Consider the following 72,089-nt stretch of genomic DNA (forward strand, 5'->3'; position numbering starts at 1 on the left):
ATAAGCATTCATTGTTACTACTCGTCACAATGGTGATTATTTGGCTCTCAGACGTGTTGCGCTTGATCTCAGAGTTTCAGCATGTTGTACCTTACTTACAGCCACTATTTGCTGTTTTAGTGTTTATCGGCTGGGGGGCCTGGGCTAAGGTTCTTGTTTCACTGTACTTCATGGTAATGACTTGTAATACAATAGACTCATTGATCATGAAACTGGTCTGGTTTGTGCTTCCAGCGTGGCCATCACCACTATACATTGGGAGGTATATAATGAAATATTTTAGCAATTGCATATCTTTTTTTTTCTCCTCGGGGGGTAAACTTACGAAGGAAGCATTCTCTTTCACCCCCCGTTCCCCCACCAGCCTATTTGCAACAGCAGTTGAGAGTTCTGAAGGTTTTAGATGGCCTTTGAGTACCCTTGAAACCTGCCTGCTGATTGTGCTGGGGATCAGCATGTTGGCAAACATACGGAGTGTGTTTTACCCACGGCCATCCCGTCGTAGGAACATCCTATTTCGTTTAATGTCAAAAATACAGCAGTATCAGGTTCGAATCTGGTCTAGGGTTAGACGACGATATAGGAGGACCACCAGGAGATTTTCCCTGAGGCTGGACAGTTATGAGTGGCAGGGTGTGTGGGATAGTATGGGCAAGTACCTAGGCCAGTGGGCCCCTCCAGTGCTTTGGAACTTCACCACTGAACAAGTGCAACATCCGGAAAAACTAGTAAAACACTTAAACGAGGTGTGCTGTCGTCCTGGTTATACCAGAGAGGGACAAATCTTGGCAACGTGCTGGGGCTTGGCCTATGCCTACAGAGCCCTGCTCAACACTATCCACCACCTTCAAAGGGAAAAAAATGTCTCTGGATCTGATGGCAAAGCAACAGACAACGCAGCTATGCCAACTACAAGCACAGCAGCTACTCAGACCCTGACCACAACAGACAACACAGCTACTCCAAGTACAGCAGCTACATCAACCCCAGTGACAAGCACAACAGCTACTCAAACCCTGACCACACCAGACAAGGCAACTACTCCAACTTCAAATACAGCAGTTACACCAACCCCAGTGACAAGCACAACAGCTACTCAAGCCCCGACAGCAACAGACAATGTGGCTACTCCAAGCACCGCAGCCACACCAACCCCAGTGACAAGCACAGTAGCTACTCAAACCCCGACAGCAACAGACAATATAGCTACTCCAAGCACTGCAGCTACACCAACCCCAGTGACATGCACAGTAGCTATTCAAACCCCGACAGCAACAGACAATATGGCTACTCCAAGCACTGCAGCTACACCAACCCCAGTGACAAGTACAGTAGCTACTCAAACCCCGACAGCAACAGATAATGCAGCTGTTGGTGTTACTCAACTCCCAAGCACAACAGCTGCACCAACCCCAGCAATAGACATTGCAACCACTCCAATCCTAGTGGCAGACACTGCAGCCACTCCAACCACAGTGACAAACACTGCAGCTAAACCAAATGTCCAGTTTGTGACAATGTCTGTTGCCCCTGTAAGCAAAAGCAGACGAAAGGCACAAAGTGCAACCCGCGAAGCGAAGAAAGATGAAGACCCAATGCCATTACTGCATGCAACAGCATCTGAACAAGAGTTACTACTACGTGGGTCAGAGGAAGAGGAAGAAGAAGAAGAGGTCACTTCTCGACCCCGGACCTCAACCGAACTGTGGAATATGCGAAAAGATTTCACCCGTCTTCCAGGGGAGCACATTGTCACCTGGTTGCTCCGGTGCTGGGACAATGGGGCCGACGGTCACGAACTAGAAGGTAGGGAAGCCAAGCAGCTGGGATCACTTGCTAAGGAAGGAGGAATTGACAAAGCAATTGCAAGAGAGAAGCGAGCCCTCAGTCTTTGGAGGCGGCTCCTGGCAGCTGTGAAGGAAAGGTTTCCCTACAAAGACGATATTACGAATCGCTCAGCCAACTGGACCACGATAGAGAAAGGCATCCAGTCCCTGAGGGAATCAGCCATTATAGAGATGATCTATCGTAGGCCGGATTCCAGGAACACATCCATAGATCCAGATGAAGTCGAATGTACACGACCCATGTGGCGGAAACTTACACGGAGTGCGCCATCATCATATGCCCACACATTGGCATCAATGACCTGGAATGACGGAATATCACCAACAGTGGATTGTCTGATTCGTCAACTCCGAGAGTTCGAAGACAATCTCACCCCTTCCATCATTTCAGCTGTGGAAAAACTGTCCCAGGAGTTCAAACAATTGAGAGACGATTTATCCGATCTATCCAGCTCCCCACGCGTACCAACCCATGTCTCAGCTATTAACAGAAGGCGCCCTACTGCTCGAGAAAGAAAATATAGGAGGTACACGCCACGGGCCACCCTGTGGTTTTACCTGCGGGATCATGGAGAAGACATGAGAAAGTGGGATGGAAAACCTACTTCAGCTCTGGAGCAACGGGTGCGTGAACTGAAGAGGAGAACAATGGTCAAGGATGATCCTCCCAGGAAAGCTGCTGCTCCAGTCTCTGGCGAGCAGTTTCCCAGATGGAGCGAAAGAGCTGATTTTACTCCAGCTCCTGTGATAAGGAATACTAATCCCTTTCTACAAGACAGAAGTGGAGAATTTTGTGATCACTATTAGAGGGGCCCTGCCTCCAGCCAGGTGGAGGAGAGGGATAATCGGGTTTACTGGACTGTGTGGATCAGATGGCCTGGCACATCAGTCCCACAGAAGTATAAGGCTCTAGTAGATACCGGTGCACAGTGTACTCTGATGCCATCAACGTATCAAGGGGTGAAACCCATTTATATTTCTGGAGTGACAGGAGGATCCCAAGCATTAACTATGCTGGAAGCTGAAATCAGCCTGACTGGGAGGAAGTGGCAAAAGCACCCCATTGTAACTGGTCCAGGGGCTCCATGCATCCTTGGCATAGACTATCTCAGGAGAGGGTATTTCAAAGACCCAAAAGGGTATAGATGGGCTTTTGGTATCGCTGCCTTGGAGACAGAGGAAATTAAGCAGCTGTCCACCTTACCCGGTCTCTCAGAGGATCCTTCTGTTGTGGGGTTGCTGAAGGTCAAAGAACAACAAGTGCCAATTGCGACCACAACAGTGCACCGGCGGCAATATCGCACCAACCGAGACTCCTTGATTCCCATCCACAAGCTGATCCGCAGACTGGAGGGCCAAGGAGTGATCAGCAGGACCCGCTCACCCTTTAATAGCCCCATATGGCCAGTGCAAAAGTCTAATGGAGAGTGGAGATTAACAGTAGACTATCGTGGCCTGAACGAAGTCACACCACCATTGAGTGCTGCCGTACCGGACATGTTAGAACTTCAGTATGAACTGGAGTCAAAGGCAGCCAAGTGGTATGCCACAATTGACATTGCCAATGCATTTTTCTCAATCCCTTTGGCAGCAGAATGCAGGCCACAGTTTGCTTTCACTTGGAGGGGCGTCCAGTACACTTGGAACCGACTGCCCCAGGGGTGGAAACACAGCCCCACCATCTGCCATGGATTGATCCAGACTGCACTGGAACAGGGGCAAGCTCCAGAACACCTGCAATACATTGATGACATCATCGTGTGGGGTGATACAGCAGAAGAAGTTTTTGAGAAAGGGAGGAAGATAATCCAAATCCTGCTGAAGGCCGGTTTTGCCATAAAACGGAATAAGGTCAAGGGACCTGCACAGGAGATTCAATTTTCGGGAATAAAATGGCAAGATGGACGCCGCCAGATCCCCACAGACGTGATCAACAAGATAACAGCAATGTCTCCACCAACTAACAAGAAAGAAACACAAGCTTTCTTAGGTGTTGTGGGGTTCTGGAGAATGCACATCCCAAATTACAGTCTGATTGTAAGCCCTCTCTACCACGTGACCCGGAAGAAGAATGATTTCAAATGGGGCCCTGAGCAACAACAAGCCTTTGAACAAATTAAACGAGAAATAGTTCATGCAGTAGCCCTTGGACCAGTCCGGGCCGGGCCAGATGTGAAAAATGTGCTCTATACCGCAGCTGGGGAGAATGGTCCTACCTGGAGCCTCTGGCAGAAAGCTCCAGGGGAGACTCGAGGTCGACCCCTCGGCTTTTGGAGTCGGGGATATAAAGGATCCGAGGCCAGCTACACTCCCACTGAAAAAGAGATACTGGCAGCCTATGAAGGGGTTCGAGCTGCCTCAGAAGTGATTGGAACTGAAGCGCAGCTCCTCCTGGCACCCCGGTTGCCTGTGCTGGGCTGGATGTTCAAAGGCAGGGTCTCCTCTACACATCATGCAACGGATGCTACATGGAGTAAGTGGGCCACACTAATTACACAACGAGCTCGAATAGGAAATCCCAGTCGTCCAGGAATTCTAGAAGTCATCATGGACTGGCCAGAGGGCAAAGATTTTGGGATGTCACCAGAAGAGGAGGTGACGCGTGCTGAAGAGGCCCCACCATATAATGAACTGTCAGAGAGTGAAAAGCAATATGCCTTGTTTACTGATGGGTCCTGCCGTATTGTGGGAAAGCATCGGAGATGGAAGGCAGCTGTGTGGAGTCCCCTGCGACAAGTTGCAGAAACTGCTGAGGGAGAGGGTGAATCGAGTCAGTTTGCAGAGGTGAAAGCCATCCAGCTGGCCTTGGACATTGCTGAACGAGAAAAATGGCCAGTGCTTTATCTCTACACTGACTCATGGATGGTGGCAAACGCCCTGTGGGGGTGGTTGCAGCAATGGAAGCAGAGCAACTGGCAACGCAGAAGTAAACCCATCTGGGCTGCTGCATTGTGGCAAGATATCGCTGCTCGGGTGCAGAACCTGGTGGTGAAGGTACGCCACGTAGATGCTCATGTACCCAAGAGTCGGGCCACTGAGGAACACCAGAACAACCAGCAAGTGGATAAAGCTGCTAAGATTAAAGTGGCTCAAATGGACTTGGATTGGCAACATAAGGGTGAATTATTTTTAGCCCGGTGGGCCCATGACACCTCAGGCCATCAAGGCAGAGATGCAACATACAGATGGGCTCGTGATCGAGGGGTGGACTTAACGATGGACACTATTGCCCAGGTTATTCACGAATGTGAAACATGTGCTGCAATTAAGCAAGCCAAGCGGTTAAAGCCTCTCTGGTATGGAGGACGATGGCTGAAGTACAAGTATGGGGAGGCCTGGCAGATTGACTATATCACACTCCCACCAACCCGTCAAGGCAAGCGCTATGTGCTTACCATGGTGGAAGCAACCACCGGCTGGCTGGAAACATACGCTGTGTCCCATGCCACTGCCCGGAACACTATCCTGGGCCTTGAGAAACAAGTCTTGTGGCGACACGGCACCCCAGAGAGAATTGAGTCAGACAATGGGACTCATTTCCGGAACAACCTCATAGACACTTGGGCCAAAGAGCATGGCATTGAGTGGGTATATCACATCCCCTACCATGCACCAGCCTCTGGGAAAATCGAACGGTACAATGGGCTGTTAAAAACTACACTGAGAGCAATGGGTGGTGGGACTTTCAAACACTGGGATACACAGTTACCAAAAGCCACCTGGTTGGTTAACAGTAGGGGATCTGCCAACAGGGCTGGCCCAGCCCAATCAGAACTTTTACGTACCGTAGAGGGGGATAAAGTTCCTGTGGTGCACATAAAGAATTTGTTGGGGAAGACAGTCTGGGTTATTCCTGCTTCAGGTAAAGGCAAACCCACTCGTGGGGTTGCTTTAGCTCAGGGACCTGGATATACTTGGTGGGTAATGCGGGAAGATGGGGAAGTCCGATGTGTACCTCAAGGGGATTTGATTTTGGGGGAAAACAGCCAATGAACTCAATTGTACGCTGTTGCCTGCTCTATAACACTTTTATAGCCCACCAGCTAGATATCTTCAGGTCGCCAGCAATTGACCCTGACTTCCCTCCGATCATCACCTCAACAAAGAATGAATTTTGAGGAAACCAGATGAGCTCAGCAGTGACCAGACGAGTTTGGCGGTATCATCAGCAGGCCACAACCCAACACTACATACCGTCCCTCCTGCCCTGAAAGACTATTACAAGAGATGGAGCCTGACATCATGGACTGGATGAGTTCAGCAATTTTACAGGGATTGGTCCATGGACTAGGGAATGATATCTTTCTCTGTGTGTGGGTGTGGGTGTATATATATATGTGTATATATATGGGACAGGGGTGATGGTGTGCTGAGAGATGTGGGATCTGAGCATGACATGAATGGTATGGAATAAGGGGTGGATACTGTCCTGGGTTCAGCTATAGCAGTCATTTTTCTCCTGCTTAGTAGCTGGTGCAGTGCTGTGTTTTTTAACTTTCAGCCTGGGAACAACGCTGATAACACTGATGTTTTTAGTTGTTGCTAAGTAATGTTTATTCCAACCAAGGACTTTCTCAGTCTCATGCTTTGCCAGGGAGGAGGGGAAGCCGGGCGGAAGCAGAGACAGGACACCTGACCCAAACTGGCCAAAGGGGTATTCCATACCACAGCACGTCATGCCCAGTATATAAACCGGGGGGAGTTACCCGGAAGGCCCAGATCACTGCTCGGGTCGGGCTGGGTATCGGTCGGCGGGTGGTGAGCAATTGTATCCTCTCCCCTTGTTATTTCACTAATCGTTATTATCATTGGTGGTAGCAGTAGTGGTTTTGTATTATACCTTAGTTGCGGGACTGCTCTTATCTCAACCCGTGGGAGTTACATTCTTCCCATTCTCCTCCCCATCCCTCCGGGAGCGGAGGGAGGAAGGGGGGGGGTGAGCGAGCGGCTGCTGTGGTTCTGAGTTACCGGTTGGGCTCAAACCACGACAGTTTCTCAAATTTCACAGCAGATAATGCTCATGTGAGATATAAGCTTGATTTTAGAAAGTCATTGAGTCACTATAGCTCTTTTTAGGGAAGAGCTATTAGCATTTATCTAAGGCATTTTTGGCTTAGAACTGGTAACACATTTATTCCTACAAGTTGCCTGTTTTCTGGACATGAGTGATTAAACCCAACTAGACTAGGTAAGCAAGACCCATCACCTGAAACCTAAGCAACAGAGTCTCTATCTAGCTCTTCTCAGTTTGATAGCTCTTAGGGAATGGTATGAGTGACATTATTCATCCCAGAAAAAATCCATAAAACCATCCATTTGATCCTTCAGGAGGGAGCATTTTAGTGGATTCTTGCTAAGGGGGAGAAAAGAAGTCCTGAAGCACCTTTTTTTCACCAAAATGTGATACTGAACTAATGGGTTAGCTTCAGGAGCCTATTGCATAGCCTCTGCTTAACAAGCATTTCCTTACCTGAAACGATTTTCTCTAGTAAATAGAGCTGTGAAATCTTTTTTTTTCTTACTAGATCATCATTAAATAAATATATGTTAAAATGCCTGCAAGCCTCCGCTCAGCGGCAGCAGTACAAGGAAACTGAGCACTTTTCAAAGCAGGTAAGATCACTGTTTATACATAGGAATATAAAGGTGTTATGTGGTTCCTGCAAAACAGTCCCACTCTAAAGCACAAAGCTTACTGTATGCCACTACTAGATATATCAACCATTTAAGCAAATGCTGTCAGGTTTTTTTACTATGAATATATACTACGAATAACTTACAATTTCAGTGCAGAACTGATCATTAGAGTTATTCTTTCTTTACCCAGAACTCATTGGTTTACATGGGGAGAGATTTCACTTTGTAAAACTCACTGTTTTTTCCACATCCTTTACTATTCTTCACTGTTCTGTTAAGTGCAATAATAAAAGCACTGCTTATTCCTCCTGAAGCTACTTCAATTGCTCTGAACATGAAAGGTCACAGGAACCCACACTCCTGTCATAACAAACAAGAGTTATTCCAAGTAGAGTTGCTCAGAGCCACCTCTACGCCTCGTTCATCTTGGTCCACGGCACTAACCTAACCAGCCTGCAGTTTGCTTTGCTGGGCATCACTGCAGCAGCACACCAGGAGTCAGGGCACCCGGGAGCTGCCCCTCTCCTTTCATTAGCTGTGGGCAGCATCCTTCTTGCCTAGCATTGCCGAGGCAACAGAAACTTTCAGAAATGGATCAAGGAATCCAGAATGTCTACAATTTGAAATCACTGGGACTCATTAACATCAAAACCATCAAAGAGCTTGACTCATGTTGCTGTCCCTCACACTTTTGCACCCACGCTCATATAGCAGGAGTCAAACTGTCTCCACAAACGGGAGAGATTTCTCCTATCAGTGAACCAGGTTTCAAACACAAATGTGGAAAATTAGAACAACAACAACAAAAAAAATCACTAAAAGCTTACGTCCTACCACAAGAACATCTCCGTTTTCTGTTACAATATACTGCTGTCAGGCCAGTCTACATCTTCAACCTTTGCGCCATGGAGACCTATCTCCAAGCCATAATAGACATGCTGATGCCCCTGGCAGCTAACTCCAGGATCTTAAACCCATAATTCCTGAAGGAAAGCAGATCTCACAGAGTGCTCCACTTGTCCTTGCTTCAACAGAAGACTTTCCTGCAAACCCAGAGATTTAAACCGCAATGAATCAGAGCTCCCCCATCCCTTATTTAGAGAACCAATTAGAACTTAAGCGAGGCATAATCAGTGAACGCACTCCTGTCCCACTGCCCCCAGCTAGAGTTTTACCACCTGTTTCATCACAACCAATACAAGTAAATGATTTCTTCAGCTCTTCAGTAGCAGTGGGACCAAGGAGTAGACCAGGAATTATCCTGGTTTAAATCCTTAATTCCCAGTCACCTTCCCAACAGCCAGACTTCAGCTATTCTTGAATGAAATGTATGCACAAAGCAGACACTGTCTGATCTCTCTAGCTGTTAATGATACAGAGAGATTTTACAAAAGAAGCAATTTTAACAGTTACTAAGACAGCAGTTTTCTTTACTGTGCCCACAGTATTATTTCTCTTAATTATTTTTTGCCTAATGTGAAACAGCAATTTCCCTAAGTTTTTTCCTGCTTCTTAAAAGCAGCCACATGCAGTGAGCCTGATGGATACTCCCAGCAGGAGCAGATGCAACAGGACTATTGCTTTTCTATTTTGTTTCTCTTGCTTTATAGAATGTTTTAAGGTGCTAACTGATGCCAAAAGACATGAGCACTTCTGACACAAAGGCTCCTGTTCCATCATTCTTTCATCCCATTATGCCAGTATCATAATTTATAAGCCTAACTACTATATGTGCAACTACATACACTGGGAAGGAGAAAAAGCAAGAAGTTTAATTCTTAATTCAAGTGACCCTGAAAGTTATTTTACCACTGGGGGGGATATGTGGACATGAGCTGGCAGTGTGCACTTGCAGCCCAGAAAGCCAACCATATGCTGGGCTGCATCCGAAGGAGCACGACCAGCAGATCAAGGGAGGTGATTGTGTCCTTCTCCTCCACTTCTGTGAGACCCCACCTGGAGTGGTGTGTCCAGCCCTGAAGTCCTCAGCACAGGAAAGATATGGATCTGTTGGAGAGAGTCCAGAAGAGGGCCACAAAAATGATCTGAGGGTTGGAGCTCCTCTCCTATGAGGAAAGGCAGAGAGAGTTGGGATTGTTCAGCCTGGATAAGAGAAGGCTCTGGGGAGACCTTATTATGGCGTTTCAATTCTTTAAAGGGGCCTATAAGGAAGATGGGGAGAGAGTTTTTAGCACAGCCTGTTGGAATAGGATGAGGGGTAACAGTTTTAAGCTAAAGGAGGGAGATTCGGGCTGGATGTGGGGAAGAAATTTTTTGAAATGAGGGTGGTAAAATACTGGCACAGGTTTCCCAGAGAGGTGGTGGATGCGCCATCCCTGGAGACATGCAAGGCCAGGCTGGATGTGGTTCTGGGCAACCTGATTTAGTTGAAGATATCCCTGTTCGTTGCAGGGGGTTTGGCCTAGATGACCTTTTAAGGTCCCTTCCAACCCAAAGTATTCTATGATTCTATGTGTACATTGTTCCTTTAGCTCTGAGGAACTATTTTTCAAAGGGTGAAGGGAAGGGAGAGAAGTGAAAGAGAAGTCACTAAGAGCTAACACCGCATTTTATTGAACTTTCTAGTTCTACATATCATTTTGTGGCACATATTTTATCGTATTAAGTTTTGCAGGCTCCATTTTGTCACTGAACATCTGCACACTCAAAAGGTTGAGACAAACAGGTAGAAATTTGAAGAAAGTAGTCAACACTTCAAAGATTCATTGGGCACCAAATATGAGATAGGAGGCCATGTCACACAGATCACTGTAATAAATGCCATTCTCTACTGAATGTGTTGTAGCAGCTATGATCTACTGGGGACTGTGCATCACTTGTTCCCCCATTGTGAGAGCTTTCTCTTAGTAGTGTGTTCAGTACAACAAGCAGGAAGCAGGTGAGATAGGACAATTCCAAAACTGTTCAGAGTTGAGCCTGTTCACAGACAGAGCTGCAAAACCCTGTTTGGCAAAAAGCTGCTTAGAGGCAAAATGGAAGCTTTCTTTTCCAATTGGAGTAAATAGGCCAAATCCTAAAGCACATAGTTTGCACTCAAAAATACTAATACAATGAGGCAAGTAAAACTGCCTCTGTAAGAGGTCTCTGCATAGAATCATAAAATCACAGAATGGTTTTGGTTGGAAGGGACCTTGAAGATCATCTAGTTCCAATCCCCTGCCATGGTCAGGGACACCTCTCACTAGACCAGATTTCTCAAACCCCATCCAACCTGGCCTTGAACACTGCCAGGGATCGGACAGCCGCAACTTCTCTGGGCAACTTGTGCCAGTGTCTCACCACCCTCACAATGAAGAAATTTTTCCTAATATAGAATGAAATGAAATGAAATTAATGAAATTAAATCCATCAACCCATTGCATGAAATTTGTGTCTTTCCAGCTAGATAAGCTTTTCCGCTTCCCCGCTTCCTCTTCCCGCCCCACCCCACCCCCCCGCCACTGCATTTACCTTGCTTCCAATTAGATGACAGAATCCCTAACCTTACAATGCTGGTACTGACTAGGGAAAAAGAAACAAAATGGTAGATCAGCCCACCACGGTGTAGTTCCACTGTGTGATGCCTGGGTGGGAATCCAAACTTGGGTTTGTACTGTGTAGAATTCCCAGAGAAACCCATATAATATGGGAACCATGGGAAGACTGTGAATTTCATCTTGAAAATAAAGAGCACAGCCATTGGAAAAAGCCAGTATCACCTGCTATGGATTACAGCTACTTTTGCCTGGATTGATTCCCAAGCAACAGTGTACACACTACTATATCCTGGAAAAAATTAAGCCTTTTTTATTTTCCAGCTGATTGGTCAGTCTAAACAGAATTTTCATAGTATTAAGAGCCAGATTAAACTCAATATGTTACATAACTCCTAACTGAGCATCTAGAAAAGCCCCACCTAAGATTCTATTTCTGAAAAAGGGAATTTGGCTGGCTCAGGCAGCTCCAATTTCACAATACTGTGATAGCTTCTGCCTTTCTACAGCCAGACACACACTAAGAGTGTTTGGAGAGAGTTTGGGAGACACTGAAAGAACTTCTGTCTTTATCTGGAATTTCACACATCTGAGGCAGCCTTTCATAGTCCTAATTCAGTTACCATAATCCATACAGCTGACCCTTTTACTACTGCCTCTTGCGCTGGGACTGATGAAAGGGAAGTGGGCTTTTCATCTTTCCCACTGCAGATGAAAGATCCATGGAGAATCATGATGTGAAATTTATATGATTGTGGCTGGCACCAGTGCATGCATTCTTCCTATCAACAGTTTTGTTTCCTAACAAATAGGAACCTGAACTGGATTTAGGGGCTATTTCTGAGAAATAACCTGCAACAAAGATACAACCTTCTTTCTCTCCAGTGCCATCCCACTCCCTGTGGAGTTCCCGTCTGCACTTGCAGATGTGTGGAGAGCTTTTTCAGAGATCTACCCAAGGTAAGAGCACCATGACCTGCAGTGTGCAATTTTTACCAGTAGCTTGAACAGGAAAACTGGTTATAAAGTTTCAGATTAACTTCAGGTTCAGGACAGCTTTACTGCAGTAAACAGCAAAGACACTCATGCCCTTTGAATTCTATTTTCACAAAACAACTCTGGATATGGAGGAAAGTGTCTTGGAGAGGAGAGAAGAAAATAAACAACATATACCTATGGATATTCACATTACCAAATGTGGTATTAGAAGATCAGATAGTACCACAACAAATAGTAGGTAAGTGTGTGTATACATCAAAGTCGATCAAGTCCACACAGTACTAGGCATTCAGTACTGTGCCTTTTAGCTCAACATAAAGGACTGAAAAGGATTTCTATCACTATCTCTCTCAGTTCAGCCTAGAGCACTCCTTAGACGAGACCTCTGGAAAAAGGAAGACATGTGTTGGCCAGTCTTTTTCTGCCTTTACATCTCCTCACTCCCAGTAGATACAGGGTGCTGTGGTGCAGGGACAAGGGAGAAGATAGTTTGTGCTCCTGTGTTTCTGTGCTCCTCCTGGCAACTACCAAAATATGGTCAAAGTATGACCACTCATAGTGATAGTCTAGCAAAAGACAATGGTCAGACTGGCCTGAAATAGCTTACAACAGGACTTGCATTAGAATAAAGTATAAATGTTCCTACATGCCATTTTTTGTCTTTTAGGTACTCCTAATTTAAGTATATTGCTAAATGGCAAATGTGGGGGTCAAAAACCTGTGGTATTAAGCCATGCAAATACTTCCCTGTAGTCTTCATTTGAAAGAGAACATCGATGGAACAGTCTTGTCACAGAATAACTGTTTCCTGCTTGAAGATGAAAGGCAAGCAAATGAGGTAGTGTAAGAAGAAAACACAAAGTGTCAGGAACAACAGCACCAGTTAAAAATCCTTCAAGGACTTCCCCAAAACTTTTCCAAAACCAAGGCTTCTCTTACAAAAGCATTCATAAAGGTAGAAAAATGTGTCTGTCCAACTTGTAAACTCACACAGCCTGCACAAAACATCCCCAAACAGCCTCACCATTACAGCAGTCTCATGGAGGATACATTTGAGCTTTCATATAAATGATTATTTGAAAACAGTGAAGCATTTCTGCTGGGATTTTTTTGTTTTTTGTTTTTGGGTTTTTTTGGGGTTTTTTTTTTGTTGTTTTTTTTTTGTTTTTGGTTTTTGGTTTTTGGTTTTTGGTTTTTGGTTTGGTTTTTTTTTGTTTGTTTTTTTTTTGTTTGTTTTTGCAAAGGGAATACCATAAGGTTTCCTTTCTTCAGTATATTAACCTACTCCAAGTGTCTCCTACCAGGCTAGAATGGCTCACCAGGACAGATAAAAGATTAACAGGCTCTTTCAGTTTGATCTCAGGCCACCTGCTTACAATGAAGTGCTAATACAGGCACCTACCCACTATGGTTGAACTTTCCCTTCAGCAGATAAACTAAGACTGTGAAAGCCTTTCATGATGGTTCATGCTGGTCAGGAAACAAAAAAACCCCCAAAACCAACAACTAAACTCCAGTAATTAGTCCTCAGATTAAATTCACCATCCCAAAGCACATAAATCAGATTCCTGACTGAGGGAAATTTCACTTTTATGATATCAGCAAATAAATGTCAGACATTACAGGTATGACTAATTTAGATTAGTCATCTGGAGCTAAAATGCTTCTTATTAATACCTGTAAGACTAGTTTATGCCATACACATTCTGTTGAGAAATGTATTTCTAAGTTGCAAAATAAGTCAACTCAGGAGGCATTAATAATTTTGTGCATTGGAAAGAAGAGCAGTTGAACCACCTACCAATACTCATAATTTTGGAAACTTAATAGTATTATTTAACTTTTTATAGTTTATAGGTCATACCAATTAAAAATAAGCAAAGAAAGTTGGATATATTTCAATCCATTAAAGATTTTTACATCTGTACATTTCTATTGGTTCTAAATCTTCCAAATTGCTGTACTACTTTAAAATTTAAAATTAAAGTAATTTGAAATAGAAAGCAGTAAATAGGTAGCTAAATTCAATTAATAATTGGTGTCTGCTACATGCAAAAATACAGTAATTTATGCATAATGTGTTTTCTTCCTTCTATCTTTGAATGTCCTGTGTGGTGTTCTCCTGAGATATGTAAATTATTGTTTCCACCTGGTTTATTGCCATAAGGGACTGCTTGAGAATTTAGTGTACTAAAACAGGTATGAATAAAAATACAGCAGTTTACTGGAAACCCTCTCTGCATAGAGATGAAAAAGCCACATGTAGGGATTAGCAATGTGGAGTATTCAGGATCCTGTCTTGAAAGAGCCGGTGCAGGAAATAAACCTGAGTCCACATTATCCCAAATGTGTGGATCCTTCTCAACACAGCTGCCAGCAGTCAAAGTCTTGGAGCGAACATCACCTCAGATGGAAGAAAAAAGGTCAGCACTTTGAAGGCTTTGTGCCGAACATAATTTTCTCTAACTACCTTTGAGGAGGATAGGATCCTCCAAAGGCCTTTCATCTCTTCTCTGACTCATTTTTGGCCTTGAATAATGTATTTCTACCCTTCCATCTCTTTTCCTCCAGCTGTAAAGTCATATCAGTAATCCCTCCTGGCTTCTGATGCCTGCAGTGAGAATTAGGTTCGTCCAGCATAGAGAGCTCCTCAGGATAACCAAGCCGAGCTTCAGCCTTTTTATAGCTGCAGTGTTGAGCATGGCCACAACAGAAGAGGGTGAGCTGCATTTATGTTACAGGCAGAGAGTAAGAGGAGGGAGGCAAGAGAGAAAGCATTTTGTTTATCTCACAGTGAGCCCTAGTTGGAAGAAGCTTCTACTGACACAAATCATACATGGAGTCTTTTTCTCTGACTGGTGCCGTCTGCTAGGAAGGATCAATGTGGATCAACTGACAAGCCTTCCTTCTCTCTTGCCAAATGGACTCTCATCCACTGCAGCACCAGTTCTCAGTACTGGTTACTGTAGTCATTTTCTGCCTCATGACAGGTACAGTGTCAATGATATAAACAACCGATCACTAATACGTGCTGTATTAATCCCAGAATAAGCAGATGCTGACTTACAAAATTCATGGCTAGTTTAGAAGCTGTGTGATAAATGCCAACACAACTGCCAAAAAACTCCAGCTTTCATTGAAACCTGTTATCCCTATTCCTCCCTAATAGTTTTCACACATTTCATAAGTGATTCAGTCATGTTTTTTAATGACCCTGTTAACTATATGACAACATAGCAAAGTTATCAAGTAGATTAAATCAAAGGTTCTTAAAAGTAATACTCCGTGTTCTAACTGTTGGTATATGTGTTTTTCATGGCACCTGAGTCTTTGAACTACATATCATTGCCAAGCATTGTAGAAAACCAAGAACTGACTATAGTCTGGTATGCAAAAATCTTCACGCTTTTTCTCTGCACATACAATGACCATTAACACTTAAACTTCAGGCTGGTGGAAATTAATATTTAACTCCATGTCTTTTCTTACAAATTTCTTTTTTTCAGCTAGAGACTCCACTGCAGTTTATCCCTGCAGGTGCAGGGATAGCCACCAGGAGAAAGAGTGGTGTCTGCCTCATCTCCGCCATCTGCCTCTTGCAGATGAGCTCCTGCAAGTTATAGTTGTCCTCTGTGGGCAAATAAATGGTCTTAAAGTATCAGAACTCACATCTCATTGAGACAAATGTACCTGTTGCAATAAAATTAACTATCAGAATATGGTGAAGCAAACACATCAGGAAAACAGGTGTTTGCTCAAGAAAGTAATTGCTTTCCAATACAAAACAATCTGAAACATCGAAGAATAGCAAAAGAAAAGAAACATCAAAACAAAACTAAAAGAAAGTTGAAATACATTTAAACTGGAAGATAAACCTGTATGTAAAACAATTCTAACTGGCAGGCCAGCAAAACGAAGTTGCAGCATTTGTATATGTGCCCATAATGGGCCTTCAGGTTTTTCAAGTGTGGCTGCTAACTTATTACCTACTAAGGCACCTTATTAAGCATCAGCAAGGTTTGCACATGTCCAGGACTCACTGTTGCAAGTGTTGGTTTTGTACATCTTGAGAAGGTGGATTTGCAAATTTAGGTCCTGTAAATACAGCCAAGTGAGGCAATATATTAACTATGATAGATACAACTCTATTATTACTGGTTTGCTACCAGAATTGATGCCCCATTACCTCACTGAAACAAAGTAGTCCACAGGCTGCTCTGTGAACACCTGAACTGCAAAACATGGCAAGGTCTCAGGCATTTGCATCGCTAGTCAACCCTCATAAACAGGACAAAGTGGAAGGGTGATCCTCATGACAGATAAAATGTAACACTAGTACTAAGTGAGAGGCACGTACTTTTTCAGATTCATGACTCTTTGTACAAAGAACTACACCCATTGGTTAATATTTTGGAAATACAGAAATTTAATTAAGCCAACCTAGAAGGAGTTACCCCCAAAATCTGTCCCCACAGCCTTCTTGTCATGGTTTACACACTGATTTGCAATATCAAAGCTTAAGCAGCGGGGAAAGAATGTGGTTATCTGGTATGCTGCAAGAATTAAAAGCCTTGATTCAGACTTCTTGTCCTCTTACTTGTGCTAAATCATACCTTAGCCCAAGCAGTGTCACTGACTTGACAAGTACTATAAATGAAGTCAGATTTAATATAAAAAGAGTGATCTATTATATTTCAAGATATGTATTCTAATAAAACACAAGATAATGCAGGGAAGCTAAGAGTCTCTAAATGACAAATACTAAAATTCAGAAGTCTGAGTTACAAGATTAACAAAATTTAGAAATTATGTAAGTATTATAATAGTAGATTAAATGCTAATTCTGTGACCAGAACAATAGGTTAATCGAACAATAGGTTAACCCTGATACAGCAATAGAACAGCTGTGGCAGGTTATGTGGGTCTGTCCTGAAAATTCTTTCAACTTTTCCTTTATCCTTTCAGAAGGTAATTTAAATTAATTTAAACCATTAACTACACAGCAGTAGTTCTAGCTGCAATATGGGAAGAAGAAGAAACAAAGTTATACCTGTTTAAGAGACATGGATGAACGCTAGATGTCCCATCGCTGCTACTTGCTCCTTCAAAAAGAAAATGAGCAGGTAAATAAACTAGCTAAATATCAGTACCCAAAGTACAGATAACCCAAGCTGAAGAATAAAAGTTAAACCTACGATCTGTGTCTAAGATTAGCCTGGATGCTTAGTGAAGGACTCTGGATAAAGAGTCTGTTCTCTGTATGTCAATATATTCAAATTTAGTTTCAAAACATCAATATGTTCATATCAAATTAACATAACTTTGCAAAGATGTTTCCACTCTAGAAAAATTGCATCCATTGCTGCTAGTGACTCAGGCATCTACTATAAATATAGACCTTAGTCTGCTAGTAAAATGCTAGCACACTGATGACTCAAATATTTTCATGTCTTCAGAGCATGATTCTGTTAGTACTTCTCCAGTTGGATACCCACATGGATACTGGGTACTGCTTCCATATCTTCAGGTATCCAACTACATAAACATCGTTGTCCACACAGGGACGGAAACAGAGAGGACTGAAGGTAGCACTACTGCTGGCAGAATAATCACTTTTGACATCCATCTTCACTCTCAAATCTGAGCTGTGGCCTAGTAAAATATATTCAGTTGGAGATTCATGACACTGAAGAGTCTTGCTCTGTAATAAATTGCCTAGAGGAAGATCTGAGCCTTCATAATTCATTACTGCACAAAAACTTTCCAGGGACATATATTTTTTGACTTCCAGGTCCAGACAGATACAGATTTCAAACATATGAGGAAGAATGCTAAAAAAAGAAAAATGGCCCATGCTAAAATAGCCCTGAAGAATAAAGGTAAACCTGTGAATGTATTCCTATAGGAGATTCTTTTCTCCATAAAAAGTGCGTTTATTTCTTTTTAGGATAAATTACAAGGTATGCCAAGACCCTCTGTAGAATACCATGGTCTGCTGATCTCAGATCTACTCCACAGATCAGGTCTGTTAGTCATTTAAAATGATTAAGTGCTAGGAAACAATAAAATTGCTTCTGTGGATAGATAGTTCAAGTGCTGTGTTTATTGCTCCATCAACAGCTTTCCAATTGATCTGCTGTTCTTGTGCTAGTCTGTGTTCTCTCAAGGCAAATACCTTTCTGTCTCAGTTTGGTGAACACAGAAGCTTTTCTTTCACTGGCAGTTTGGTCCTGCTCCACCATAGCAGCATGTCACATTGCTCTCAGTGGGAATTTGCATATATTTTTCCCCTTTAATGTTCTGATTTTGCTATAAGAAAGTTTCACCTTCGACCACAGCTATATAACAGGCAACAAGTCTGCATGGCAGGTGACAAATCCATATTTCCCACAGTATGCAAAAAACCCACCACCCTCAACGCAAAAATTGTCCACTATGAATAAAAGTAAAGGTGGTTGTTAGACTTGCACCATCACTTCCAAGACTTCAGCGAAAAACAGCTGCTAATGTGCCAATTTAGAAACACATTCCATCTAAATGTAGAAACCGAAGTGATCAGCTAAGATATAGATAAAACTAGAAATAAAGAACTGGCGTCTTATAGTATTGATGTAAAGGATGTTACAAAGAAAGAAATAAAGTTACAAAGAGAAACACTCATGCAAAATTAAGTTCTTGCAAAAGAACTATGCACAAGAATTCACAGAAAGTGTTCTGTAGCTTCAGAGGCTTAAACTGTGTAACTTATCTCCCATTCATAAGTGAAATGTATCTCATATGAAGGACACCAAAGATCTGCTAACAGCAAAATTTGCAAGCTGAATTACTACTGTGTCAATTTCCATTACCTCCTTCCACATGTGACCTTTGTGACATAGAGAAAAAACGTTAATTTTTAAAGGCTGAGTAGATAATTTGACAGGAATAACAGCATATAAAGAAACAGCATCTTTTTGTCAGAATGGCATTTAACTGAGCAGGAGGTTATAGAAGAGTGATTAACTGCTTAGTTGTTTTGAAAGGACAAGAACTGGAAAGCGTGACCTTTCATTGGCACTTTGCTGCAATGGTACATTAATTACAGCTGAGTTTCAGTGGGTCTCCTATGGGAACACATGACATTCACATTAACACCAGACAAGTTTACTGTAATCATAGCTTTTATAATAAATGCCTAATGTTAATTAAAGTACCATTTGGCTCTTGGTCTGATATGTCCAGAAATCTTAACAATATTTTTCTCTGCTAAGTTTTTGTTGCATTTAAAAATTAATATTTCTCACAGTCCAAGGAGCTGGCAGCATATAATTGAGGATGCATACTGAAAAAGACAAACTGGAGAACTTAGGTAGACTGGAAGAGCTTTCTTTTAGATGACAGTTATTTTTTGAAAAAAAGTTTTCACAACAGTAGACACCAGCCTTTGCAAAGTTCAATGCTTTAGTCCAGCAAACTTAAGGAATGTGTCTAGGACTCTTGGATAAAAAAGATTCTGATGGAGATCACACTACATCAATTCATCCTAAACGTAATGGTGCTGCAGAGTAAGATGGGACAGTGTGAGGTGCAAAGAGATGATGTGATACAGGAGGTGTTTCCATTCATACAGTTCACTCATCTGATTTTGGCTGGTTTTATCCTCCAAATTTTACCCTGCTCTTTCTGCTCTAAATCAACTGTATCATACTCACCAGACTGCCAGAATGAAGAAGCTGGTCTATCAGGGAGCTGGGAGAGCAAGGCATCTGCGCACAACCAGACCCTCCTTTAGGATAATGTTTTCAAAAAGAAGAAAATATGTCTGGGGAAAAATGGTCATGAATATAGGGATATTTTTAAGCTTGTGAGGGATCCTGAGCGAGGACACTCCTGAGACTATCATGCAATTGTCCAGGGTCCTGTCCTGCTCATTCCTACTTGTTCTCTGCTGACACGAGACCTATTGTTTTTTTCCTAACGTAGCATAAAAGCAAACTCTCCCTATAAAGAAAACCCATCTGGATAGAAAATGAGATTTTGGGTTGTACTGATAAAGCACAAAGGACCCATGACTCACTCCTCAATGTGGTATCAATGCTTTGGTCTGGCTGCTCCCAAATGTCACCCACAGTGGAGCAGGAAGCCTTCAGAAGAGCTAAGACCAGCAAAGACTGCAGCACCAAGTCAGCAGCTCTCTTCATGGCATTCAGTCAGGGGCTTGCTTCACAAGCAGATGTTCAGCAGGATAACTTTGGACAAGCTGCTCTAGAGAGTTAGCTAAAAGCAAGACACAGTCATGAGAGTAATCAGGATATGTTCTGAACTCCTGAACCAATTATAAACTGGGAGTTTACATTTCCTAAATATTACAAATCTCTTCAGATAACATGCGTTCCACCCATACCTTTTACCTTGAAAAGCTCTCAGATGCTTTACTTATGGCACGACATGTTTTTTTTCAACCACCACTGCCATGCTGCAAAGCCTTGTCAAAGTGGACACTACCACAGAGAGCAGACCATCCCCACTGAAGTACTGGCAGGGATTTTAATAGCTGCTTTTGAAACCTCCTTTTGGGTCATACACAGTTTTTTCTGTTTGGTAAATACTTGTTTTTCTTTTCCAAGCCATGGTGAGTAATTATGGCCATTTTCTTTTAAACTTGATTCACAAGCCAGGACGAGTAGCCCACCTAAACAGTCTTTAAGTGTTAATGCATTATGAGTCTTGACACACTAATGAAGAAGCATTCAGGCTGAGATACCTCCCTGCCATAACCTGAAGAACTGCAGAGGGTAACACAGCATCTGTGCAAGCATTTAAGCCCTTGCTGAGGCTCCTTTCTGCTGCAGAGCAGCTGTGGCACAAGAGGAGGTTGGCAGATGTTGCGAGGACACAGTAATGAGGCCTTGCAGTGACTAGGCTGTACTGCTTCTGCTGCAGCAGTCAGCCCACATGCATCCAGACAGCTGACTTCTCTCTCTTCTGCAAAATCTTCACAAATTCTGTATTTCTATAAGCACAGAACCAATTCTTAAACTACAGTTTAAGGCTCTAACTTAGAAGTGACAAAACCTGATTTCCACTCCAACTGGGAATTGATTAGTATTTTCCTAAATATGTATGGAAATGGCCCACAAGGGCAGATTATTTCTAATTCTTACCAGAATGAAACTGCCCCTGATCTGTGCCTGTTCCCTGACTTGTCTCCTTTTCTTCTACATAAAGGCCTACAAAAAGCAAAAAGGTATTTTTCAGCTGATATGTCAGTTTAATATCGGGGACCTGCCTTCCTTGTAGTTCCAGAGAAGAGAAATTTAGCTCCATAGGTTTTTGCACAAATCATTTCCGTAACTGAGAGATCTCCAGCAGTCATTGACATGCCAATACATCAGAGCTGTGTTAACACTGACATCAACAATTTGTTCAGTGTAATCAACATAATGCATCAACGTTATACAGTTGGTGTAAAAAATATAACCCATGAGGGTTCAAAGTAATCCCTAGCTACTTCTGCCATTGCTTCCCCCCTCATTGATACTCCCTTGTTCTTTGTCGGATACGTCTCTCATTTTTCTTAATGCTTTCTTCTAAATGTCTGCTGCAAACCCAAGAGCTGCTTCCACTGCAAAAAAAGGCCCTTCCTATTGCTCATGCAAAAGCTTAGGAAACTATGTAAATTTATTATTTGCATTTCTGTATTATGCATGTAGCATAACTGTAACTGTCAGTGCCAATTAGAGTGTCTTTCTGTAGGAGAAAATTTTGAAATGGATCATCAAAAATACTGACTTAAAGTTTATTTCAGCTTCCTAAATATAGGAGTCCAGCTTCTTTTTAGATGGCCCCAACATATACAAAGAATATCTTATCTGCCTTTAAAAGACATAGATATTGATCCACATATAAGGCATTCATAGCCCTATAGTATCAAACTGGAAAAATTCCAGCAGAAGATCAGAAAGGGTAGAAGAGCTGAATCTGGTTAGCCAGAGTCGTCTTAAATTGGGAGAGCAAGCTTGCCCCTAAAAAAGACACAGGTGCAGCAGAACAACACAGCTGGAAAAGTGGTGGCACAGAACTTCCCTCTTCCAAGTCCAGTCAGTGTTTTGGCAATATAAGTGATGAGGATTTTGAGCAGCAGTTATCCCCTGGCATGTACTATTCTGCCTTGATCCATGATTTATTAGAGTCACGTACAAGGAACATATGTACATTTTATCAATTTTCTTTTAGCTCTATATGCTGTGTGTTCCCCAAATAATTAAATCACTACAATTAAGGCATCTATACATATCCAAGGAAGAGAGATAGAGAGGCTGAAAAGGCCTAGAAGATCTCAGCACTGGCTTTGAGGATGACTAGGCCATGAAATCCTTCTCTCAGGGAGGATGAATTGTGAAGTTGGACATTGGTGTATACTTTAGGAGATCCATTACTGGAAGTACTGACTGGATTTAGGCTAAAGATTAATTGGGTTACAAAGAGAAGAGACATCCCCCAGGTACTCAACCAGGACTGCAGTTTTTAATTTATTAGCAAGTTTCACAAAAGTGTAATCTCCTTTCTTTTAACCATGTAGATGCAGCCATTACGATTCGTGCTTTTATCACACTGAGTACCTTGCCTTTGATGAATATGCCTATCCACAGTGTTCTATAATGTTAATGAACTGTATCAACACATAAGATTTTTTTTTGGCTGAGGGAGAAGGGGTGCCAGATTCCTAAACATCAAAGCTCCTAGAACTAAATTTATTTTTTTTTTTTATTTCCAACTTTCAAATGGGAAAGTTAAAAGCCATGAGCAGACTGTTCCTGGCTGGCTGGCAGCCTGAAGCTGTAGTGCTGTCACCTTCCCCATGAAATCACACATGTGTCTGTCATGGTCCATTCAGATCTCTCAGATTTACAGGATATATTCTCTGTGATTTAACCTTTATTTCATGAGTTTATTAAGAAATACAGTAAGCAAATGCAACAAACAGGGGCTCAATCCCCTTTTGGCCAGACTAGTCTATCATGTTAATTCACCATTCATGTCATAGCTTTTCCTAACTTGTAACCTGTAACTCTTAATCTTCTGCACCTATGAGAGAAAGAAAAAAATTGGTTCCCTAGCCGATGGTGAGAGTGCTCACCCTTCCTCCCTCGTGGTGCAGGCATACCCTGTATTACACCAGTAAGCCTCAGAAAGCCTCAGCAGTCCAGCTGCTGTTAGATGCACTTCAAAAGCTTTTTGGATAAGTTGATGTTTTATATCCTGCAGCTTGGATGTTTGGTCTATACCATTTCCATAAATTAGTCGACTCTGAGGAAACTGCCAGACAAAAGACAATGGCTGCAGAGACAGCAGTTTACAGGTGATTGTGGCTGAACAGTGGCCCTTCAGCCCTTCCTGGCCACCTGTATATTACTTGGTGCTCTCACTTTGATCTCATGGCACTGCTCCCAGTATACATCAGGCTTTAGCATGAGCTGGGTTAGCAAAAATCTAAGCAGGAGTTGAGGAGAGTCAGGCACACGTCTAACATGGGATTGCTGTTTATTTATTGCTCAATTTCAGAGAAATATACTTTTTAGCAGTCAGCACATGAATGCGTTATAGCGTGGTCATCATTGAAATGCAGAAGCATTATTATTTCCCAAATGAAATGCACATTGTCCGTGCCGTGCAGTAGATTTCTTTTTAAGACTGACACACTTCTGCCATGGCTAGCAGACATCTAAACAAACTTCAAGTATTTCTGAATGTAATATGACTAGACTGAGCCTCAGACTCTGCAATCACAAACATTTCTTTCTAGTCACGCCACAAGAAAAATCTTTCTCCTGCTATTTAAATATATAATAATGCTATATGATAACGCTATTCTAATGCATTAGGTCACTTTATTGTTTATTACTATTCTATGCAGTGACATCTTGCTTGTCATGATATACAGCAGAAAGTGGTATAGAGAATCCCTGTCTCAATCAGGATCCAGATCTGAATTTCCTACTGACATGATCCAGAGTGAATTTTTAAACTCAGTAATCAAGTTGTAGCTCTGCTAGCTTTAATGTTAGCCAAATTGCCAAAGCATGAGGAGAGTATCCTGCTGATTCAGATTCTGCAAAAAGATACTTCCAAGTCTTTGCTTTCTTCCTCCCTAAATAAAGCCAGTAAATTCCCAGATATAAGAGCTGCTGGAGCAAGGCAAAATTGAGAAATACCTGCTAAATAATACTATGTCTATCAAGCTTGGGTTTTGCATCACTTCTACTGCAGAACTATGATATATATCCTTAAGTGGTCTAAATAGACACAAAAAATTGGCTTTTGCCCATCAATCAGAGAAGCTCCAGCCCTAGGCAATTTTAATATTTCACATAGTCCTGGCACCAGCGAACTGTGAATCCAAATCTTAAAACACTTTTTTTATTAACCACATGTGCAAGAGACAGAGATGAATTCAATTTTTAAGGCTGGCCACATGATAGCGTTCAATTTATTATTTTAGGCACTAAAGACTAAAACCAAATGAATACTGCAGAGAGAGCTGGAGCTCAGGTCTGGCCCAAGGGCCAAATGAGCCAGAGGCTAATGGGGAGAAGAAAAATGAGACTGGCCCTGCTTCAAAACCTTTCCTTCTTGAAAAACCCTAAAGTCACAGATTGGCTCAGTAATTAATACATTATTTGCTTGACTGCTGTCTCTGCAGAAACTGTAAGAGGGAGGAGTCCTGTCCCCGGACAGGAGTCGTGCAAGGCTTCCTATGAGTCACTGGACATAGAAGTGCTTTAAGGGAGAAAAAAGACAGCAAACAGGCTGGCTTGAATTCTGACTCCTCTCTCAGTACTTATGAGTGATTGGCAGGCCTCTTGGCAAAGCCGGTTTTGAGCACTGCTCACCTCTTTGAGGCCGGCCAGGGCTTAAGATATTGTCAGATGATCTGTGCTGACCTGTGAGCAACTACAGGACAATTTCTAAGAAACTTCATGAGATACGAGGTTTTTTTATAATTTTCCCCAAGTAAAAAATCAGTATCTTTCTTTGGACTTGGTTTCAGGCTTATGATTCCAGCAATATAAACTTTTGTGTTACAAATTTAATCTCTACAGAAACTTTTAAAAACTTTAATCCATCAAATTCACCAAACCTTTTCTCCTTCCTCTCTGCCAGTCAGCATACTGGAAATACGGTTCAATTCCCATCAAAACTAATGGGAAAACTTCACAGCTTGCTTGCATGCTATTTAAAAAGAACAATAGTTCTGTAATTTCAGGAGTGGATTCCTAGCATTTCATATTTAAACAACAACCATACCCTGCTAAGAGAAGAACTGTTAGCCCTTCTTGTTGTGAAAGCTACTGCCCATCATAAGTTACTAAAAGCAGCCTTGCAAAGCGGCTAAACCATATCTGCTTAGACTTAAATTTTTCAGGATATTTTGGCCAAGTGAAGAAATACTGCACTGCCTATTTCCTTAAAAGATCTTGCTCCCATACATGAAAGAACCTGAACATTTGGCGAGAGACAAATACTGGAAGCCTTAAACACTAGTTTTGGGGAGCTAGTTCAGTCAAAAAATAAGTGTAGCAATTAGATGCTTGTAAAATAGAAAGGGGTGAAATCCCTTGAACATATGGAAGTGTCATTACACAGACAGGCCTTTTGCAGGCGAATTTAGTTTCCCTCAGATAGCAGCATTAGCCACAAAAATCTTGAGAAAATACCATGCTGAAGACAAAAATGCAGTTACATACTGCTGCACTTCAGAAACCACCAAGGGCACTTACAAGAAGGGGAAAACTGTCTTCTCTCTGTGTGACAAGATCTTTTTAAAAAGAAAAATAAATTAATTGAAAAATCTTGTGCACTGTGCTTTAAAAACTGAGTTTGCCCAAGTTCATCACCTAACTGGATAATATCACTGTATGTTACAACCTGAGATCGAATCTTGCAGAATCCTGTTTACTCGGGGCCCAGGACTAATGAATTCTCACTGCCTCCATGTGCGCATGCCTTGCTAATCGTCCTCTCCACAGGCAGAGGAAAGCTGTCCTTTCCTGGATAAATGCAGCAAATCCCCTGGCATATGTTTTTTACCACTATTTTAACAGAGTTTCTTTAAAGTGACAGAAGCAACTAGAAGCTTCTTTCATGTTGGTGTTTTAGTTTCACCTTCCACCATCTACTAGGGTCTGATGAAATATGCTGAGAAGCACAAACTGAATCTTTGAACCTACAGTGATGAACTGTTTCAAAGCTCTCTCAAAGCACACATCTGGGATACAAGATTAAGATCTTCTTTTGTAGTTCATTCCTACTTCCATACATCAATTCTTCCTAATCATGCAGTGTGTACATGCAGTATAACTTGCCAAGTCCTGTTAAAGCAGCTATCAGTATCATGGAGTCTCCTAAAGGCAATGACACACTATTGCGCAGAAGATAGAGTGAAAAATGCATGTAGTACATTGCAGGTACACTTAGGAATTAAATCAACAAGTGATCAAGCAGTACAAATGTTCACTATTGTCTTTTTAATTTATCACAAGGGGGAAAAAAAGCTTCATTCATTTGCAGGAATATTTGGAAGAATACTCAAACCAAGGCTCTTCATTGACAGAGTACAGACGCAGCAGGCACACTCCTACATGTATTCAGGCATGAACAGTCCGACTCTAAAAATAGACCTGCATAAATCGTTCCTGCCACTTGACAAAAATTTATTCCTGTCCTGGAAACTGATGCAAGAATCCAAATAATTTTCTTCCAGTGAGAAGGAAAAAAGTGTGAGTTTTCGTTGTCACCACGCAAAACAAAATTAGATGCAAAGCACTGGCTTGTATCAAAATAGTTGGCTAACTTCAGCAAAGAGGCTGATGGAGGATTCAGTAGGAAATGAGCAATATAAACAGTAAGGACATTTCAGATTGTAATTTTTTTAAAGCAGATCTAAAGTCTTCAATGCATCAGTGTTTGCTATATTCCTGTCTGACTAGAAAAGCACATTAACTTTTTTTGTGAAAATTAGAAGTGTTTTCTAAATAAAATAGTGAAGTAAAAATTGTTCTTCTGAGCAGCTGAAGAGAGGCATAACCTGAAAACAAGTCTTTCTGGCAGTACTGAGAATTTTGTATAGCCTCAAGTACACATACGTGACGAATCTCAAAATAGCGATAGCTGCTTCCCAGATTCAAGGAAAGAAGGAGATAAACAGCTTCAAGACTGAAATGCTGGTGGTGACGAACTTGGAGATGAACAAGAATCATAGAATCATAGAATCAACTAGGTTGAAAAAGATCTTTCAGATCATCAAGTCCAACCATTACCCCAGGACTACCAGGTTCATCACTAAACCATGTCACTGAGGGTCTCATCTGCACAGTTTTTGAAACTTCCAGGGGCAGTGATTCCACCACTTCCCTGGGAAGCCTATTCCAATACCTGATCACCCTCACAGTGAAGAAATGTTTCCTAACATGTAAGTCTAAACCTCCTCTGGTGCGGCTTGAGGATTTTACCTCTTTTCTTACCATTTGTTACATGTGAGAAGGGGCCTACCTGCACCTCACTACAACCTCCTTTCAGGTAGTTGTAGAGAGAGATAAGGCCCCCCCTGAGCCTTCTCTTCTCCACACTAAACAGCCTCAGTTCCCTCAGACGTTCCTCGTCAGACTTTTCCTCCAGACCCTTCAGCAGCTTCATTGCCCTTTTCTGGACCTGCTCCAGCACCTTGATGTCTTGTAGTGAGTGGCCCAAAACTGAACACAGTATTTGAGGTGCAGCCTCACCAGTGCCAGTACAGGGGGACGATCACTGCCCTGGCCCTGCTGGCTGCGCTGTTTCTGGTACAGGCCAGGGTGCCATTGGCCTTCTTGGCTGCCTGGGCACAAGCTGCTCATATTCAGCTATCAGTCAGCACCCCCAGGTCCTTTTCCTCCAAGCAGCTTTCCAGCCACTCTTCCCTAAGCCTGGAGCATCGCATGGGGTTGTTGTGGCCCAAGTGCAGGACCCGGCACTTTGCCTTGTTGAATCTCATACCACTGGCCACAGCCCATCGATGCAGCCTGTCCAGATCCCTCTGCAGAGCCTCCCGATCCTTCAGCCGATCAACACTCCCACCCAACTTGGTGTCGTCCACAAATTTACTGAGGGTGCACTCGATCCCCTTGTCCAGATCATCAATGAAGATATTAAACAACACTGGCCCTATCACCAAGCCCTGAGGGACACCTCTAGCGGCCAGTCGCCAACTGGATGTGATACCATTTACCACCACTCTTTGAGCTTGGCCACACAGCCAGTTTCCAGCCCCATGAAGAATCCACCCATCCAGGCCATGAGCAGCCAGTTTCTCCAGGAGAATACTGTGGGAGACAGTGTCAAATGCTTTACTTAAGTCCAAATATACGATGTCCACAGCCTTTCCCTCATCAGCCAGGCAGGTCACCTTATCGTAGAAGGAGATCAGGTTGTTCAAGCAGGACCTACCCTTCATGAACCCATGCTGGCTCGGCCTGACCCCTCTGTTTTCCCGCACGTGCTGTGTTATCTCACTTAGGATCATCTGCTCCATGACCTTCCCTGGCACTGAGGTCAGGCTGACAGGCCTGTAGTTTCTAGGGTCCTTCTCCCTGCCCTTTTTGTAGAGAGGCATCACATTGGCCACCCTCCGATCCTCTGGGACCTGCCCAGTAGACCAGGACTGCTGATAGATGATGGAGAGTGGCTTTGCAAGCTCCTCTACCAGCTCCTTCAGCACTCTAGTTTCTACAGGCCTTCAGTGCAATAACCAAGGCATTCTGAGGCTGTATATCCCTGTAATAAAATATTGCCATTTCTGGCTACAGGCCATAAGCTTTATATTTAATTTGCAAGTCCTCAGGACTGAGTTTTTTCAGTCTTCTTTTGTCTGAATTTTTGTTGACCTGCCTACAGATTTGTTTCACCTGGTTTAGTGGTGACAGCAATTTTTTGCTGGTTTATTTTACTGTCGTACTGTCCTCTTACAGTACAACCATATCATTATGTAAGTAGCCATAACAAGCCCCTATTTTCCATACAGTGAGGTATTTACGACTCTAATATAAAGATGTAGGTTATAAAAATAGACATGGTACAATAGGAGAGGGCTTCAGAAGTGGAGACACATGATGTATCTATAGATACGTAGCAAATAAAAGACAGGCTAGGGACAATGTAGGCCCTCTCCAAAAGCTATCAGGAGAACTGGCTACCATGGATTTGGAGAAGGCTGAGGTTCTTAATGACTTCTTTGCCTCAGTCTTCACCAGCAAATGCTCTGACCACACAACCCAAGTCTTGGAAAGCAAATGCAGGGACTGTGAGAACGAAGACCTTAGGCCCACTGTAGGAGAGGATCAGGTTCGAGACCATCTTAAGAACCTGAACGTGCACAAGTCCATGGGACCTGATGAAATCCATCCACGGGTCCTGAAGGAGCTGGCGAATGAAGTTGCTAAGCCACTGTCCATCATATTCGAAAAATCCTGGCAGTCAGGTGAAGTTCCTGATGACTGGAAGAAGGGTAATATAACCCCCATTTTCAAGAAGGAGAAGGTGGAAGACCCGGGGAACTACAGACCAGTCAGTCTCACCTCTGTGCCTGGCAAAATCTTGGAACAGTTTCTCCTGGAAAACATGCTAAGGCACATGAAAAACAACGAGGTGGTTGGTGACAGCCAACATGGCTTCACTAAGGGGAAATCCTGCCTGACCAATTTGGTGGCCTTCTATGATGGAGCCACGGAACTGATGGACAGCGGCAGAGCAGTCGATGTCATCTACCTGGACTTGTGCAAAGCATTCGACACTGTCCCACATGACATCCTTGTCTCTAAATTGGAGAGACATCAATTTGATAGATGGACCACTCGGTGGATAAAAAACTGGCTCGATGGCCACACGCAAAGAGTTGTGGTAAATGGCTCGATGTCCAGTTGGAAACCTGTAACGAGTGGTGTCCCTCAGGGATCGGTGTTGGGACCGGTCCTGTTCAACATCTTTGTCGGTGACATGGATAGTGGGATTGAGTGTGCCCTCAGCAAGTTTGCCGATGACACCAAGCTGTGTGGTTCGGTTGATACGCTGGAGGGAAGGGATGCCATCCAGAGGGACCTTGACACGCTTGTGAGGTGGGCCGATGCCAACCTTATGAAGTTTAACCAAGCCAAGTGCAAGGTCCTACACCTGGGTCGGGGCAACCCCAGGCACTGCTACAGGCTGGGCAGAGAAGAGATTCAGAGCAGCCCTGCAGAAAAGGACTTGGGGGTGTTGGTTGACGAGAAGCTTAACATGAGCCAGCAGTGTGCGCTGGCAGCCCAGAAAGCCAACCGTATCCTGGGCTGCATCAAAAGAAGCGTGACCAGCAGGTCGAAGGAGGTGATCCTGCCCCTCTACTCTGCTCTTGTGAGACCCCACTTGGAGTACTGTGTACAGTTCTGGTGTCCTCAACATAAGAAGGACATGGAGCTGTTGGAGCGAGTCCAGAGGAGGGCCACGAAGATGATAAGAGGGCTGGAGCACCTCCCATATGAAGACAGGCTGAGAAAGTTGTGGCTGTTCAGCCTGGAGAAGAGAAGGCTGCGTGGTGACCTCATAGCAGCCTTCCAGTATCTGAAGGGGGTCTACAAGGATGCTGGGGAGGGACTCTTCCTTAGGGACTGTAGTGGTAGGACAAGGGGTAATGGGTTCAAACTTAAACAGAGGAAGTTTAGATTAGATATAAGGAAGAAGTTCTTTACAGTGAGGGTGGTGAAGCACTGGAATGGGTTGCCCAGGGAGGTTGTGGATGCTCCATCCCTGGCGGTGTTCAAGGCCAGGCTGGACAGAGCCTTGAGCCACATGGTTTAGGGCAAGGTGTCCCTGCCCATGGCAGGGGGGTTGGAACTAGATGATCTTAAGGTCCTTTCCAACCCTTACAATTCTATGATTCTATGATTCTATGATTCTATGTGGTGCAGAGAAGCACAGGCATGAAGTGAGAAGTGATAGGGCAGAGACTTGGCACTCATACCAAGGGCCGGTTAAAAAAATACCTGGAGCCAGAGAAAAATGGGGTCGGGGTAGTAAAGAGAACAATGAGTTCTGTAATGGGCACCATAAAAGGGTAAATTCAGACATAACATGGAGTTGCAGACCAATGAAGAAAGAGCAGAAGTGAAAAGGCATATGAGCAAGCAAAGAAAAATGATCCCAGGTAAAACCTAGAGAAAAAATAATAAAAAAAATCACATAAACATCACATTCCTCCTAGTGAAGGACCCCAGATATTGGTGATTCACCACAGCATTCCACCACCAGGATGAAATTACCAAACTTAGAACCAACTAACTTAGAATTACCAACCAACAGAGAAAAGATGTGTGTAGCAGCAGGAAAAGGGGTACAAAATGAAGAATTGAAGCTTTTTTTTTTTTTTTTCCCCCAACAGTTATGTCTGGACTAACAATGATTAGACTCTCAACTATATTAACAATAAATTCTTGGCTTTATATAAGGTGTACTGCCCCTCTGCCCATACACAAGATTTTAAGTACAACAATAGCATGTCATAAGCATATGCAATAGGAAACTCATGCAAACATGATGACTGACTCTAGTTTTGTATACAGATGTACACAATGCTGAAGGCCTCCTGCCAGAGATAAACCTCTGAAGGCTGTAATAATAAAGTGTGCCACAAAAAAAGAGCCCTGGAAAATCAAGGCATACAGTTCTGCAGGACAACAAAGCAGCATGAGCCCCTTGCTTACTGCCTGTACCAGCTTTTAGGCATTGTTGTCTTTAGTAAGAAGAGACTGTTGTGAGTTTGACAGCAGCCAGTGTTGGAAAGGGTAGCCTCACTCTGCACCGTAGGTCTTCACTTGTCCTTCCTGTCTCTCTGGGACAAAAGAAAGTCTCCAAGACTTTCTCCAAGACACATAAGAGCCCACCCTGCACACCTTCCACCTACACTCCCATTCTCACCATGTTGACAAAGCTATGTACACATTGTTGACAATAGCTTTGCGTTTCTGTCTTTTCAGGACACAGTACTTTTCTGATCTAAAAAAGAATCTACAGCTATTTCTAGGCAACAAAATTGCATTTATATATTTCCTTAATTCCATTCTCCTAGTAATATAACTTGTAAACCTGAAACACAGAGATTAACTTTGGAAAAAATACGTTGTCGTAATAACACTTTTTCCAGACAAATTCATTTAAATATAGGGAAGAATTAGGGAGAACAAAGAACAACCTGTAGATAATTCCTTTAATTCCAAACCAAAACAGCCTAGTCGAGGATTATCCTGTCTGCACAGTCTCAAATTTAGTAGCAGTTAATCCACTGCAGTTGAGTTGCATCAGCTTCCATTTCTATCTTTGATTACATCCTTTTTTTAACAACACACTTATTTGTTAGCCCTAACTCATCACCACAGTCTAATTTGGCCTTGCTATGGACTTTCCATACTCTATTTTCCTATCTGGTATAATCTGTATTTGCTATAGCAGACTATCATTAATTAAAGCCTCTGTGGGAAACAGCTTCTAGGCTATACTTTGTACGAAGCATTTCCCCTTTATTTGAGCTGAACAATGATAACATCTAGAGTGAATATACCCTGCAAATATGCCCTGCTGATAACTTAATGGGCTTATCAAGTAATCATTGTGAACTATACAGACTGTATATAATAGATACAGAAATGAGTAGTAGCTGTATTGTTTTATATGTTCCATTTAGATGGTGCTAGATTGCTGATATTTAAATAGAAGCAGTTTTATTGTACAAAATCCTTAGCAGCTTTCTGTAGCTTTGGAAGCCTAGTAGATTCACACAAAACACACTGCTGCAACAAATGATGGCATGCGTGGTCTCTCCAGGTCCAGGGTTGTTAAATTCACACCACCTTCTTTACAGTATATGCACAAGCAAACACTTCCCATTTTCTCTTTGCTAAGTCAGTTGAAGTGTATAAGCTGCCTACACTCCAGAGCAATTATCCCTTTCATGACACAATCAGGCCAAGAACTTTCTAATTTTATCTTATTGTGGTCTTCCTCCATTTTGTAATGTATTTATTCTCTCTCATATATCCCCTTCCTGGTTTTCCTCAGCATGGGATTCCCAAAATACCAAGTGAGAACCAGAAGCCACAGAGGACAGAGCAAACAAAAATGAACAATTTTGGGACGAACTGTGGAGTACGATAACCAGAACATTAAAATTCTCATCACATACAGTGGAGGCCAAAACAACAGCATTAGCTGAGCAGCATTCAGTGTTTCCTGTTCTACAGGTCCTTGCACATCCTCAAACCCTGGGGGCCTTAACAATTTCTTCACTCTACTCTTCACAAGTTCTAATCCTGAACAGGGGCAATGAAAGAGTTTCGAGGAGACTGTTGTAATCCATCACCCCACTACTACTGTAATCCAACACCCGGTCATGAGATGGTCGAGTTCGAGATCCTCAGAACAGTGAAAAGAGCATGCTGCAAGCTCACTGCCCTGGACTTCAAGAGAGCAGACTTTGGACTCTTCAGGAACCTGCTTAGTAAGGTCCTAGAGGGCAGGGGGGCCCAAGAATGCTGGTTGATATTCAAGGATCACCTGCTACAAGCTCAGGAGTGTTGTGTCCTGACTAGAAGGAAGTGCAGCAGGAGGGCCAGGAAACCTCCATGGATGGATAAGGAGCTGATGAGGAAACTTGGATGGAAAAAAAAAGCTTATAAAAGGTGGAAGCAAGGACAGGTGGCCTTAGAAGAATACAGGGATATTGTCTGGGAAGCCAGAGACCACGTTAGGAAAACTAAGGCCCAGTTAGAATTAAATCTGGCAAGGGACATGAAAAATAACAGGAAAGGCTTCTATAGGTATGTAGCAAACAAAAGACAGACTAGGGACAATGTGGACCCTCTCTGGAAGCGATCAGAAGAACTGACTACCCTGGATTTGGAGAAGGCTGAGGTTCTTAATGACTTCTTTGCCTCAGCCTTCACTGGCAAATGCTCTGAGCACAACGCCCAAGTCTTGGAAGGCAGATGCAGGGACTGTGAGAATGAAGACCTTAGGCCAACTGTAGGAGAGGATCAGGTTCAAGACCATTTTAAGAACCTGAACGTGCACAAGTCCATGGGACCTGATGAAATCTGCGGGTCCTGAAGGAGCTGGCGGATGAAGTTGCGAAGCCGCTCTCCATCATATTTGAAAACTCATGGCAGTCAGGTGAAGTTCCCGATGACTGGAAAAAAGGCAATATAACCCCCATTTTCATGAAGGGTAAAATGGAACTATAGACCAGTCACTCTCACCTCTGTGCCTGGCAAAATCTTGGAGCAGATTGTCCTCGAAAGCATGCTAAGGCACATGAAAAACAATGAAGTGGTTGGTGACAGCCAACATGGCTTCACTAAGAGGAAATCCTGCCTGACCAATTTGGTGGCCTTCTATGATGGAGCCACGGAACTGATGGACAGGGACAGAGTAGTTGACGTCATCTACCTGGACTTGTGCAAAGCATTCAACACTGTCTCGCATGACATCCTTGTCTCTAAATTGGAGAGACATCAATTTGGTGGATGGACCACTCGGTGGATAAAGAACTGGCTCGATGGCTGCACACAAATTGTTGTGGCCATGGGCTCAATATCCAGCTGGAAAACATAACGAGTGGTGTCCCTCAGGAATCGGTGTTGGGACTGATCCTGTTCAACATCTTTGTCGGTGACATGGACAGTGGGATTGAGTGCGCCCTCAGGAAGTTTGCCAACAACACCAATCTGTGTGGTTTGGTTGATACATTGGAGGGAAGGGATGCTATCCAGAGGGACCTGGACATGCTTGAGAGGTGGGCTGATGCCGACTTTATGAAGTTTAACCAAGCCAAGTGCAAGGTCCTACACCTGGGTCAGGGCAATCCTAAGCACAGGTACAGGCTGGGTGGAGAAGTGATTCAGAGCAGCCTGTGGAGAAGGACTTGAGGGTGTTGGTTGACAAGAAACTGAACATGAGCCGGCTTCAGTGTGTGCTCGCAGCCCAGAAAGCCAACCGTATCCTGGGCTGCATCAAAAGAAGCGTGACCAGCAGGTCAAAGAAGGTGATCCTGCCCCTCTACTCTGCTCTCGTGAGACCTCACTTGGAGCACTGTGTGCAGTCCTGGTGTCCTCAACATAAGAAGGACATGGAGCTGTTGGAGCAAGTCCAGAGGAGGGCCACGAGGATGATAAGAGGGCTAGAGCACCTCCCGTATGAAGACAGGCTGAGAAAGTTGTGGCTGTTCAGCCTGGAGAAGAGAAGGCTGCTTGGAGACCTCATAGCAGCCTTCCAGTGTTTGAAGCGGGCCTATAAGGATGCTGGGAAGAGACTCTTCCTTAGGGACTGTAGTGGTAGGACAAGGGGTAATGGGTTCAAACTTAAACAGGGGAAGTTCAGATTAGATATAAGGAAGTTCTTTACTGTGAGTGTGGTGAAGCACTGGAATGGGTTGCCCAAGGAAGTTGTGAATGCTCCATCCCTGGCAGTGTTCAAGGCCAGGTTGGACAGAGCCTTGGGCCACATGGTTTAGTGCGAGGTGCCCCTGCCCATGGCAGGGGGGTTGGAACTAGATAATCTGAAGGTCGTTTCCAACCCTAACTATTCTATGATTCTATGATTCTACTCTTTTTTTGTATACTGAACAAGGCACTGCCAGCAACATGTTCCTGCCTACAAATATTCTTGTCCAATATCTGCATAAGCTGGAAGTTTCATTAACCAACACGATTGGTCTCCTGGGTTTCAACATATTTAGAATATATATAGCACACAATGTGTTTTTTCCCCAGGTGGTCAGTGCCATGCAGGAATGGCATGCATTGGTAGTGCACTTCTGTTGCTTGTTGCTGACATTTACATATTTTGACATTAGCTTGCCAAAATGTTGTGATGCTACCAAAATGTGCATGAAGCCCCAAGTTACCTGTATGTATATATATATATGTATATAAATCAGTATACTGAAGCAGTGTACTGAATATGCATCATTTGTCTTTGCTGTGTTTTCAGGATTTACTATAAAAAACTTTGGTCAAAGTCTGAGCCATATTCAGGCTACAGAATTCAAATTAAAACTGTAAACATGTCTTTTATAAAGTTGACAAAAAATAGCAAGTCAGATACACTCTCTGACAGAGTCTTTACATGTTTAATTATCCTGCTAGAGGTTTGCATCATATTTTAATATTTAAATTGTCAAATTTCAGCTTCTAGCCACAGAATCTTATTATCCATTTGTCTTATAAGTTCCCAAATATCTCTTTTCTGCCCTAACACAAGTCACCCCTCAGCTTCCTCTGATAATATGAATTAACTGAGCTTCTCAGGCCTGTTTTTCAGATGCAGGATTACTTGTGTAGCTTTTCTCTTAACTTTTAAAATGCAGCAATGTGATGTCACCACACGCTTTTCTGGCCAAGGACTTAATTTTCTTAGACCTATAGTAGTTAACTAAAAGCTTACATTGTAATTCTTCTCTTTGGTCATCCTAACCTTGTGTTTGCATCTCTGCTTTCCAGATTAATTCTTCACTTTCAAGTGTATGTCAAGGACAGATGGTGGAAGGACAGGGAAGATCACGAAGTGAAGACACCCTGTTACCAATTCTCCAGGTAACGTAAGGCAGGACCACAAAGTGAAGGAACTTCTTCCTTTTACTAAACCCCAACCAAGGTGTCCAGTATTGTTTTGCATTTGTTTTCATCAAATAATGCTTTTATTTTGTGATTACTTACACAGACAATTCAGATCTCTAACAGTAATCTCATCATCTCTCATTGTATATGTTCTATAAAATCTCTACAATTCACTTCGAGAACTGTATACTCACAGGCTAAGATAGAAATGATAATCAGAAAAAAACTAATCCGTGAGACCCCAGCAGTAACATTCCTACTCATTAACATGATAAGGACCTATGAGTGAGCTCACAAATTAATTTTAACTATATACATACAGGCTTTCATAGTACCAAATTATTGTAACCAATGGCACGCATCTACAGAAAGCTGAATATATCACTAGTTTCTCCCTTTAGCTTTCCCTTAATACTACACACTTTAGGTGAAGTTGGTTTTTGTGAATATGAGAACACATAAAGAAAAATAATGCCTGACTTTATATGGCTGTTCTTTATGCTAGACGAAACACAAGAATTCTGCCAATATAAATATATACCCTCAGAATAAAAAACAGAGAAGTGTCTCTGAGAAGGAAAAGGTGGAAGAGGAGAAAGGGGCAGAGCAAATGCGTCTCACACACACACCTTCAGTGAACTCCAAAGGGAAAGCTGTTAAATTGTGTATAAAAAAAGAGTGCTTGGAAATATAAGTAACAGTACACAGGGAGCAAAGGCCATTCCAGTTTCATACACTAGATAAACTCAAGAAGTATTTGTACATGTAGAAGTTTCATATTCAGAGATAATGAAGGAGGTTAACTTCATTAGCAATTAACATTCATAGTACAATAGCAAGAGCAAAGTGTAGGATGTAAGAAATAACCAGAGGAGGTACTGCGAGCTCTAAACTCATCTTTTCAAGCTAAGCAATTATGGATGTAGATCTTAATTTAGGAAAACTTGAAGAGTATTACTACCAGAGATGATGCATAATAACTTCATCAACTACAAAAAAGAATCAAGAAAAGAGGACCACAGTGATAACATATAGAAAACAGTAGCTTTTACATAATACTGTTTTCTGGCTCAGATTTAATCCCTGTCAGTAACAACTCTTACAGCTTTGGGTTGCAAGGATCCGACAGCCTTTGCAGAAATAACTATCCAGTTTTATGGAATGAACAGAAAGAGGATAGATGGTCAGCCAAAGCCAAGTTTTAAACAGAACTAAAACTTGCTGAATGAATGACAGAACAAGTTAGTTTGTCTGAATCTGTTCACCACTCCGCAATTTAGGTAAATCTATGCTCCGCTGTCAGTGATACTTATGCTTTTTGCCTCAAACGAACAGTGCGTTTATATAGATGTGCTCTCATTAACCTCTTTATTACATACTAGTTTCTGAAGTCTGGAGAGTTCAACCTGTCTGAAAATTTGCTAGCCAAACAGAATTTTAGATGCAGTTCATTTCATCTCAAATCCCATGGCATTTCTTGCACAAGTTTCCAACTTGCCATAGTCCGAACACAGAAATGGTACAGATACTGCTCTAATCATTGAACTGGAACAGATACTCCTAAAAGATATGCATATTTTGACAGCAATAAAATAAACAAACAAAAAAGCAGAAACAAAATTCCAGCATATAGTAGTAGAGGAAGTACATCAGAAGATATACTGGCTAACTAGCAAGGAGGGACAAAAGAGGCAGACTTATAAAGTCTAGAGGCTAAGGCTTTTTTTTGAAGGGAACCAAGACATTGATTTCTTCATCAAGGAACATTAAACACATTTTCCAGTAAAAATGCTCCGTAGTCAAATGGAGAGAAATCCCACAGGAACAGTCTTAAGGGCAGGGATCAGGTCTTGGACATTTTCAGAGAGAGGTTGTCTTCTATTAGCTCAGTAACTAAGAGAGTACTTAGTATGTTACTCAGTTTCTGAGGTAGTCACTAGAAATTTTAGACATTTTTGACACAAACTATTCAATTACAGCCATTTAGTCCAGTCTTGTACCAGACTAATTGAACCTCTGGGAGGTCACCGCTGGCAGGAAGCCAGCCAACACGATTCCAATTCGCAAGAAAGGACTAAGGGAAGACCCAGAAAACTACCGACCTGTTAGTCCAACCTCTGCACCTGAAAAACAGCCTAGATAGATATGTGTTTAAATGTACTGAGGAGATACTGCGTTGACTTCAATGGGATTTGTGTTATGCACTGAAAGATAGGATATTAATGGTCTGCATAACAATAAGAAAATACCAAAATGAAATACTTTATATCACTTCAAATAGCTGAAAAGATGATAAAATACAATGAGGGCCACTGTAGCAGAACACACTGTACCTTTGTCTGGGCCTTGTTCCCATTAAGGATTTAGAAATACTAGAGGGAGTTTAGAGAAGAACAAAAGTGAAATAATAAACTCACGATTCATGACTTAAAAGTAGACACTAAGCTAAACGTACATACCATACACATCAGTAGCCAATATATGTGCACAAAGTATTTAGTACCCATTCTGTTTTTTAAAGGCTGTTTGGTTAAAATGTGAAAAAGCAAATGTCAAAATATTTATGTAAGCACAACTATATACCCATGCTGACTGGGCCTGATGATGATATTATCCTTCAAATACCATTCAGAAGCATCCAGCAGGATCTTCTCCATCATTTTTCCACATACTGAGGTTAGACTATGAAGTCTGTTGTTTCCTGGGTCTTACCCCATGCCTTTCTTATAAATTGGAATAATGGTGTCTGGCTTCCAGTCAGTGGGGACCTCCACAGACTTCACAGACCTTTGGCAGATGATTGAGAGGGGCTTTACCCTAACATTCCCTATCTCCTTCAGTGCTCTGGGTCTTCCATTTTCCCCTTATTGAAAATGGGGGTTACATTGCCCTTTTTCCAGTCATTGGGAACTTCACCTGACTGCCATGATTTTTCAAATATGATGGACAGTGGCTTAGCGACTTCATCCGCCAGCTCCTTCAGGACCCGCGGATGGATTTCATCAAGTCCCATGGACTTGTGCATGTTCAGGTTCTTAAGATGGTCTTGAACCTGATCCTCTCCTACAGTTGGCCTGAGGTCTTCATTCTCACAGTCTCTGCTCCTGCCTTCCAAGACTTGAGCGGCGTAGTCAGAGCACTTGCTGGTGAAGACAGAGGCAAAGAAGTCATTAAGAACCTCAGTCTTCTCCAAATCAAAGGAGGCCAGTGCTCCTGTTTCCTTCCAGAGAGGGCCCGCATTATCCCTAGTCTGTCTCTAGTTTGTGACACACTTATAGAAGCCCTTCCTGTTATCCTTGACATCCCTAGCCAGATTCAACTCTAACTGGGCCTTAGCTTTCCTGACCTGATCCTTAGCTTCCTGGACAATGTTCCTGCATTCTTCCCAGGACACCTGACGCCACTTTCACCTTCTGTAAGCTGCTTTTTTCCTTACAAATTTTCTCAGCATTTCCTCATCCATCCGTGGAGACCTCCTGGGCTTCCTGCCCCATTTCCTGCTTGTCAGGACGCAACACTCCTGAGCTTGGAGCAGGTGATCCTTGAATATCAGCCAACATTCTTGAGCCTTCCTGCCTTCTAGGGCTTTATCCCATGGAACCTTACTAAGCAGGTTCCTGAAGAGTCCAAAGTCTGCTCTCTTGAAGTCCAGGGCAGTTAGCTTGTGACATGCTCTTTTCACTGTTCTGAGGATCTCAAACTCGACCATCTCGTGATCACTGCAGCCAAGGCTGCATCAAGTATGGGTCTCAATATGCCATCAATAGGCCATCTTCATCAAGTATGGGTCCAATGTTTTCCTTGGACCTCCTCTTGCTATTGACAAGAATAATAAAATCTTCTCTTGCTTTCTGGCACAAGAAGAGCCAGTTTTAACTTTAGATGAGCTTTGGTCTTTTCTATCATCTCCCTACACACGTGAACCAGAGCTGTGTAATCTTTCTGGGAAGCCTGACCTTGCTTCTAGATCATCCAATCTCTTTTTCCTCCGGAGTTCCAAGAGGAATTCCATGTTGAGCCAAGCTGGTCTTCTGCCTCGCTTGATTGACTTGAAACACCATGGGATGGGCTGCTCCTGTGCTTTGAAACAGTGGTTCTTCAAGACTGACCAGCACTCGTGGACCCCTAAGCCCTCAAAAGCAGATTGCCAGGGGACACTGCTACAGAGTCTTGGGCAGCCCTGCCCTGGTGCTCCGGACTGGGAGGCTGGGACAGCATGATGGACCCATCACTTGCTGCAGCACTCAAGTGAAATGAAATCATACTGCACGCTGAGAAATCCCTGCTTTGGCTTTCCTGCATTGCGAAGGCAGCGCTGGGAAGTGTTCCCTGTGGTGGGTTGCTCTTTTGTGATGAGACACGCACTGGAAAGCATCAAGATGTTTATTGGATGTGAAAGGGGTGGATGCTGAAGGGCCGCAGCCGCACAGTACCATTGCATAGTTCTGGAGGAGGAGCAGCAGTGCCAGCCGGGCGCCCGCCTGCTCTGCCTGGCCTCTGTGTGCCGTCAGTCCCCACAGGTCCACCTCTGCCAGCCGAGGGGTGGTTGGAGGTCAGCCATCTGCACATGCTGTAACGCCACTGTGGGGACCGTCTGCGGGGCCTCTCCATGTCCATCCTCCTGCTCAGGAAGGTGGGGGAGCTGAGCACGTACTCCTTGTAGTTATCATCTGCTCGCACTGAGTGCGGCAGCCACTCAAAGGGCTGCCTGCAGAGTGGGCAGTCATCTCTCTCCCTGGCCCAAAGCTGGATGCAGGCAAAGCAGAAGCAGTGCAAGCAGGAAGCCATATAGGCTGCCTTCTCGATGTCTCCCAGGCAGATCAGGCACTGGGAGTCTGCTGCTGATTCCGCCAGCCCTGCCTGTGGCAGCTGGCTCATTCCGCTGTCCTTTGGAGCAGAGTCACTGTCAGCCATAGCTTCCTTGGTGTCCAATGCTATGTCCTGCCAAGAGAGATGAGCAAAGCTCTGAAGCTTATCTGCTGGTCAGGCATTCAGGCTTGCTCACAGCCCTCCACAGGATGCATGGATAGCAGAACCAGTGGAGGCACAGCAGCACATAGCTGGCCTCCCCCCAGCTGCCCACACAGATGCAACAGCGGTCCTCCAGCTCCATGGCCACACTCTCCACAGGCCGCGGTGGGCTGGGGGAGCTGGTGACGGCAAGCCACCCCTCCCTCTGGTGCTGCAGAAGCGGGTGTTAATGCAAGGAAGAGAGGCCACGGTCATTGGCTGGGTTGGGAAGGAGGGAAGAAATGCCCAAGTCCCTCAAGAAGGAAACCCTCCCATCTTCCCAGGCTGAGGTGTCCCTGCCCAGCTCACCTGTGCTGCTGCAAGCTCAACTCCAGGGTGTCCCGGCTGCCTGAGCCTGGCAGGGCTGGACAAAATCCTTCAATAGCTCTGGAGCCGAGCACTGAGAGCTGCAAAGAGCAACTCTCCAAGCACAACACCAGCACCAAGGCCTCACTCAACACTCCAAACCTCGCAAACTGCTCAGCTGGAGTGTGGGCACGACCTCACTTCGTGAGACTCAGCATCTGAATGTAAGCAGGGAGGGATGTGTGGTCACAGTCTCTCACTTGGGGACAAGACAGTCCGTCGCTAGGTGATGTTACAGTTTGTCACTGGGGGACTGCTCAGTCCATCCCTTGGTGATGGACTGCTGCTTGAGGACTCAGTGATATGAGAACCCATGTCCATCTCTTGGGGACATCACAACAATATTGTATGTATTGTATCTTATGTATTGTATCTTATATTATGTATCTTATGTATCATGCTTTTTCTTGTATGTATTGTGTATGGTTTGTAGTGTACTTGGTAATGTCATGTATTTTGTATTATATTGCATGTACAGTGTTTTAATCTGTTGTATGTATTGTATGTGTGGCACAAATTGTAATGTATTTTTTAATATAGTGGGGTTTATACTGGAATGTATTTTCCCTTGGAATGTATTTTCCCTTGAAATGCAGTACATATTGTAATGTGTGTTGTATTTTTTTAAATATATTATTTGTACTGAATGGTTATGTATGTCTTGTGTCACATATGTTGCATTGTATATATTACGTTTCCTGGTCTGTAGGTGTTGTATTTTACTGTATGGTATGGTATTTATTGTATGGTAAGGTAAGGCGTGTAATGTATAGTATTGCATGCATGGTATTGTAGGTATTGTATATGTCGTGTCATGGGTGTCATATTGTACCATATGTATTGTACTGTATGTATTGTATCAAGTCATATTGTTTTGCATGTATAGTATTTTTTTAATGTATAAAGTGTATGGTATGGTACTGTCACAAAAAGGAGCTGGTTAGGTTACTTGAATTACTGTCAAAGGTATTAGCAAAAATAAGCTTTAATGTAAATTTGGATAAGCACAATGAATTTTGATGGCAAGGTTTATTCTACTACTTACTGCATGGGTTTTTATAATGCACTTAAAACATATTATAAGTATTATACCTATGTATTTTATTGTATGTATCATAATATGTTGTAGGTAATGTATTTTTATTGTGTGAATTCTATTTTGTATAATATTTCTACCCTATGTATTGTATGTATTGTGTTGTATGGTAATGTATGGTATAGAATGTATTTGGTAGAGTGTGTATTTTGACTTGTATATATTGTGTGTATGGTAATGTGATTTGTATTGTAACATATTATGTGTTGTATTATATGGTTTCTATTGTGTGGCTTATGTATTGTGTTGTCTGTATCCTACTGTATAGGTAATACTTTGTCTTACATTTACTTGTACATATTTTGTGTGGTTTTAATTGTGTGTGATGGTGTTCATTGTGTTATATGTATTGTATCATATGTATAGTGTGGGATGGTATTTATTGTATTTCATATATCGCATCATATGTTCTGTGTATATTTATGGATTGTAAGATAAGTTATGTATTGTATGGTGTTTTATGTATTGTACTATACGTACTGTATGTATGGTATGTATATGGGTTTTTTAATTTATGTAGGGTATGATACAGGATTTATTGTATTTTACATATTGTGGTATATTTTGTTGTGTTCTGTTACGTGTTGTATTTTGTATTGTATGGTATGTGCTTTGTTTGGATTTTATTTTGTACTGTACTGTATGCAGTGTATTGTATGTTATACATTGTATCCTGTGTATTGTCTTATATGTATGGTAGGGTAGGGTATTGTATTATATGGTATAGTTTTGTATGTGTTGTCTACGTTCCGTTGTCTCTGTTGTGTTGTATTATATGGTATGGTATTTATTGTATGTATCATATTTATTGTATTTTACTACAGTTTCCTTTCCTGTTGTGTATTGCATGTTGTATTCTATTGTTTATTGTATTTTATTTCATAGTATGTCATTTATTTTACTGTATGTATCCTAGCATGTGTCCTAGTGTATGTATCATATCGTATCATATCATATCATATCATATATCATATCATATCATACTGCATCAAATGTATTGCTTTCTGTTTTCTATTGTAACATAGATATTGTAAATACTTTTTGTTATCTGGCATTATATGTATTCTACTATATTTTGTACTGAATTTTATGTATTTATTGTATTTTATGTATCATATTCCTTTTTGTATTTTAGGTACCATTTGTGTTGTATTCTAAGTATTGTATTGTCTGTAAAGTATTTGATATTGTAGTGTATTTTGTATCGTATTTTTATTGTATTCTATGTATTCTATGTATTGCATATATTGTATTTTTATTGTATTTTGTATTACATTATATTATATGTATTGTGTATGTTATATTTTATGGTATGGAATTTATTGTACTTTAGGTATTACATTGTAAGATATGTATCATATGTATCATATCAGATTTTATGTATCATATGTATTGTATCATGTATTATATGATATCATGTATAATGTACACATTGTTTTGTATGTCGCATGTGTAGTGTATGTTAAGGCATTTATTGAATGCCTTAGTGTATTGTATTTATTGTATGTATTGTGTTGTATGTATTGTATTCTATATATTGGTTTGCATGTATTTTATTTTGTATTTCATTGTTTTATAATATGTGTTCTGTTTTAGTGTGTGGTATGGTATTTACTGTGTTCTATGTGTTCTATTATAGGGTATGGTATTTGTTGTATGGACTTTATGGTGTGTATTTTGTTCTGATATCTATTGTATTGTATATAGCATATTTGTATCATATGTATCTTGTAAGTTATGTATTGTATGGCATAGTACAGACTCTATGGTATGGTATGCATTATACTGTATTGTATTCATTAAACTGCATGGTATTTATTATACTGTATTGTGTGTCTTCCGTGGTAGGGATCCTTCTACGTGTGCAAGGTACTATTTCATTATTCTCCCAGAAGGCAAGTGCTGCCCAACTCCAGCCCTGCCTCTCTCCAGCTGGTGCCGGGGCAAATGTTTCCAGCCAGGGGCTCTCCAGGACCAGCCTGTGCCCCACTGGTCATCACCGCAGTCCTGTCCTTCCCCTCACTGCACCCTCTGCCCCACCGTCCCAGGGCTCTGCTCTCCTGCTCTCCTACCAGCCTGCACTGTAGGGTGCAGCCTTACTGCGGTGGCACCCAAATCCCTCCTCCTACACAGAGTCATGGCTTGGTGCTGCTCTCTGTATCACCCCAAGATGATGCACACCATCTCTGCATACCTTGCTAAGGCAGTAGCCCCAAGAACTTCAACAAGAGGAAGCGCAAAAACCTGCAGTGTGGGAGGGACAACCTCAGGCACCAGCACACATGGGGGGCTGCCCTGCAGGAAAACAGCCAGCCAAAGGTGACCATGCTGCTGCCCTTAAGCATAGGCTTTCTTCCTGCTTCCCCAGATCTAGCCTTAGCACTGGCATTTCTTCCCCTCTGCTTGGAAAGGCCCCTTCTTTGGCAGGTGATCAGCAGATGGATGCCAAGCAGCTAAGGACTCTGGGTTTGCCTAGTTTGAAAAGAAGGAGGCTGAGGGACGACCTCATTGTGCTCTGCGGCTTCCTAAGGAGGGGAAGTGGAGAGGGAGCTGCTGATCTCTTCTGTCTGGGATCCAGTGATAGGATACATGGGAACAGTTTAAAGCTCAATCTCGAGAGGTTTAGATTGAACATTCAGAAGCATTTCTTTCCTAAGAGGGTGTCCAGACAGTGGAACAGGCTTCTTAGAGAGGTGGATGGTGCCCTGTGCCTGCCAGTGCTTTTAAAAGAGACATGTGGACAATTACTTTAATAATGGGCTTTAACTGTTGCCCTGGAGTGGCCAGGCAGTTGGTTTGGGTGATCGTTCTAGGTCCCTTTCAACTGGCACTGTTGCAAACACTTATAGATATGAATACAATAGCAGGTATTTGCGCCCTCTAGTGTTAGACGTATGCTTTAGGGCCACTGAAACGCTCTGCAGAGACTCTTCTTTCTTAGATGCAGTTGTGAAAGAATGCTTTAAACTGATATGTCCTATAAAGCCAGACTTCTGAAATAAGTCAATAGATCTATTCACATAAGTAAAATGCCATAGTATTCATGTAACTAGGGATCAAAATGTCTGATGTAAATTACAAGGAACATGAGCATGGAGAAAAATTAGTCACGGGAGCTTGAAGTTATTCACTTCTGATGTATTCTTTCAGATTATATCATAAAATGTGAATATTTTGTAGAAGGCAATATCAAAGAGCTGATATACTAAGTGTTATTAAAAGTAAGTAGTATTAAAATACCCAGTAAGCAATACTAGTAAGAATTAGTAATTTTTAAAAAAAGTAAAATCCTATTAAAATATTCAGTTCCATAACTGATGTTGGCTAGATAACTGCAAGCTCACAATTTATCCTGTTCTCACATAGGAAACAATGTCATCATATTGTCCCCTTCCATCTATTAAAAATAGGTTCATAAAGCACTTCAGTGATGCTCATCACAGATTTTGTCAGTTTCCTCCTGAGGTTACAAACAAGTCAACATGAGCACTGAAGTTACAAGAGGCAGCAGACTACAAATGTGTGGGCCTTTTGCTGGGTTAATTCCAGTTTCCAGTCATGCATCTCCATAAATGATCCTCAAATCCCCTTTTGGGGAATAAACTGGGAGCACACAGAAGGAAGTTCACTTCTTTCTTTTTACTGCTTCTCATCACTGATTTGCTGCTAGCCAGCAGGTCAGAAACAAGGTCCAAGGCATAAGGACTGAGGAAAGTAGATCACTTTCAGGTAAATTTCTGACTAGTCATCTCTAAAGCTGAGTCCTGTTTCAAAATTAAGACAAATTAGGAGTATTTTGTTGACTGTATAGTTTAACTTTCAATCAAAGAGAGCTTTTCACTTGGCATTCCAAGGTAACACCCATTTTTTTACAGCCTACTAGATAGCTCACCAGCACTTTTGATGATAGACATCAAAAGCAAAGTACGACACTCATTCCTGCAACTCAATCAGAAAGCATAAGCAGATCAAGGGTGCGTGGCCTCGGGAAGTGCTCCAACACTGTCAGTGCTTGTTACCCAGCCTATCCTAGGCTCAGTTAAGCGGCCTTACCAGAAAGTTTTTGCATAAATGAATAATGATGGGCCCATTTGCAGATTGATTCCTAGAATACCAGCACAGCATGGGTTAACATTAAATGTATCAAAAACCCAAACATCTGAATTGTCACCCAATTGAATGCTGCAAAAGAAGATCAGAAATCAGTTGACTCTTTTTGTCCGTTCTTCAGTAGAACTAGTGATTAAAATAGTTTTGCTTTAATACCAGCCATCTGTATCAGATATACTCTAACCTGATTAATGAAATTGCTTTGGATTCTGATTTGATTATTTAATCTCCAGAGTTACATATGTGACTGAAGTAAATTTCATATTTTATTCAAAGTTCATAAAAGATGTACAACAATGTTTTAATATTTTGCAAATTAAAATTTTTAATCTTGATAATTCATAGCACTTTAATACCTTTAAATACTCCAGTATTTGTTATTGTATTACATTGAATGGCAGCATTTAATGTGTCACTAGTTGTTTTATTTTTCTTCTGTTTTTCAAAACACTGGATTATTTGAAATACTAAGAATGATTTTATTTTGAGTGCTTTTATTACAGAAGTCTTTTACCCATCTTTTCTGAGACAGCCCCTTCTGCAAAACAGAACCACACAGACCTCATCACTCTGGAGTGGTGAGTACAACGAGCAACTCTGGCACCAGAGTTAACTTATCTTGCATTCTCTCCAAACATCGTTAGTATTTACAGGTGTCAGCAGTACAAGAAATATGGTGTGGTGTTTAACAACATAAAAGGTGTGAACAGACACCTCAGCTTGCCATACTTTAGCACTGAAGTCTGGCAAATAAACCCATAGCTGCTGTGCCTACCAGAATACATACAGAGCTTTGACTCTGTTGGAAAATTAGTGTATTGAAAATCCTATTTTACTTTTTTAACTAGATGTGCAGTTTACAGAGCTTAAAAAACTTACTACAAAAATCAAGTAACCTGGCGGGCACCATTTTGATAGTGGTATTCACATGTCTGAGGCCACCCCAACACTTTGTTGTCTATACAGTGGTTTTGAGAGTTGTGTCACACACTGATCAATCTTTGAGTAGAAGTGAAGACATAAGAACATTAGAAGCCACAGCCTGTGAATATTCAGTCCTCGAGCTTTAGGTCTCATGGAATCTCTAATAAGACCCAAACCCAGGTTTTTAGTAAGAGCATTAGCTATGTTCCTACTGCATGTCCCACTGATGAATTTAAATTTGGTGCACTGGCAGAGCTGACCTTGTAGATGTACGAGCTTGTGAATTTACTTAGTCAGGCTAGTTTTTAATTGTGAGCCAGTTTTAAATGCTAAAACCCGACTCAGACACAATTGCTGCCAGCTAACACCTAAGCATAATCTCCTCCACATACATGAGCAGGTTCTACTGATTCTGTACTTGGTATCAACAGTGCATATTCAAGAACATTAATGGAAACTTAAATGGGTGCAGTTGACAATCAGATTATATTTCAAGTTTAATTTCATTATATCTTTTCTTAGCAACGTCTGAGAGTTTGTGGCCAGAGAGCAAACCATGGGAACCGACAAGGGCTGCCGCGGAAGGGATTCAGCCCCCTTGTTTACAGCACCAAGGGCTATTCCTGAGCGTCACTTGTGGCTAAAAGAGGGACAGCAGCAAGCGCAGCAGAATTGCTCCCAGTCCATGGAATTTGCCTAGCCAGGTGACACTTGTAGAACTTCTCAGCCTCTCCCTCACTCCTATACCAACAGTCAAAGACTCAAGCATCAATTTTTCTGGTTTATGCCTCAGTTTAGAGACTGCGCTCACCAAGGAGGACTTGACAGCAGGTGCCAGCCAGCCACAAAGAACAGCAAGTTTGGGTCTGTTTCTCTACTATACTGAAAGCGGTAGAGGTGCAACACTAAAATAAAACAGCTTTTGGAAAAAATGAATGAAAGGAAAAACCTGGCACACAAATTCTCATTACCAATGACAAGGTCTTTTGGGTCACCCGTTCCTCTCTGCCCTGCTGAAACAAACAAGACTAAAGACATGCTGCAGCACCACAGTGCAATGGTGGTGTGATATTTAACCAGAGAACTCTGGGTTTGAGTCCTATTAGAGAAGCCATGAGGAAAGTTTAGATTCCCTCATTCTTTCATGCCAGGCAACCGTGCGGAGCCAGGGAAGACACTTCCACCCTTCGTTCTTGTGCCCAGCTGCCTGTATAATACGTAACCCTATGCAGGCAGTATATGTTTTCACAGCCAAATATCCTTCCGTATTAGCATCAATGTCATTTCAGTTTTTAATAGAAAACTCAACTCAGCATAAGCCCTCTGAATGTTTATCACTAGATCAGGGTGTCTGAAGAAATGCATTTCATGATATTAAAGGAGAGCTATTTTGAGCAAAACAGAGATTAAAACCAGAACCGAAGCTCAGTAATATGCAAGGTAACAAGGTAGTTCTGCTGTGCAACACATAAGGGGGAACTTCCCCTTCCTGCAACTGAAAGAGAAGAATTAGCTGACAAATTTCTGTGCTGGGTACTGCAGTAAGAAATGCTGATGTTACTACAGAAGAGTATAGGAACAGCAGACTTCATAAACTGATTTGACTAAAGCAAGTATCACATGCCCACTCTGCCCAGACTCCCTGTTGTGAGGATCCTGCTAACAACTGAATCCCTGAAGTTCTCCTGGAGGGGGGATGAGATGAATGATCTGTTCCTTAGCTGTTGTACAACTAATATGTTGTACAAGAACATATAACAACACACAGCATGCCTCTGGAGACAGAGAGGCTGTAGCATGCAGGAGGGAGAAGGCTGATCGATTCGTAACTTCTCCTCAGTATAAGCAAAATGCATCTGTCATGTTATAGAAGAAACTGGCAAGAGATCCAGGATAGGATGAAATTACTGCACTTCCATGGGGAAGGTCCCAAAGTCCCATTACCCACAGGAAGAAGCTTTTAATAAAGCCCATGTACTTTGGTGATGTTCCAGAGAGCGAGCTCAAAAATATTTATTTCTGTTCCAACTTTTTTGGACACACTCAAGGAAGACAGAGGCATAAGCTATTAGCCAAAATGAAGACACAGTCCAAGAGAAAAGAGCTGCATAAATGTGACAGCCAGGCAAATGGCTTAAAGAAGGGTAGGAAAGATGTATAGGCTACAAGCTAACTGAAAGAATGCAGGACTAATGAAGTTTCATCCATAAGACCTGTCTTTCTCTTATGACTTTATTTCGAGAAAGAACAACCACACACACAGAACAACAACCAAACAACAACAACAAAAAACAGTAACGAGGTGTTCTGTATTCTAGAGAGTGAGAATGTCTTTAATGATCCCAAGCTCCCTGCTCTTCCACACCCTGCCTTGAAGCCTTGGCAGCCTTTAGCAGATTTCTATTTCCATCAAATTGCAGGCAGAGATGCGCTGCCTAGATTTCTTCCAGCTGAGCTCTCATAGGAGCTTGCTGCTTTCTCCATCCACGGAGGAGTGGTGTTCCCTCACCAGGTATGGGCAATGGAGAGGGGATGAGTGAAGTGGTGAGTGGCAGGAGGAAGAGGAACTATGGTCAGACATCCATGTCAGTTGGAGCATCAGAGAGCAGCTTGTCACTGCAGAGACTGGAAGCACACAGCCCTGGAACTGAAGGGTTTCTGCCAGCAGTTCCCCTCTGTCCTGAGACAAGTGCAACCTGGGAGCCAGATTAAACCCCATCTTCTGTCAGGCTCCTTCTCCTAAACAAAGGAGCCATAATAGCACTTAGAGGTGTTCACACCAACGTGTCACAACTGTGTATCAAAAATGGATGCAAAGACACCCATGAGAGGGTGTGGGTTTTCACAGCACCATGTTGCTGCTCTCACAGGCTCTCTTGGCTTGCCACTCGAGGCTTTGCTTTGTTACTGGGTCCAGGCCACAGCACAAATTCCAGCCCTCTCCCAGTGGGAAGGCATGGAGGAAGACAGGAGAGCTTTCTCAGGCACTTATTCTTATTCCTTTCTAAATATAGGGGCCCATTTCTCCAGGGAAATAAAAGGCAAACAAAATAAAAAGCACAGGAAACAAGAACAAGTCTCTTCCTTGACTTGCCATGCAGCTCATATTTTCATGCGCTCCTACTCATGTGTGCTTTGGGAGGCAATTACCAAGCAGAGAAATAGAAACCCAAGGCAAGGGCTGAACCAGACGTGACAGCTTAAGCTTTTATAAGTTAGCAGATGTCTCTGTGAAAAGTTTAGCATGTTCGTCTCTAGTATCAGAGGAAGTCTGACACAGGAGGATTCACATTGTACTTATAGCAAAGCCTAGATTCTGCTTTCCATTTATTGTGTTCAACTACTACTAGGGACCCAAATCCTGAAGTTGTAACTCAGGGCCACACTATCTTTCAGATTTACTTTAAGGCATTGAATTATGCCAATAGATTAGAGCAACCAGCTTTCTGCTTTAAAGAATATTTCTGTTTCTCTGCAGAGCCCCTGGAACAACTAACGTCATCACAGGTAGAGACAGGTAACATTTCTACAGCACAGGGAGGAGCACCCATGCTCAGTATTCCCACAGTGACATGAGCATCCACAGCCAATGAGTTAATTTTGTTCATGTACATCTTTGACTGGGAGAGAGCTGAGGAGGAAGTATTCTGCAAACTTCACATCAGGAAGTGATATTAAAGTCAGGAATTTCTTAAGAAGGTCTCATCAGTCTCCAATACATGACCTTTTGCTATCTGCAGGGAACTGTATCTTGAAGTTCTTGGAGCAGCTAGCTAGGAAAGGGGAAAGGAAAGGAAGGAAAGCAAAGACATGAAGGAAGGAAAGAAATGAAGGAAAGGAAGGACAGGAAAGGAAGGACAGGAAGGGAAGGACAGGAAGGAGGGATGGACAGAAGGAGGAAAGGAAGGAAGGAGGGAAGGAGGGAAGAAAGGAAGGAAGGAGGACTGGTGGTGTTATGCTGTTATAATATAGGTTTCTTTTTTAATAATGTCCATTAAAACAAAACAAAACCTTCTGGCAGAAGCGAATGTGGAGCTCGGTGTTAGAGTCCACAAAAATACATGCATATCACAGGGGGCTACACTTGCTCTGGCAAGCTGCACGGGCCAAGGCTATGCTCAGCTTTTGGAAAGCAACACAACTCTACTGGATTACAGAGCTTCGTGAGAGTATGCAACACCACCCCGTGGACAAAGGCAACAGCTCTCACCGTGAGGTCAAGGAACTTTTCTAGCAGCCTGCAAGCAAATAAAGTTCATGCATTTCCACTTGACTTCAAGAAAGTACACAGGTGTGGTGCCAGAAATACTGATATTAGTGCTAGAGAAGAGCTACAGAAAGAGCAGTGAGAGCCAGAGCCAACCATATTGAAATCAAGTGTAGGAGTTAAAAAAAATTATAACCAGGTAAAAATGCACTTTGCTCTACCTCCCCACACACTGGTAGGTAGTAAGCTATTCATATGCTTTTCAAACTGGGCATAACGTTATTGTTCATTACTCTTACTGGTTTGCTGGAAAGGAGTAGGCAGGGAGCTGACCTTTTCAGAAGGCATCACACTTTGCAGGTGGCACCAGGCTGAAGGGGGGCTGTGTTACACAGAGTCATCCAGCTGAAATGCCTAGAAATAAGGGCAGATTTCCCAGGTAAGGGAGGAGACAGAGGATATGTTCATAGGTGTGAACCTAGATTTCGCTAGGTCCATCTCTGCAGGCCCCCTCAGTTCTCACAAAAGCATTTATATTGCAGATCTGGTTGTCTGCATAAACAGAGGATACCTCTAGTGTAGTAAAGTCAGGGCACAACTCAGAAGTGCTGTCAAGGTACTCCTTCATTTAGGGACTAGGAACAGGATTGTGACAAAGCAGAACCTCTTTTACCCAGCAGAGAGAGCCTGCAGGCAAGACAAATTTATACCCTTGGTGAAATACGTCCAAGGGAATCATAGCATAAAACTGAAAATCTTATAGATGATCTTGTTTTGACCATTAATAATTCAAAGAGTTTCCAGGTCTACTGCTTTAAAAAAAATCATGAAGAAAGCCATCAATGAGATAAAACTACCCAGCTGGTATCGTCTCCTGTTCAAACAAATAATACTTAGGCAGGAGTAACATTTCTTTCCTTTGTTAGTGAGTTGCTTATTTTCTAGAGACACTTTATGCATTACTGCCTCATGATTGTCCCTGGCTTTGTTGTTGTTGAACAACCATTTCAAGTCACAGAGGAATAGTCAATCCCTCTTTTTCCCCTCCTCTCCATAATAGCAAGTTTCCGTTTTCCATCAGAAATATTTTTAAAGTAGTAGCCACAAAAGAAACAAGAGCTAGAGCCTTTTAAACTTTAATTTCCAGCTAACAGAGTATTCCCTTGAGTGCTTCTTTTCTGTGGTTTTGAATGCCTTTGGCATGGCAGAGATTAATTACTGGACAGTGACTCATGGGGACACTTGGTTGTAGTGTGTCTGATTTTGTAATGGGAAGGGAGATGAAGACACAACATGAACCCTTTTGCTTTTTTTCAGTATGGAGCAACCTTCCCTCTGAAAATTTTCATCCATAGGTGTTGTCTTTAAATGGGAGAACTACACCTTATTGCTGAATGCAGTGATATAGTCCCAGCCGATTGTCAAATCTTTGTGGGACAGGCCTAAAAATTAACAATTTGTTCAAAAATAAGTTATGCAAGGAAGATCAATTTTATACCTGAAGAGGTAATGTCCATAGATACACACACACACACACATCGAGACACAGATAAAATGTTTACCCCTTCAGGTCCCTTTTATTTGCTAGGGGAAAAGAGAAGTTTATTCATTAGTTGCTGTATATTTGAGGTTCCCATATATAGTAGACTGAAGCATCCCTCAAGAGATTTTTCATTTTCTATTGTACCTATTTGAAAAATTCTATAAATGCCATTGCAAAACCAGCGTTTTTCCAGAGAAGGAATTAACTGCTCACATAGCTATTACTTGTGCAAATAGAAATTTTCAGAAACCAGACCAAGTAAGCAGGACTTGGTCTTTAATTCAATCAGGCAGTTTAAGGAAAAAAGATCTGAAGGGCCTGGCTCCTACTCAACTAATACCCATTTAGTGTGCACATTTGTGTATATCTGGATTATTCAGGGCTATCTGAGTTTTGTATCTTTTCATAGGTCTGAAGGTCAATTTTTCTTTCTGCGTATAATGTTCACCAGTAGAGCTGTTATAGAACCGTAGAATGGTTTGGGTTGGAAAGGACCAAGGAACATCTAGTTCCAAACCCGCATGCCATGGGCAGGGACCAGACCTCATCACCCAGGGCTCTGTCCAATCTGGCCATCAACACTGCCAGGGATGGAGTATTTACCACTTCTTTGGGCAACCTGTTCCAGTGCCTCACCACCCTCACAGTAAAGAACTTCTTCCTTCTGTCTAACCTGATCTTCCTCTGTTTCAGTTTAAACCCATTACCCCTTGTCCTATCATTACAGTCCCTGATGAAGAGTCCCTCTCCAGCATCCTTGTAGGCCCCCTTCAGATACTGAAGGCTGCTCTGAGGTCTCCTCGCAGCCTTCTCTTCTCCAGGCTGAACATCCCCAATTTTCTCAGCCTTTGTACAGGAGGTGCTCCAGCCCCCTGATTATCCTCGTGGCCCTCCTCTGGACTTGCCCCGGCAGATGCCAGAACTGCACACATTACTCGAAGTGGGGTCTCACAAGAGCAGAGTAGAGGGACAGGATCACCTCCTTTGACCTGCTGGTCACACTTCTTTTGATGCAGCCCAGGATACGGTTGGTTTCTGGGCTGCGAGCACACACTGCTGGCTCATGTTAAGTTTTTCATCGACCAACACCCCCAAGTCCTTCTTCATATGGGTTAAGTTCTGTGGCCTCTGCAATAATGCAAAACGTTTACAATTCACTTACATGCAAAGATTCTCAGCAGAGCTTTTCCCAGGCAGAGGCAATACACTGCTGTTTGCTTCCATCCTGTTATAAGTGACATCAAAGAACTTGAGAAAGAAGGAAGAAGCTCTCATGATTCTCAACTAACACAGGACCCTTTGAGAACCATTTATTTCTTGCTTTATGGAGCACTAAGACTGAGCATTAGTGGAGCCAGTTTTGCTCTCTGATACAACTAGTCAAGAATTTTCTAATAAAACTGAGGTTTGGGAGGCTTTTTGAAACAAACAAAAAAAAAAAACCAAATTCAATACTCCATAGTGCCTAGCAGAAGAGTTATTTAGCAGAGTAGATACCAAACAACAACATCAATCCATATATGACTGTCCTAACCATTTATTTTTCTATGATACACAGTTCCTGTAAAGCTGCTATACTTGGAAATAGGCTTTTACTGCTGCTTGTGAGCCCATGCATCCCCTTGCAGACACAGGGTGGCAAAAAAGTCCTGGCAGACAAACCAAGCAGCAGGCTGCATGAAAAAGGTCAAAGGCTACCCTTCATATAAAGCAAGCATTTGATCCAAAATGCCCTCTTACCTTTAGCATCAAGCCAAGATCAAGCTTACAATGCCCCTCAGTCTTGGCAGGGAGGAGAAGGCTGCTGAATAGTCCTACAGTTTAAAGTATTTTCCTCCGTGTGCCAATGACCCTGACTTGGGGCAGATGGCACTGCCAAAAGTCACAGTGGCTGAGGACTGCCAAAACCATAGAAAGACAAGAGAGGTTCCTATCTGAATAGTCTCAGGGAAATGGTAGTGCCTGAAGCTCCAGAACTTCCCAAAGTTACTCTGGGATCAGGCATTACTAAATGTGCCTTCACAACCGCAAGCTGCTGAGAAAACATGCACAATTTCATTATGCCCTTGTAAGACAATGGCTGGGTAAACAGCTCTTGCAGAGGCATAAGCTCAAGTGTTTTGCCTTGCAACTGCAACATGTCTGGTGGGTGAACTGCACAGGCAAAGGGGCCATCATCTTCAACTCCCAGCACCTTTGCTAAAGTGCTCTGTCGGGTACAACAAAAGACATAAGGCATTGCTGACACAAAAGCCCTGAAAACAAGTGAGTTTTTGCTCATTTAACAGGCTTACCCCTAGGAGATATTAGGCTCTACCTTGAACAGTTAACTGGGTCTTAAAGAAGTATCCTCTATGAACAGGTTTAAGACATGGGTTTAAGACGTATTGTTAGTTAATGAAAAATTACAGACACACCTCTCTTTTTGGTCTACTCTAGCAAAAGATCTGGCTAGTGAGAAAACACCACCACCACACATACGCACAGCGCCCAGCAGCTTGGAAAAGTGATCACGAGGTAAATATTTGAAGAGACTGTGTCCAGAGCACATACAGTACTGCAAAAGGCACCAGTGCAGTACAGTGTTAGTGAAGAAATAGCTGAAACCATCTACATGAGAAAAAGAGACTCATAGTACAGTTTACGGTTTGGAACTCTTTGCTTACAGCATAATTGATAGGACATTATGAAATATATCCACCCAGAGCTTTCTGAAGGATCAGGAAAGAGTCCAAAATTTCTCAGACTTTCAACTATAGAGGAGAGACACTATTTTATTATTTCCTTACACTTTCTTATGGTTTCTTCAACAAAGACCACTCTGAAGAGCCAGATTTCTAAGCAAACCCTAACATTTTCTACAGCATGCCCACTCAGTTCTCTGGGATCCTAATGTTCTCCAACGCACGTGTCTGATCATCTGTTATATTTGAACTTACATAAAGCCTCAGACATCAGCAAGTACATTAGATAAGCACTTGGTACTAACTGAGCATATGATGAACTTCAAATGATCTAGAAGCTTGGCAGGGTGTTCTTATTCTTAAAATGTCTGTGTTGGTGCTACCATGCACCATTTTCTTTTAAAGGTACATATAAGATCCAACTCATCCATTTTCGGAACCTTATGCTGAAAAATTCTTTTGGTGTTGCCCAGAAAGAGGTGTTTTGGCAAATTAAGTAAAATATAATATGAATTATATTACTTTGTCACAAATCAAGATATCTGAGATGCCAAATCTATGCTCCAGCAAGGCAAGCAGTTTACTTTAGAGGAGCTAAGGAGAGTGGCTAGTCCTGTGATAGGCAGGATGTTTCCATCTCCTGAGAAGAGCAGATTCATTTTACAGAGCTGTTCCTCTGCTTGTCTATCCCACCACATCTGCTGCGGTGCTCCTTGTGCATAGTTCCCAGCTGTCTCCACACCTCAAGGAAGCCATGAGCTGGCTCAGGGTAGGACGCACAGTGCAGCTGCACTGTCTGGGACAGACACACTTCTACTAGAAAATACATCCTAAAACAACAGCAAAAAAACAGGACATAATTTGCTATTCTGTAACAATTCCCCAGTGCTAGCAAATGTTATCACAGAAGTGAAAAAGAGATTGAAAGTTGTTAAGATTCATCATAGCACCCTGACCAAAACTAAGTGTCTCCTAAGGCTAGCTGCTTAGTGCCTAGGGCTGAGTGAGGATGCAGACGTGTTTATTTACCGAGTTCTCTGCACAATGCATACATGATCTTATTCTCACTGCTTTCAGTGGGTATTTTTCCATTAAATTTAGAGGGCGCAAGAGAGGGTCACTGAAGAGGAAACAGCTAGAGATATGCAATGCTGGTTTAGAATAGTAGTAAATAACTCCTGCAGTGTGAAGGAGTTACTGTTTCCTTTAATTGAATTTGGCTGTTATCTGGATTTCTGCACAGGCTGTACTTTTTTTAATATGCACTTCTTTTATCTCAGAGAATTTTACTGAAAACAAAAAAACAACACCCCAACAAAAAACCCAAAATGGTAAATTTCATTAGTCAAGTGAAAGACTTTGAAAAAACATTTCATTCCAAAACTGACAGCTCTGCAGATTTCTAACAGTACATTCCTGACTACTGAAGTAGGAAATGACAAATAACTAGCCATGCCTGTGCTAGATATACTTTTGCCTTTGACCTTGTAAAAAAACTTCTCCAGCAATAGCAGTAAAGTAGGAATCTCTTATATGCAGCAAGAAGTATTGCACTAGACAGGAAGGGGCTGGCCTGCCTACTCAAGTAAGGTAATGTGGCTCATGTACAAGTGCAATTATTTTTCCATGCCAACAGTTACTAAATTCATCTTGCAGTTTTAAAACTAATTCCTCCAAGAAGTGACTGTAAATATTAACCACCCCAAAAAATAAAAGCTGTCAATGTTAGCTTTAATCACAAACAAAGTTGACTTGCTGAACAGCGTCCAAGTTAAAGACACCCCAGATCAGAAGCAGTAAATGCTCCATCCCTGCCAGTGTTCAAGGCCAGTTTGGACAGAGTCTTGGGTAGCATGGTCTAGTGTGAGGTGTCCCTGCCCATGTCAGGGGGGTTGGAACTAGATGCTCTTAAGGTCCTTTCCAACCTTAATTATTCTATGATTCTATAATTCTATCTCACTCCTCTTCTTGTGGCTGCTCAGTGTAGCATTTTCCTTTCCCCATGTTGGAAAGACTGAGGAAAAAGGAGCAGAAGAAATGCTACTGCCTGTGTGGTCTCTCTGCCCCAAAACCAGAAGACGCATGGGAGGGAGGAGCTGCACTCCCCAGCCTGGCAGCCAGGGCTTTGGGGAGTTTTGGGGTTTTTCAACATTTTTGGAAACTTGCAGCTGGAGTAGCTTATGGAGACTGACAGTATCAGCAGGATCAGAAATGAATCAGGCATAGCCCTGTACAACAGGTCCATAAAGAGATGCTACAGAAAACAGACAGGGATGTAATCTTTCCATATCCTTAATTAGACAACAGTGGATACCGGGGAACGCAAAGGGTATGAAGCGTGGAAAGAGGTGAGGCTCCCACATTTCAAGGAGGCACAGACAGTGTGCCCTGTCTCAGCCTGGGCTAATCCCTCAGTGCCCCCTTTTAGGGTAATGCATCGAAAGGTGCAAATGACAGTACCTGTGATGGTGGCAGTGGTGCCACCTTAGGACTGGGGGCCATAAGTGTACATTAGAGACATACACTCTGCTCCTGCCCCAGAAACACACTGCCCCATCCCTCCACTTTCAGGGTGGCTCCTTGCCAAAGAGGATCGTGTAGATAATCCACGTAAGTGTCTTCTCTGGTACAGAGGCAGCACAGACAAAGTCTGAGATACAAATTTCCTCTCACCATGACGAAGCCAGGATTTTTGTCTTCAGTGCTATCCCTTTAGCAAGTCTTTTCAGTGGCAGACATGCCAGGACAGGTGGGATTGAGGGCTCCAACAGCAAGTTCGCAGATGTCATGAGGCTGAATGGTGCAGTTGACACGCTCGAGGGTCAGGATGCAATCCAGAGGGACCTGGACAGGCTTGAGAGGTGGGCCCATGTGAACCCCATGAGGTTCAACAAGGCCCATGAAAGGTCCTGCACCTGGGTTGGGGTAATCTTCAGTATCAGTACAGGCTCGGGGATGAAGTGATTGAGAATACCCGAAACGAGAAGGATTTGGGGGTGCTTGTGGATGTAAGATTGGACATGAGGCAGCAATGTGCACTTGCAGCCCAGAAGGCCAGTTGTATTTTGTTCTGCATCCAAAGGAATGTGGCCAGCAAGTCAAAGGAGATGATTTTCCTCTCTACTCTGCTCTGGTGAGACTAACCTGCAGTACTGTGTCCAGCTCTTGAATCCTCAGTACAGAAAAGGTATGGACTTGCTGGAGAAGGTCCAGAGGAGGGACAAAAAAATTATCAGAGGGCTGGAGCGCCTCTCCTATGGGGAAAGGCTGAGACAGCTGGGGTTGTTCAGCCTGGAGAACACTCCAGGCAGACCTTTTTGTGGCCTTTCAGTTCTTAAAAGCGATCTGTAAGAAAGATAGGGAGAGACTTTTTATCAGAGCCTGTTGCAATAGGATGAGGGGTGATGGTTTTAAGCTAAAAGACAGGAATTCAGGCTTCACATGAGGAAAAAATTTTTTACAATGAGGGTAGTGAAATACTGGCACAGGTTGCCCAGAGAGGTGGTAGATGCACCATCCCTGGAGACATTCAAGGTGCTGGGCAACCTGATCTAATTGAAGGTGTCCCTGCTCATTGCAGAGGGGTTGGACTAGATGACCTTTGAAGGTCTCCTCCCACCAAAAACATTCTATGATTCTGTAATGAAACAACTTCACTGCATGCACCTCTGCCTGCTTGCATCACCAGTATATGAGTAGCAAAAGGAGACCTGGGAAGGTCATTCTGCAGCTGCAAAACTGAATTTGTTGCATGAGAAGAGAAGGCTAGCAACAAAAACAGCAAAATCCATTTTGGCTAATCTACTGACAGGTCTTGAACTGACTTTGGGCATCTGCAGCTAGTGATGTCCTGGTAAATGTATTTGGTGGATGGGAGGAACACATACAGTTTGGGAGAATTTTTCATGAAGCTGTCAGGAAATTTTCGGATACATTTTGGGATTTTTCATCCCTTCCTTCATACAAACCACATTGACAATGCATGCAGTCTTCACCTTAGGTGCGATAGATGTATCACAGTGGACATCTAAACCCTATGACTACCAACGGTCTGAGGGAGTTTGCACAGCAACAGTTCATCTGTCCCTATCAAAACCCCGATCAAAATTCCTGACACACAACAAGCACTAACCAATACAACATCCTGGTCAGCACAGTTGCTGACTAGTTAATTAGATTGGCTTTCATCTGATGCTTTATGGGATGACTTCAACCAGCAGCAGATTCTACAAAAGCTGGTAAGATCTGCATGAGAGTTTCTTTCCCTATGGTGAACACTTGGTACTCGTACACTGGCTGTTGCTGCAAAAGTGACAAGAGAAACAGTATTAGAGAAGGTATGAATATAAGAACTGGATCCATGTCCAAACACATTTGAGTTTAGTGACAATAGGATCCATAAATTTGATTAATTTACCCACAGTGATAATTGCCATACTAATATTCCTGCCTTGTCACACTTGGTAATTAGTCACACTCAAGGCTAATCAAATTGATCCTTTTAATTCAATTAATTCTACTGAAATATGTAAGAATAAAATACTTAGCTCCCTTTTCCTGACATGCCTGGGCGCCTGAGTGGGACAGGACAGGGGTGTTATTTGGGAAATTAAAGAAATTCAAATTCTGAAGTAATTTTTCTTGTTTCACAGCCACAATTTTTGTCTATTAAATATGACTCTGCATTTCACATACAAGGAAAAGAGGTTCCTGGCATTTCCTAGGCTATACTTTCGGGTGGATCTTAGAAAAACCAAACTGCACAAAATGTTTGTGCAATCAGTGCAGAGTCTGATTTTATTTTATGGTAAGCTTAGAGTCTTATCCATCTACCCGTGTCTTTGCTTCCAGGCCTATACATAAAGATTTGAAGAATGCCACAGTCACAGATGTCTCCTATGCCTTGACACTGACAACTTCTAATGAAAGGTGCTCTTTTAAAAGGTAAGAACAAGACTGGATTTCAACAAGATGCCAGGAAGTCCAATTAGAGCCTCCATGTTTGTGGATTGTCTCTTTTTCTTTCGTTACTTCTATACTTTTCTCCTTAAAAACAAAAACAAAAAAATATTATTATTATTAATATTATTATTATTACCTCCCTAAGTCTCTTGTAGCCCCCAAAACTACAAGCTGTAAATTAGGAGTTTTATCTCAATAGGGTATTTCTAAATAAACAAAGGTATGCAAAGAAATTGAGATGACAGAGCTTCTCTTTGTGCTCTTAGGGAAAGAAAATCAATGCAAAGGACTCCTTAGAGCAAGAAAACTTCTCAAAGTTTTAGTCAGTGGATGGCCTCTTTTAGAAAGATACTACACTGTCTTCCTATCCAGTATCTATGATGATATCTGTATGTTTTAGCAAAAGAAATTTCATGTTGCAATGGTGCTTAGAAAGGCTAAACTATATGCTATGCACCACACATCACAGAGCAAAAAGATACTATCTGTTGCATGTATTTCTACTGCTTCCTAATAATTCCTTTCTCTCTGTACAAATACTCCAGGTAAGTATTCCATGTTTCCCACCATACTTCCAGTTCTCTTGGCTGTTGCCCTGCTCTCTCCAAAAACCTGTGGAGACTGCCCTGGCAATCATCATCCATAGTACAGCACAGTGATTTCTGAACGGTGACCTTAATCTTCTCCATTTTGAAGGAAAGAGCAACTGTCTTTTTTGGCAACTGAATAAGCTCAACTCAGGGGCAAGCAATAGCCACTAAATTCTCTAGAAAAGTTACTGTTAACTGTAACAAGACCAGCATCGATCACTACTACTGCTGTCACTACTTCACATCATATTTCCTTTCCCAAGCAAACACTCAGCAAGATTCAATTTTCATCTAGCAATTTCAACTTAATTTGTTTGCACTACTTTTCCTAACGTCTTGTCACTCAATGCATACCAAACAGTTGGAGCAGTTTTAAAATGTACTTAAATATGTCAGGATTTGTTTGATTGTTATTAAACAGATATAAATCCTGGTTCAGAAAAAAGAAAGTAAATATAAATATGTTAGATATTCTTATTTAAATTATGTAAATTAGACAATTTAATGGTAATGGCTATGGAGACTTGTTGGCATGTTAAATAACTTTCTTTCATTATGCCACTAAATTGTTACCTATCTTATGCATAAAGGAAATTTGCATGGTCAACAATTTCAAATAAAATAAACCTTTTTTAAACCCATAGATAATATAGTGGCAGCTTCCTAGCTTTCTTTCTGATGATAAGGGCATCCCAAAACAGAGTACAGATGATCTGTAAAGTGTTTCTGCCTAGCAATATGTTTTTTTCCCCTTAAGAATATTTTTAGTTCTTGAAAAAAGATTGTCTGTGCCTAAAGGGAGGATTCTCCTCATTTCCACACAGTAGCAACAGTTTGTGAAGCAGCAATTTGTGCTTCTCATTTTACTAGTATGCCTCACCCATCAGCTGCCAGGTCACTCCAGGATGTAGAAAAGGAAATCAGATTTTGTAATACAGATTCCCCTGCAAGGTCTGCCAAAAATGAGACCCATTAATGTCTGGTAATTTTGTCTTGGTTTCTGTAATGTAAATTGCTGTCTGCCAGGGAATTGATTGAGACTGTAAAAAGATTTCATATGGGCCACCACACAAATCAGGTAGAAACTGTGGTCGCTGCATTGAAAAGAATTAAAACAGGTAACTAGGTTATTACAGATTCCTCTGATTATCCAGTCCCAAAACAAGTACCCAAGAATTTTTTTGCCTAAGCATCTTAAAAACATGTCTCAGCTACATCTTCACTGATTTGGTTTCACGTAGTATGTTGCAGAATATATGGATATAAATTAGTTTGGGTATTATGATCAAACTAAAAGCTAAAAAGTCATATTAACATGACATACAAAACCACATTGAAGTACCTATAAAATATTGAGTCATCATTTTATACTAGCTCACAAGGCATCAGAGAAGTTCTCTCAGTAGCATACACTATTTCTGGCATAACACCTACCAGAATCTAGGCCAGGAGCACATCTCTGCAAATATCTTAACTTGTCAAATCTACAGATTGCAAGAAAAACAGTATAAAAATGCAGTAGTCTTGTCTTTTACTTCAAGTATTTTCAGGTAAATAAGAGGACCACAGAAATGTCTAGTGTCCTTTAGTTATATAATAGCAGTTGGATTGCACATCAAGTACCAGATACTCACGTGGAGTGCAGGTGAAAGGTGTATTGCTGTATCTTATGAAGTGTGCCTCTTTCTATCCTTCCCAGTTGATATATTCAGTTCTTTAGTATAGCGATGTGTATGGAACAGACATTTGCTTGCTTCTAAAGTGTCAAATTATGCTTACTGTTTGAGCTTTCTGTTACTTCTCTGGAGAATACTTTCATCTGTAGTGAAGCTGTGTGCATTTTGCTGCACTGTCAAGAGAAAAATACTGAGACCAAACAAGTTCCTATTAATGAACCATGGAAGGCAAATACAACAGCTCCAGTCATTTCATTAAAAAAAAAATTGCTTTCTCTTGCCTGCAGGCAGAGAGATGTGAAGTAGTAATCCTTGTAGAATATTAAACCTTTATTTCTGACATTTAAAAAAATCTTCAAGGATTATATCATAAAACAAGGAAGTACATAATACTACAGATAACGACCCACATATCCATATCTCAACTCATAGGGTAATTCAGCCTCAAAATGTCTGTGACTTTCAGACTTCCTAGTTCAGAAAAGAAAACGTTGCACTGTTATTTATTTTTAATGATATTTTTGCATTTCAGCCTTCTATATCCACAGACACTTTCCTCCCCCCTTGCAGTTCTCCTTCATCAACCCCAAAGCTGGAAATAAAAATATAGCAAAATTGCTGCCACTGGTATAAGACACATACCAAAGAGAAGAAACGAGGGCCCTAAATAAATGCGGAAAGTTAAGAGCACAGCAGAAGGAGCAAGCAATGTGTGTCAGGGGTGGGGGGAAGCCATGACAAAGGGATTGGCACGTGCCAGCACAGCAACCTGCCCCAAGCACAAGCCAAGCTTGCTTTTCCTCTGAATGTCTTTAATGTCCACCATACTTAGGTGTCTGTTTCATAGTTGTCCTGCCAGATTTGAATTCTTTGAAGAGCTGTAACTATGGAGACACTGTAGGCATGGTACCTGTATAAGGCTGCGGGCTGCTTTTTGGACTAGACAGCCAAATAAAAGGCCTTTCTCATTGGGATGGTGTTTGTTTTTTTCTAGAAAAAAATGTACATTCTTCTCCCAGTTTAGCTTGTGTCTCCTCTTTTAGAGCATACTTTATCCAAAAACCAGCCTATGGCTCTAAATTGGGATGACCCCACAGTCTATGCTTATTCTCAACAGATGGCACTGGAAGAAAATTGCCGTTTGGAGGAATGATTCACTGGGACTGTAGGTGGTATATTGATAATGAGGGTTAATAAACAGCAAGGGAATTTACTAGAATCAAATGCTGTATCTATGAAAATTATCAAATAATCTAATCTCCCTGTAATACACATTGGGTCAGGCATAAATACACCCTATACTAACTCAGCAGAGTTTGTGGTGTTAAAGGTCATGTAGGTTTCCATCCTGCTGAAATTAAAATGGGCATTATTATTAATGTGAAGGGACACAGTCTTAGATGGTTGGCACAAGAAAGGTAAATGTGTTTGGAACAAAGCCTTTAAAGTCACTCATGAAAACTGTCTAACCTCCACTAGAAAAGTATCAGACTGGACCACTGACTTGTTTGCAGTATAATTAGGAGATATTTATCAAGGAGAAGATTAGTTAAGCCAAAATCTAATCCTGGACAGATCAAGGGATAGAGTCTGAAGCATTCTGCAGGAATTGATGACCCCTGCTATTCACTGTAAGGCAAAATTTGTTAACCTAGTTCTAATTTGGAAAATTTCACTATCTGAATAGTCATACATCTAAGATCAATGCTTTGACTTTGCTAAATTCAATGGGCTACTTATTAAACGAAATTTAAAATGTCAAAAAATTCCTTTTCTTATTATTCTGAACTAGGAATCTAAAGTTTTACTGTTCAAAGTGTTCTGAAGTTGCATACCTAAAAGCAAATAATAGACTCATATCTATAGGGAGATAAGAACTCTTTTGATGTAACAACTATTCATTATAATCCAGTGATAGCATTTTATCTATCTACTGAGAAAATATATTAAATATTTGTAGGTCCTTTAAAAAAATTTTAGTGCCACTAACATCAGTTCTGGGAATGAATCTGCCTTTCAGGAGCGCAGATTAATTTGCAGTGTTCCTTTTTCCATCTCAAAGTTCAGGTGGATCATGCCGAAGTGCATTCATATCAGATCATTGCCACTCCTCACCTGTACTTTAGCCACCGACTTGTGGCAAAAGAAAATGAAATATTGAACTCTCATAGCATCAGGGATACAAAATCAAGTCACAATAATCTACTCCAGGAGACCTAGTCACAACTGTGCAGACATATTTAAAGTAAGTGGATTGTGTGGATGTCACTTTGGAGATTGCTTCACCTCCCCATATGTATATGCAAGTTACATAAAGTGAATGGATTGCCCAGGATTATTTCAGAGAAAGCATGTTCATTATGATGCAACAAAACACAATCCAGTGCTAAAATACCTCTAAGCAAGTAACCCATCCTGAATGCCTCCAACCTTTTCAGCTGAGTTTTCACTACAAAAGCTACCAAGGATACAAAAGCTCTTGGATAAAATCAGTGAAAATGATTAGATAGAACAGTAAGCAGTATAAAGTTAATAGTACTTCTTATCTTTTCACCTACATATCGAGTCACAGAGAGACTTTTCATAAGGTTATTTAGACAGAGCCATATTTGCTGATATCTGAAACAATAATCATGTAGGTCAGCTTGGAGACAGCAGCAGAGACCTTTTAGTTTTTACCAGGGCAGACATAAACCAAATACATTTGCAACCTTATCATAAAGCATGTGAATAACTGATTTTTCTCATTTTTCTGTCAATTAAAAAATCTAGGAAAATATAGCAAGTCAAATAATGTAGTTCATAAATTTCAAAATTTAAATTTGATTCATCTTTCATCTGGAAAATATTAAATGGCTTTTTTTAAGAGTTGTTTTTTTCTTTTTTTTTACAAAAACTCCATTGTTTTGATTTAAAGACAATCCTTTTCTTAAAAAGTTGGCAGAAACATTTCAGTAAAACCACACGAATTTGTGAAAACTTTTGGTATTGTGACATTCATCTCCTGTCAGTGTAGCCACGGCTGAGACATTTACTTCTATTATATATACAATACTATAATGCACACATTCATGTTCTTGCTTTCACCCACAATCTTACCTTCAAAGCTGCTGAAGTCCCCTACTAGGAAATGTATGACAAAAAAACTTTGACAGACAAACCTTTTAAATAAAAGTTTACATTATTAGTACCACCATTCCTCAAATTTGGAGATAAGGCTCCAGAGAAGTGCGTAAGTGCCCTGTGATGGCCATGTAATTCAAACAGGAAAATAGTTGCTTGTGGGATGTGTTAGCATATGCACTTCTTTGTTGGGCACTACAACATGCTTTGTTGAAGCTAACTAAGTGCTTCATCAGAAGTGGTTCGGGGTGTTGTTGAAATCTCCTGCAGAAGAGCCAGAAACTATGTTTCAGGTGACTTCTTTCATGGAAGATATCTTACTTATCACTTTTGGCATAACTACAAATGGAAGTGTTTAATAAAGCATAGCAGATTATCAACTTATGTCAGTGGCATCTACCTTAGGATATGACTAATCAGTTGGAAGACAGAGGAGAAATTGGCTTGCTGCAGAATAAGCTCTGTCAGCAAACATTAGCTGTCACACAAGAAACAACATCAGTGCAGCCACAGCAGTATCCTCACTGGTCAAAGAAAACAAAATCACCAGTAGAGACTGGAAAAATTGACACGGTTAAGTAATGGCCAGGAAAAGTCTTTTAGAGAAATATATGTCTTTTATTTTTAAGCAGATGAGGTGAAGATGGTACCTGAATTCTCCTCTGTAGTTATTTAACTCCTTTTGGTTAATTTCTGATCTTTAGTTATAGATGATAAGTTCTCTAAAAATAACACATAGGCTTGTGCATACACCCCAGAAATAGCTTTGCTATCTGAATTCTGAATTCTTTCTTCATTATGTGTGTAATCTTCACTTGAAATTCAGTATTTCCACTATCCAGCAGTGATAATCTGAAAATATGAACAAAATACATTTCACAGAAAGAACTAGGTCCATCTCTTTGTAGAATTGCAGGTAGGAGGTATGGGAGATTTAGAATTTTATTTTTATTTAGTTTGCATAGGGGCATGACAGAGCATCTGGCAATACAAACTGAATTCAAGAAACTGGCAAATCATTCTCTTTGAGAATATGAAAGCTGTAGAGAAAATTAAATTAGAATTACATTTGAATGCACATAAAATTTTGTTGATTGATTAAATTCAAGAATAGGAATTGATAATTAGAAGGTATAAATCTGAAGTTTAACCTCAAATACAAAATAACAGCCCACACCATAATCTGTACACTTTGTACAACAATATAGCAGTAATGGTTTTGAAGTCTGCAGTCAAATAGCCTTCTTTATGTAGAAATATGTACCAACAATGAAGCAGCATTTAACTATACAGAATTCAGGTCTGTAGAGCAGTGCTTTACATAAAAGAATTAATAAAAAAATCAGTTTGGAGCCGCAGAGGTTCAATGGCAACATCAAATTGCACAGCCCTCCAGACAAAGTCAAGCATATTTTTTGGAGACTGATGAACCAGTGAAGAACTAAAGCAACTTTAAGCATGCTGTCTGAAATGCCAGATTGTGCAATTTATTTTGAAACATAAAAATAACATAAAAATAATGCATTCTAAGGTGCTAAATATAGAAGGCTTAGTCCAGGTGGAATGTCAGAAGAAACAGAGTACTAGGTTGTACAAGCCTTCAAGAGATAAGGTAAGAACAAAAAACATTCATCCTGGCAGTTTTTTATTGACTTTCAATAAATTGATTTTATTCACTTCGACTGGGAAGCAAAAGGATCCACACACAGATTTACACCAAAGTAGCTGTATTTGCCATAATTCACAGTTTTTCTCATTTCAGTTCATTTTTGGTGCTCAGACCATCTTTAGCTTCAGGCAGTCAATTAAAGTGAAATGAAACCAATCGGCAACTCTTAAAATCAAATGAGAGTATCTCTACAGACTTGCTGTTTTGTCTACTTTAGTTAAAGATCATCTACCTAATGAAATTAGATTAAGTGTGTGCATCCTATACTGACTTCTCCCTTGCTCTTTTGTTTGCTATTAGTGATGGAACACAGCAGCTCCTGCTTGATTTGGAATTTCTCTAAAATTATGAAAACCGATTTCCATGGGGAAAAAAAGAAGTATATTTACAATGTTATTTCTGTAATTCTGTTGGCCTGAAGGTTTCATAGTTTTTTCCACGAATTAGATTTGGGGTGAAAAATCCAGCTTTGCCTACATTCTGGACAGTGGCAGATAGATTGTGCAGATCCCAGCAGCAGTAGCAGCGTGTTCAAGTGAGTCCTCCCAGCTGCTGGACATTTAACTTGACAAAGAAACTGTTGTCCTGCTTAAGTCTACTGGGTTCCATTATGGATTTAAGTCTACTGGTATCCATAAGAACAGAGAGACTCAGTTACAATATTTTATGGTGAAGAAGAAAACATGCAGAAGCCTCACCAACTGCTTCTCTTTCCTCCACCACAGTAACTCCAGGCAGTAAAGACACCCCATCAACACTTTGGGGAAGCAATGTGAAGTTTGCCAGGGCTGAGGCCTAATTCAGAAAAAACACAGGCTACCACCTCATGTGGTCACCCAAATACACTCCTCAGGGCTGTGTCTGATGAATTAAGAAAACACTTCACCCTGGTGCCAGCCTTTGGGCAATGACTCCCGGGGCTCATGCATGGCACTGATCTGCCCCCGTATCACTCTGAGAAGGATTCAGTGGAGCAGTGAGTTAGCTGGCAGAGCACAGCAGCAGACCCAGCTTATAGGAGCAAGTGTTTAAAAAAAATCCAACTTTTACATAAAATAATATATAAAATAATTACTGAATGCTATTCTTTGGTGAAATACTTGCTTAGTTTAAAGGAAAAGTTTTGGGAGATACTCATAGAAGGGTGAGAAAACTGGGGAAATCTGAGTAGAACAAGAGGAAGCTCCTCAGAAGCACAATGGTGCTTGCCAGAGAGCCAAACCTAGGGAGGAGTTGAGCACAGTACCTCCCACTAACTTCAACATTTTATTCTGGAATGTAAAGGTTACATTAGGATTTGGATTGAACATAAGAATTTAAACCCTCACTAACTACTGCTGGCGTTTGATAGTTCCTTTCCAACAATATTTCATTTCTGTAGAATTCTGAATAGTAGAAGTCTGCCATATACTGTAACAAAGAAGTAAAGAAAGCAAGAGGGCATGCTAACTAAACACCGCATGTTTAATGCATTTCTTTTTCCAATACTATATATTGTTTCAATCTCAGCAGCAAAAGGCACCAAATAATAAAACAAATTACAATAGACTGTTGGGTAGCAGGGGGCCCAGAACATAAAATAACCTGAGCAGCAAAGTAGGGTATAAAATTCCAAAACACATTTATTTACCTTCCCTCTTGAGTGTCTAGACATAAAGTGTGCTTGTGATGTTTGACATTATTATTACCAGAGCAGGTTCAAACATCTGAGATTTCCCCTCTTCTTGTTCCCCTATAAAAGAATAAAGCACTGGGAAAAGTAAAAAGGAAAAGAAATAACTACTTTTCAATCTGTTCTTGGGATTTGTCTTCACCTTTTAATTATTCTCTTCACCTTTGCAGAACTTAGCTTGGTCCTCACATGACAGAAAATACTCAATGTCAGCACAAATTACTGGCAGTAAAGACCTGATCTTCCTTGTGGTCACATTTACCTTCACTGACATCATGTGTCCCACACAGCAAAGTACTGAACCGCATGCCTAACTTTACCCCTTGAGTATCTCTGTTTTGGCATGCTGGGATAGTTTGGGAGATGGCATTTGAATTACTGTACTACTTACATACCGCCTAGAAGGTTTTTAAAAAAAAACCAAACCATTTCGAGAGTCACTAAACCCCATTATTCATTCAAAAAAATGAAAATCAGATGCAATTGCCATGTTAGTAGACGTCTTTAACCAGGAATAAGCAAAGCACACTAGAAGGAGGCAGTGCATTCAGCTGCTTCTCTGACTGCGGGCAGAAAAAGTTGTCTGAATATTTTACAATGAAAGAATGGATACAAAATCCGGTGACTCTTTGGACAAAATTGCAAATGAAGCAGATCTTTGTCTATGTGCAGTAAAATGAAGAATATACCACCCTATCTCTCACAATACAGCACTTTAAGAATCTCATTCATCATTTTTTTGGAGAAAGGTTTTAAAGTTCATTCTGTTCAGAATTCTGCTTGCCTGTCATATTTTTAGTATTACTGTTCTCTCCATCTTTACTGAAATCTGTTTTCATGAAAAAAAAGCAAGCATTAGTGATAGCTCAATAGCTCCTCAGGACTATGTCAACAGCCTTTGGGAGAGAAGAATGACAAGAAGAGGCATAAAAGCCATAAGAACAAAATATTTCCAGATCATTGTTTCTGTTTCTTCATTCAAGCCTTTTGTACCATTCCGACTCTACTTCCTCCCCAATTCCACTTACCTATGCTTTGCTCAACAGTGATTCTTACACACACGATAAAATTACTTTCTACCTAGTAAAACCCCTCTTTTTTTTCTTTTCTTTTTCTTTTATTTTTTTTTATCTGTAATTTCAATTCTCTGCCTTCCTCCCTTCACTGAAACAAAGAAAGAAAAGATGTGAGAGAGAAATAGAAACACATCCAGCTAAAGAAACGTCTCAAAAAATTGAAGGTAGATATGCTGACTTTGCCTTGCTGTCCTGGGTTCAGCTATAGCAATCATTTTTCTCCTTCTTAGTAGCTGGTGCAGTGCTGTGTTTTTGACTTTCAGCCTGGGAACAAGGCTGATAACACCAATGTTTTTAGTTGTTGTTAAGTAATGTTTACTCCGACCAAGGACTTTCTCAGTCTCATGCTCTGCCAGAGAGGAGGGGAAGCCGGGAGGAAGCAGAGACAGGACACCTGACCCAAACTGGCCAAAGGGGTATTCCATACCACAACATGTCATGCTCAGTATATAAACTGGGGGAGTTACCCAGAAGGCTCAGATCGCTGCTCGGGTCAGGCTGGGTATCAGTCGGCAGGTGGTGAGCAATTGTATCCTCTCCCCTCATTATTTCGCTTATCATTATTATTATTATTAGTGGTGGTAGCAGTAGTGGTTTTGTATTATACCTTAGTTACTGGACTGTTCTCATCTCAACCTGTGGGTGGGAGTTACATTCTTCTGAACCACGCAGCGAACGGCTGCGGGGTTCTGAGTTACCAGCTGGGCTCAAACCACGACAATTGCTTACACAGTTTCAATGGTAAAAACTTCCA

General features: G+C 41.7%; 1 long non-coding RNA gene across 1 annotated transcript; it reads right to left on the reverse strand.

Annotated features, from left to right (window-relative positions):
- Positions 1-19,021: 19,021 nt before the first annotated feature.
- Positions 19,022-40,068, reverse strand: LOC115600561. Its single transcript, XR_003989048.1, has 3 exons — positions 39,898-40,068; positions 36,075-36,078; positions 19,022-19,033 (listed from the first exon to the last, which is right to left on the reverse strand). It is a non-coding gene; the product is annotated as an uncharacterized LOC115600561 (long non-coding RNA).
- Positions 40,069-72,089: the final 32,021 nt, after the last annotated feature.

The sequence above is a fragment of the Strigops habroptila genome, chromosome Z (genome assembly GCF_004027225.2).
Source record: "Strigops habroptila isolate Jane chromosome Z, bStrHab1.2.pri, whole genome shotgun sequence".
NCBI classification, from domain to species: Eukaryota; Metazoa; Chordata; class Aves; order Psittaciformes; family Psittacidae; genus Strigops; species Strigops habroptila.